At 39.7% G+C, this 72,089-nt stretch overlaps 1 protein-coding gene, 1 long non-coding RNA gene and 1 pseudogene across 2 annotated transcripts; 1 reads left to right on the top strand and 2 right to left on the bottom strand.

The window, feature by feature from the left end:
* Positions 1-5,508: 5,508 nt before the first annotated feature.
* On the top strand, positions 5,509-8,665 carry LOC120248136 (annotated as a pseudogene).
* A 19,200-nt stretch (positions 8,666-27,865) lies between these two features.
* Positions 27,866-47,127, bottom strand: LOC120248134. The gene is made up of 4 exons (XR_005532501.1): positions 47,042-47,127; positions 46,488-46,558; positions 38,815-38,959; positions 27,866-28,736 (listed from the first exon to the last, which is right to left on the bottom strand). It is a non-coding gene; the product is annotated as an uncharacterized LOC120248134 (long non-coding RNA).
* A 3,165-nt stretch (positions 47,128-50,292) lies between these two features.
* FOXG1 (forkhead box G1) lies at positions 50,293-52,749 on the bottom strand. Its single transcript, XM_039256377.1, has one exon. The coding sequence runs from the start codon at positions 52,698-52,700 to the stop codon at positions 51,228-51,230; it is 1,473 nt and encodes a 490-aa protein (XP_039112308.1). The 5' UTR covers positions 52,701-52,749; the 3' UTR covers positions 50,293-51,227.
* Between the last annotated feature and the right edge of the window lie 19,340 nt (positions 52,750-72,089).

Here is a 72,089-nt window from a genome sequence, read left to right as displayed (position 1 = left end):
TACTACCCTTGACATTCTCCTTTATTTTTGACAGCATATTCATCCTGATTATGCACTACATTACCAACATCCATCTGGGGTCTTTGATCCCATAAATGTAATCTTCTATCGCTGATCTTCCAGCATCCACAGTACATTCAAGATGTATGTTCCGTTTTGTAAATTGCAACTGCATAAAGGTGTTCAAGTATGACATTTAGAAATATTAAACAATCAACAAGTTGACTCTTACCTCTGGTATTAATATAGCCGTATGAATCAGAATTCTCCACTTCTTTCCTTTAAAATAATTGAAACTCAATTCAAAAAAAAAAATCTAAACTCTCACTTTTCCAATTTTGCCAAATTGGGAGATACTCTGAGTCTAGAGTTTCCAAATTGATGAATAGATTACCAAAGCCATGTGATTAAAAAAAAAAAGTTACAGAATCTTAGTAGGAATATAACCCTATAACATTAAATCTCAAAAAGTTCCACTAAAAAAATATAAGCCCTAAAGGAAAGAGATACTCACTGAAATGCAAAAAAACTGTAATCCTAGGGGTGCCTGGCTGGCTCAGTCATTTAAGTATCCAATTCTTGATCTCAGCTCAAGTCTTGGTCTCAGGATCATGGGTTCAGGCCCTGCACTGGGCTCCACACTGGGTATAAAGCCTACTTAAAGAAAAGAAAAAGAAAAAGAAAAAAGCTAGAATCCTATTTCTGTTAGGGGTGCATGTACTGAGGTGAGCTGGACTATCCGCAATAACATTACTGGACCCAGTCTAGTTCCAAGAACAAAGAGACATGAATATACAAAGAATAACACAAACACCACACATGCTCTGAAAATGTCTTCCTCTGGCATTTGAGTAGAAAAAAGACACTGTGTTGTGAAAACTGAGCAAACTTACAAATCTATTCTGACTGTTCTCCAGCCTAAGAATCACCTGCAAATAGTTAAGGAAATGCAAAATCAGTCAGTGATGAATAATAAAAAAATAAACAGCACAGACATTAAAAGGAGAAAAAAAGTAAAAACATAGGCAACAAACAGAGTATTCAGCAGGAAAAAAAATTACTACAGAGAAAATTGTAGTAGCAAAATATTTCGGCAAGAATTTTTAAAAAAGCAATAAACCAAACTCTTCTCTGAAGGAAGATGGAATTACAGAACTCAAAGAAGAGATGGCAAAACAATAGAAGGAAATAAATTGTAAGGTAGCAGTATTTGAGAAAGAATTAGAAGGAAAAAACCTGTCACTGTTAAAGAAAGAATTTAGATGACTCTAAAGGATTACATTTCTACCATGATGAAGGAAACAGTACAGGACGTACCAGCCACCATTATCAGCTAGAAAAATGGGAAAATACAAATAAAGTGTTTTTAGACATTGTACAACAGGCTCTAATCACCAACAGTAGAGAAAAAGTTAGGTGAGCTTTATAGTCAAACTAGATTTCTGCTTGGAAGAACTTGCTGGGCCATATTGTGAGGAAGTAGCTCCCAAATAGAGTTCAGTCATACTTTCGTAGTTTAAGAAAAGAAGAACAGGGAGCTATGTGTCAAACAATTCGCAGAAATTACAAAGGGGTGTGATAAGCTCAAGTTCCAAAAAGTCAGAGTGTAGATTCCTACTGACCACCTAGAACATTCAATAGAGACACCAAGAGAGCTAAACTAGGGCCTACTCTAAATATTGTCCCAAACGAACCCTACTAGGGCTTCAAAGAAAGCCCTAATTGGATAAAACTGAACTGTAAGTAACTTAACTGCCTGGCAGAACAAAGTTAGATAATAACAAATAACAATTTGAAGGAAAATTTAAAAACACAACATTCAGCAACATAAAACTTATAATGTACAGCATTTCAATAAGACATTGTTACACATGTGAGAGAGAAAGAAAACTAAATGCATAGTTAAAAGATAAATCAGTCAGGGGCTCCTGTGTGGCTCAGTCAGTTAAGTGTCCCACTTTGGCTCAGGTCATGATCTCACGGTTAGTGGGTTCAAGCCCCGTATAGGGCTCTGTGCTGACAACTCAGAACGTGGAGCCTGTTTCGGATTCTGTGTCTCCCTCTCTCTCTGCCACCTCCCCAGTCCTGCTCCATCCCTCTCTCTCAAAAATAAATAAACTTTTTAAAAAAAAGATAAATCAGTCAACACTAAAAATACCACAAATGATAAAGATGGAAAAATTAGCATAAACTGACTTTAAAATAAGTATCAAAAATATACTCAGGAGTTTGATGAGTAACATGAACATAGCATTAAAGATGTAACAAAACATGAAATACATAACAAAAATGTAAAACTTCTAGAGAAATATAATACCTGCAAAGACAAATTCCCTAGATGAAATTAACAATGAGTTAGGCATAAAACATTTTAACTTCTGTAAAGGAAAACAGTGTTTAAGATAAATAATAAAAGTTCATTTAAAAATTTAGGTAGAAATAAAATAAAATAAAAATTTTATGTACCATAAAAATGGTGGGAGGGAAATGGCAAAATATTATTTGAAGACACACTGCAATGAAAGTGTGTCAGTCAGAATCTAAACAGGAGAGAGAAACCACACAGTACTTTGAACAGAGTAAATATAATAGAAAGAAAACATATTAAAATCTGTTTGTTTTTTGAAAATAAAAACATGAAATATAAACCAGAGAACAATAAAATTAGTTATCTATATGCAGAGTAGAAAGAATCAGATGAAAGGGATACAGGGTAGAGTGCTGCTGTTCTGGGTATTCCTTTTTAAAATAGTTTCTATTTGGAAGTATTCTCCATAACCAAAAATTTAAACTAAATGAACACTTAACAAGAATGGGGGAAACACCTAAAACTAAATGCAACCCCCCCAAAAAAATAATAACCCAAAAGTATTTCAAATAAGAGATATAAATACACTGAAGAAGGAAAATATAATAATACAAGTAATTTTTGAAAACAGTACTTTGACTATATACTGTAAATCTAGGGTAAGTAAAGAACTAACAAGAATTTTGAATTCTTCTTAGTACATATGTTATTCTGTGTATATATAATTGAACAAATGAGTGAATGTTGTTGTGAGTCAGGGTTTTCCGTGGAGAAGAAGAGAGATACAAATATAGAAAAACCCTGTAGGTTTGGTTTGCAATTGAAGGCATCAGTATGAACTCTTAATTTCACGTATGCATGCATATCATAGCTCTGTTGAAAGGGTCTGGAGACAATAATAAACCAATAATGAACATATCTCCTACCACAAAAAATCATCAAAGTGGGCCAAGAAAAGTACAGATTAGTCTAGAACATCTTATTGTGTAAGGGAGATAATATTTTAAAAAAATAGATTGAGAACAAATGTCAAGAAGACACAGAAGCTAGGCTATAGGGTCTCCTGTTTGCCAAATATGGAACGATTTGAGAATCAAAATGAATAAATAGTAATGGAATATAATCCAATGGTTAAAATAGAATATATAGGTCCATACTGGTTAAAGATGATAGATAGATGATAGATTGATAAATAGATGATAGATAGGGAAAGAGAGATAGATGATAGATAGATAGATAGATAGATAGATAGATAGATAGATAGATAGACAGATAGACAGATAGATGATAGATTGGGAGGGAGGGAGGGAAAAAGGGAGGGAGGAAAGGAGGGAGGGAAGGAGGGAGAGAGGGAAGGAGTGAGGGAGAAAAAAAGTAGAGACAGACAGACAGGAAGAAAGTTATCTACATTACAGTAAGATGACACCACAAATACAGATAGTATAGGAGTTGGAAAATTTTTATTTTGCAGCCCTCATTGTTAAGAGTGGTTCAAATAAGAATCATCAATGGATGCTGAATCTAAAGGTAAAGTTACGACAAGGAGCAGAATATTTACATGGCTCTTAAATGCTTCCCTGCAGAATTGTTTATTGGTTGTGAGAAGAAAATAGTAATCATGCAATGGGGGAAACAGGTGATCAAAATTAATAACAAGATGGATCTGTGAATATGATACCATGAAAAGGAGATCTCTTCTGTTGTATTCTGTGTGTGCTAGGGATGCACAGCCTGAGTCTAATCATAAAGAAAAATCAGACAAATATAAATTGAGGAATATCCTATAAGATAGGCCTAACAGGTCAATGTTATGAAAGATTGAAAAAAAAAGTCTGGAGTTGCCTGGCTGGCTCAGTCAGTAGAGCATGTGACTCGACCTCAGTGTTTTGAGTTCAAGCCTCACATTGAGTGTAGACATTACTTAAAAATAAATTCTTAAAAAAAGAAATCTGAGGAAGTTGTTTCTAGCTTAAAGTAAACAAACAAACAAAAAAGACATAGAAATTAAATATAATACATGATCCTCGACTGTATATTTTATCAGTGTTAAAAAATACTATAAACTCAGTCAAAAGAGCATGGGACTCTTAATCTTAAGTCATAAATTTGAGCCCCCATGCTGGCTACAGAGATTACTAAAAAGATAAATAAACTTTAAATAAAATAGTATAAAAGGCCTTATTAGGAACATTTTTAAAACACACAAAAACATTCTATCAAAGTTAAGTTTCTTAAATTTGATAACTAGGTTTACATAAAATAAAATATTTTTCTTAAGAAATAAACACTAATTACTAAACTTTTAAAGGAGGAAGGGGCTTAATATATACAACCAACTCTCAAATGAGTTGGAAAAATAAATCATACATATATATGAGAGAGAGAGTGTGCATGAGAAAGGTGAAACAGCAAATGTAGTAAACTACTAAAAATTTTATAATGGATGGCTCCATTGGTTAAGTGTCCAATTCTTGTTTTGGCTCAGGTCTTGATCTCACAATTTGTGACATGGAGCCCTGGCATCGGGCTCTGTCCCGACAGCTTGGAGCCTGCTTGAAATTCTCTCTCTCCCTCTCGCTTTGCCCCTCCCCTGCTCACATTGTCTCTCAATCTCTGTCTCTCAAATAAATAAACTTAAAAAAATAATAATAAACATCAAAGCCATGAGAATGGCTCTAGAAACCAAATCAGCAAATATGAAAAACTATCTAGGCATGTTCTGCACTATTCTTGTAACATTTCTATAAATTTTAAGTTATTTCAAAATGAAAAAAAAACTTCAATTGTTGGTTTAAGTATGTCATTTACAAGTATATAGTGAATAATATAGCCGTTAATGTAGCAAACAATACTATGGTAACAATATAGTAAAACTAAAATATATAGCTTGAAGTGAGATAATAATTGAGATATAGGGTACTTACACAAAATTCCTTATCTTTCTTATTAATTATTTAATAAATTATTGCATTACGTTTTATATCAAGGTCTAGTGTGATAAAAGTCTGTTCAGTGAAGTTGAGATAATAAAAATCAAAACACAATATTCAAAACTGGTGGAAAGGGATGCTGTGGAGAGAGGTAGGAAAGAGACTTAACCTTAAATAAACAAAACATTAGCAACACACACACACATTATTAAATAGAAAGGTTTAATCACGTAGTGCATTCAAAGTCTGCAAGTAGTCACTATCAGAGCTATGGATGCAGACAATGGTAGTGACAAGTAAGTTACAAGCAATGAGAACTTATAAAGCAACTAAGGGAGAAGAACAGGAGACACAGGACAGATATACAGCATCAGTTTTGTTTTGCTTTGTTTTAATAAAACCTGAAATAATGGACACAGCTTAAGCTACTTTCACATTTCCTTTACTCTTGGTGAGACTGAACCAGACCAGCAGATCTAGAAGATTCACTGGAAATAAAGATTGAAGCACAGTCTGGTTTGGTGAATGAAGGAATGGGATCCAATGGAGTGTTAGTAAAGCTTGGTCTATATAACCCTTTTATTTTAGAAGAGTTTTAGATTTCCTGAAAAGTTTCAGAGGAAGTACAAAGAACTCCCATATAGTTCCTATTATTTTCCTATTATGAACATATTAGTATGGTATATATATGTTGCAATTAATGAACAGATACTGATACCTTATAATTAAGTAAAATCCATATTTTATTCAGATTTCCTTATTGTTTGCCAAAAGCTCTTTTCTATTTCACAATTCCACCAAGACATCACATTAGTTGTCAGATCTCCTTGGGCTCCTCTTGGTTGTGACAGTTGTTCAGAGTTTCCTTGTTTTTCATAATCCTGACAGACTGGAGGAATACAGGTTTGTTCAATGTCCTTCTAGTGGGATTTGTCTAACGGTTTTTTTTTCATTACACTAGGGGTATGTGTTTTAGAGAGGAAGATCACATGGGTAAAGTGCCATTCTTATCATGTATCACGAATACATATTACCGATATGACTTGTCACTGCTTATGTTAATCTTGGTCACCTGGCTCAAGTAGTGCTTGTCAGGTTTCTCCACTGTAAAGTTACTCTTTTTCCCTACCTTTTCATTCTGTACTCTCTGGAAGGAAATCACTATGTGTAGTCCACACTTAATGAAGTAAAGAGTTATACTCCATCCCCTTGAGGGTACAGGTGTAGACTCTCTATATAAATCATTTGGAATTCTTCTCCACAGGAGATTTGTCTGTTAGCTTCCAACTGTTGGTTTACTCAACCATTTATTTATGCCAGAATGGATTCATGGAAATTGACCTTGTACGTTGGATTATAATTCAATGCTACTTTATTTTGATGCTCAAATCATGTCAGCTTTCGCCATCGGGAGCTGTTTCAGTTGGTTTCTGTATACTTTTGACATACTGTCATCTGTGCATGTGTGTGTGTGTGTGTGTGTGTGTGTGTGTGTAAGGAGTACTTCCTTACTTTCTGACACTATAAGGTTCTGCAGGCACATCTTGCATATTCCCTGTCACAGCCCTAGAATCAGCTATTTCTCCAAGAAGCCCTAGTTCCCTTAATTGGAGAATGGCTCTAGAAACCAAGATCTAAGTGTTAGGTGTGCTAAGTGTCCTTGTTGCTACTAGGTGTCCTTGCTTCTAGGCTCTTTTATCGAACAGAATAAGGAAATACATGGGGGTATATTAACTTTTATGTATACATATATCTCTAAGTATTTCTATATGTATCCTTCTGAGTCTATATTAAGCTAAAATGAGTTTATGCTGATGTCTCCCACTCTATTTTGTTACTCAATGGATCGTTCTAGCCTTTTTTTTTTCTTTTGTCTGTATCCTCCACCTCCAAGAATGAGAAAGCTGGTTTCCACCATCTGCCATTCATCTACTTAACTGTTCAATTCTAATGTATATGTATAGTGGCTTCAGAATTGTTAGCTCATACCTCTATGGAAAACAAATATTAACTGAAGCTATATTTGTTTATGTGCCGTTCCTTTGCCTCTGGTCTTACAGAGGCCACTCATTTCCAAACTTACTTAGGCCAGAACCTTTTCTCCCTATCCTTGCAGTGAGGTTGTTTTATTAATGTCATATAATTAGATTGTTGTGTGACCGTATGTCTTCCATTCTGAGGTCTCTCAATCTACTAAACTGTTATTTGCACACACTAAAATTCATTCTGGTGCTATAAAAAGTCCTATGGGTTTTGACAAAGGCAAAATATTGTATATCCATCACCCTGGTGTCATATGTAAACTTATCTTCACAAACCCCTGCTTCTTGACCTAAACCAGCCTGCCTGCAAGCATCATCGATGGCCATGCCCTTAAAAAAATATTACCCTTTAAAAAATTTCTAGGGGACACAATCCCCCTGCTTTCAATTTGTCACACTCCCCAACCCAAATCTCCTTGGCTTCCTTTTTCCCCTACTCCCTCAACCCCCACTCCCAGCTACCTGAATGTCTTTAAGAAAGGTTTTTACTGGGGCGCCTGGGTGGCTTAGTCGGTTAAGCGTCCGACTTTCTCTTAGGTCATGATTTCACGGTTCGCGGGTTCGAGCCCCGCGTCGGGCTCTGTGCTGACTGCCAGCTCAGAGCCTGGAGCCTATTTCAGTATGTGACTCCCTCTCTCTCTGACGCTCCCCTGCTCACGCTATCTCTCTCTCTCTCCTAGAAGTAAATAAAAAACATTAAAAAACAAAAGGTTTTCCCCCTCTCTGCATCCACACTGTAGAACTGTATGAACAGGCCAGATGAGCAGTAGAATTTTCCAAAAAATAACTTCACCAACACGTCCAGTGATAGGTAAAGATCCAATGATGAGAGGCCCAGAACTGGCAGTGGTAGTTCAGATACACATCAGAGAGCCTGAAGGACAAGAAGAAGGAAAATCTCTGTCACCAAACAGAAAAACAAAGCAAAACAAAAAACAAAAGCGCTAAACTCTCTAGGAAAATCACTGCTAAATTATCCACCACTGTGTGAAAAGACTTCAGAAGGAACTAACCGAAGTCATCCATGTTCCTTGCCATGCTGGTCCTAAAGCAGATAACATTTATGAAAGGAGATTCATTATACTTGGCCCACCTGGCTCTGTGTGTGGAGGTGGTGAGGTTTTTCTGGATATCACATCTTTATCTGATTATTCATGTAAGCCACCACTGAAAGTTACTTTCCACACCAGAGTCTGTCACTACATCAACAGTCAAGGACTCATCTGTCTCTACATCCTTAAAGACAACTGAAGTCCCACTTTGACAATTTCAAAGATTTTGCTGCTGACTTGTTCCCTCTGACAGACTGCAACTCTGTAGATACTTCAGTTGGAAGCATAGCTTCTCTGTATTTGAGGAAGAGAACAGAACACAAAAAGCGATAGGCAACCCAATTCACATACTTTCTATTCAATGAGAACGAACAGAGACACGTTCTCACTGTGCTGCAAATCTTGCGATTTCCTTTAAAGAATTTATTTTTAGGTAATCTCTGCTCGCAAAGTAGGACTCGAACCTACAACCCTGAGACCAAGAGTCGTATGCTCTACCAATTGACCCAGCCAGGCATCCCTGTGCTGCAAATTTTTATGTCCTTTACAATATGGATTTTTGTTTTGCTGGGGAGGAAAAAATTTTCCTCTACCATTCTAGCTTTTTGGCTGGTCTAACAATCAAATTAACATAAAAGAGATTGATGGGAGAAAAACAAATTTAATACATACAAATGGAGATCACAGAAAACTATGAGATGGGGAATAAGTCAGTCAGTTGAGGCTTATATGCCATCTTGAGTAAAGGAATGAGGTAGAGGCTGGGAGCTTCAAATGGGAGGAAGATGATTCACAGAATAAGGAGAGCAAATGTGTAGTAGTTAGACGTCTGTCCTGCCATATGGACAGGTCATTCAGATATAAAAGATATCCCTTGGTAAGAGCTCTTTCTCTGGACTAGGCCCCTTATATAAAATTTTTTGGGGGTAGTTTAAGGGAGAAGTAAAAGGTTTTCTTGAGTTTCTGGGTCTTGATTGCCTTTGCCTCAAAATAGCCCAGATGCCAAAGTGGCACATTTTGGGGAGACTTGTTCTGAACCCTTTCAGTGTATATAATTCTATTCTCTGCTTTTATCCCTTGGAGATAGAAAGATTCCCCTAAAGAACAAATACTATCAAGAGTAGAATTTTGTAGGGATGCCTTGGTGGCTCAGTCAGTTAAGCATTCAATTCTTGATCTCAGTTTGATATGAAGGTCATGAATTCAAGCCCTGCACTGGGCTCCCCACTGGGCATGAAGCCTATTTAAAAAGATAGTAGAACTTTGTAGCTGTAGTTTTGCTTGAAATGTCTACTTCAAAGTCATCCTCCTTTGGGATATTAAAATGAAGGGGTGCTACTCAACCAGTTAAGTGTTCAACTCTTTATTTTTGCTCAGATCATGATCTTAAGGTTCTTGAGATTGAACCCTGTGATGAACTTTGAGCTGACAGCACAGTAATAAAAACACATACGCTAAAAAAAAAAAAAAAAACAAGGGATTTTACCCTTTATAAAGTACAGGGTCTAAAACTATATTGTAATTGCTTCTTGCATATTTCTAACCTCATGAGAGCTTACCTATATTACCACGAATACCCATGCTCAGCACATATCTAGCACATATTAGAAACCCAGAAACCATTTCTGAATAAAGATATCAATCCCAGTTGATCTTAATTGAAATAACCCATACATAGTTTTCATCCTAAAATTTTTCTGAAATTCAAGTTTTTTAATTAGAAAGCTAACTAAAGCCTTAAGATTCAATATCTGTTTTATAGGTATATTTATGGTTTAACCCATTCATTACTAACTAGCTCTATATAGTCCTACTAACTCAGAAGGGATTCTGCATACACATAATGAATTTTTCACCATGGCTTTGCCTATATATTGAAAATGTGAACAATTTTTTAATGGCCTAGAATTCCTCTTTAAAAATGTTTCAAGAAATTTTCAATAAGGAAATCATACATTTTTATATCCAAAACAGAAAATGTTCACAAATTTTATTTCCTACAATTTGGAATATGTTGTATCTATAGGCAAACAAGGTCAAGCTTATAATTTTCATAAATATAATTTTGCAAATTTCATAAAAGCTAAAACTCCTTTTACTTAATGTAATGAACAGGTGATGGTGACATGCATAATGCAATTTTCACAAATGAAGGTAAATGTAAGTTCATATTTCTGTATTCAAGAAAAATATGAACTAACTCAATAAAGATGAGCAGTATTAACCTTAAGGAGTTAATCATCAGAGTGAATGAGGGAAAATAGTATAATTAGCAATATATGAAGGTAGTCATTAAGGTGAACCAAGGCACATAATATAGTTTGCAATATAATGTAAACAAAGCCAAAGTTCCCATAGCAACACAAACTTTTCTTCAATGTACACATACTCTATTTTGGATTACCAGTTAGAGTTCTAATATATAGTTTCTTGTGCACATGTATAATAAGGGTATGTCAACATGATTGTGAGAACAATAAGTTTTATATTTTCAGATTCAAATATATTTAAATTTCCAAGCCTCACACTTAATTTTCTATATGTTTTACAACTCCTAAAATTTTTCTGGCATTTCTATTGATGCTGTGAAATTACACTTCTCTCATCCATTGCAATGTTTTTAAGTACCTTTATTGCTTAATCTTGTATGTTTTAGGACATGTATATATATATATATATATATGTATATATGTATATATACATATATATATAAAATGCATTGTGTGAAATTAAATTTTTAACATTTTGATGATTACATCTAGAGGCAATAAAAGATTATGTAAATATTAGGATATCTACTAGCCAGCCCTAAATTATTTCACTTAACAATAAAATAGTAACTACCATAAAATGATATTCTTTGCTCATCATGGACAGTGTACTGAGTTATTCTTTCTGCAGGGAAAATTTTTTCCTTCTGCAATTCTAGCTCAGATAATCCAGTCTATTATAGCTGTATCTTTACTTTCTTTTTCTTCTTTATAAAACAGAGCTGTTTAAACATTTACATCTACAAAGTGCTTTTCAATCATTTGTATACTAATTCTCATAAGATTTTTGTGAATGTGTCAGATGGGCGATAGCTACAATTATTTATATTTTATGTATGGAGAAACAGGCAAATACCTAAGGTTGTATAACAGAACACGTGGACAAAGCAGTTACTCAGCCTACCAACTTTAAGTCTTATATTATTTACGTAGGCAGAAAAGTCAAGGGGAAATCTTGTGTTTTATTTCACATTCATATATTTTTTCACCTAAAAACAAACCCTTATTCATTTTTGTTAAGAACTAATAATCAAATGTTTAACATATTCTGGAGAATCCTAGTGACTCTTTCAAAGAGAAGTTCAACTCTTTGAGGTTTAAATTATTAATAGATTTTACTCAAGGTGAAATGGAAAAGAGTTTTAAAGCAGCTTGGTTTTACTAATCTTTCTTTCCTCAGTTCCAAGGTCCTCAAGTATTTATGTGTTTTGAATTATATGATGATAGGAACTGAAGGCTCTACCTTTAACTAAAGATTAGTATGAAGTCTCAGAATTAACCGTTTGGAATTCAAACTCTCAGTGGTGCCTAATGAGCATCTGACCTACGAGAGATAATATTATTTTCTTATAATATGAATAGGCAGAATAAAAATATAAAAATATCACCAGCTTTCCAGAAAAAATATGTTTGCATCCTTCTATTAGTTAAAATGTATTTGTTTGGTCAATATATATATAAGAGGTCCAAGAAACTGAAAACCAGGGTTAAAAGTCCTCTTCAGTTAAAAATGAGGCAAATAAATAATAGTAATAAGGAGCATAGATAGCATTAAGATTTTAGCATTTTCTATCACCCAGACATGTTCTCATTGTGGTACAATATAAATGGTTTCATTCATGTGTCAGGATATAAATATTAAAACCAAGATGTCCAGTTTCAGGGAGAAAAAGTCATCCCTTTTGAAGATCATGATAAATATTCAAGTTTTCCTTCATGAAGGTAATATTTTTTATCTAAGTCAACATACTTTACCATTTTTAAACTTTTCTCATCATATTTTTGACAGCAGGTTTTCCAATTTTGACAGCTCTTTAAAAGTAATTTTAACAGCCGAGTGATTTCTCTTCTAAGCAAAGTCAGATTATGTGAAATGTCAATGTAAAAACTATACACTCTGACACATAATCATTTTTAGTTGAATTTACTTATTAATTTTGCTTGCTATTACTAATAAAACATAAGTGCTTAGCTAATTGTATTGCTTTTTGAAATGTTTTAAAGGTATTAAAACTGTATCCTTTTCGCTACAAAATGTCTCATTTTATCACAATTAGTTTCCTTTCCGAAAATGTAGAGGAGGGGGAAGTAGTAGCAGGACTAGGTAGATAAAAGACAATTGAGAGACTGAGTAAAGTGGCTACTGTAAAGTGGAAATACAAGCCTGCATTGGTTAAATCATCATGGAGGCATATCTGAACCCCCTAGGGACCTCATACAAAATATATGCATGTCCCTTCTCCCCTTACTTATGCAGCCCTATAGCTCAACTCCCATTGCTGAGATTCTGATATACTCCCAGGGCAGAAGGATAGAGAATGTCTTTTCTCTTACCCACCTGATTGAAAATCTCTGGAAACAATTTAAATAAGAACTGACAATTTTATTGACTGAATTAATCCAGTTAATTTCCTCAGTCCTTTATTTCATAATCAAAGTGTTGCAGGAGGTGAAGTAATTATCTGGCAAATATAAATAAATCGGTTGTCAGTTCAAAACTTCTCTTCTCTTCTTAGTATTTTCTCTAATCTCCTCTTCCCTGAGCATTTTACTTTGGCGGTTGAAAGCTTTTTTTCTCCATAGAATGACTTTGTCAGAACTTTAAAGAAAAAATGTTTTACAGAAAAGGATTTATTTGTTAGTTAATGATTCCCCACCATGTGTTAACTGCCATTTGACCACAATTCTAAGTGGAAGGAAGATGTCATCTAATGTGTATCAAAAGAAATTCCAATAAAGCTAGCAAAAATTAGAAAAGTCCATTTTATTGGGCAAATCCATTGAGCCATATACATTGTCTAAACAATTAAGTTGGATTCTAAACTCTCCTACATTCTCCATCATTGTAGAATTTGTTTCACTTCACTGTGAATGAGTAGACATGCCTGAGAGGAATTAGGCGAAATAATTATGTTTTGTAGTATAAACAAGTAAGCAAACAACAGTCAGAGTCATAAATAGGATTCAACAGCTCAATAGTATCACTCAATACAAAGTGGAAAACAATGGAGAAATAACAAAAATAGTGATAAAAAAATATTTCCTAACAGCCTACCAGTCAAGTGTAGAATAGAATATAGCCTTTCCAGATCATGTCTCAAATAACTGACCTTCTAGGTAGCCTTTCTCAGGAAGATGTTGAAGGACCTGCTTTATCAATTCAAAGAAAGTGAGTTAATGAATTCGCCTCTAGCAATCCACAACCAGGGACTCCAACTCAAGAAAGAGACAAAGGTAACATTCTGAGGAGTGGCCAAATTGTTTTACACAGTGACTGTACCATTATACCATTCCCCCAGCAATATATGAGAGTCCCAATTTCTCCACATGTTCATCAACACTTGTTATTGTCCACCTTTTTTATTTTAGCCATCTCCATAGGTGTGAAGTAGTATCTCATAGTGGTTTTGATTGGCATTTCCCTAGTGACTAATGTTGGGCATCTTTTCAGAGGATTATTGGCCATTAGAATATTCTTTTAGAGAAACATCTAGTCAAATCTTTTGTGTGTCTTTAAATTGATTTACTTTTTGTTGTTGAATCATAAAAGTTTTTTATATATTGCAGATACATGTCCTTTATTATATATGTGATTTATAGATATTTTCTCCAATCTGTGGGTCAGAGTATTCTTTTAATACAAACTTATTATATTTTTAAGATAGAGATAGGAGAAGTGATTGTTGGGGGTGGGGAGGAATATTGATTCACTTGGCAATTATCTTGCACTTGAGACTAGAAGAAGAGCAAATCTAGTTCTTGCAGTTGAGTAATATGCTTGTTTCATATTGTGTAAATAATATGAATTTGGTGAGATATGAAGTTTGAGTGCTCCTCAGTTTCTCCACATTCCCTACTCTGTGTCCTCTACTTTCTACCCCTTCGGCTACAAATGCAAATAGGAAGCTGACACAGAGAGCAACTGAACATTATTTAAAATGCTATTATAATGACAAAAACTGAAGAGTTAATAGAAACAAACTTGACAAATCAGGCTTCTGCAAATTGGCTTTTGGGAAAAGGATCTCCTCAAAATGTCCTAGAGGAAGACAACTTTGCCACAAAAGACATTCTCAAGTTTTTAAAAGAAAATAAGAATCTAAAAAGATAGAGATTTTTGTAAACGAAAGTACCCAAAACCTAGGTCAGTGTGATATGCTTGTTCTGTGTTAATAGAGTGCATTTATCAGGTGATGGTTCTTGAAGACCTTTTGAGTCTTACCAGCACAGGCAGTAGAAAGCAATGCTATGTTGGGGCGCCTGGGTGGCTCAGTTGCTTAAGCATCCGATTCTTGTTTCAGCTCACATCATCATTTCATGGTTCAGTTTGTGAGTTGGAGCCCTGCATCATGCTAACAATGTGGAGCCTGCCTGGGACTCTCTTTCTCTCTCTCTCTCTGCTCTTTCCCTGCTTGTACACACACTCTCTCAAAAGAAATTAATAAATAAACTTAAAATATTTTTAAAAAGAAAGCAATGATATGTACATACGTACCTATATTCATTATTAATTTTACTACATAGAATTGCTTTCAACACCATGTATTAAATATGTATTATGCACAGACACAAAGTGCAAACATGAACAAAACAGAAACAGCAGCTATTTCATACTCTCAGGAGACTCAATGTAACTAATTATGTTCTATTCTAGAGGGCAGAAGTACCTAGAATTCTAGACCATCATTAAATATTTGTTCATATTTTAGCCATTAAGTTTTGTAAGACGTATGCAACACAAAATAAGACAAGAGCCCTGCCTTCAATTCGTTTGAAGTCTATTTATTATGAGACTGAAAAATAAACATTCTCACCAGTGTATGGTGTCATGATAGAGGAAAGTATGATCCTTAACCCCATTTACAGAAATGGAAGTGATTAAGAGAAGATTTTATCAAGAAAGCAACATCTAAGCTGAGACTTCAAGGACAGAGACTGAAAAGTTGAAAAAGAAGTAAAAGCATATTGGGCCAAGGGAAAAGTAGATACTAAGAACCAGAGGGGAAAGACATAATCACACATTTCTTCTGATTGTAATTTTTAAAATTCCAGAATAGTTAATTTTAAATTATTCTCATTCATCCATAATGAGTTTTATAAATTTTATAAATAGCCACTAACTAGCATTTTCAAGTGGGAAATCTAGGAGATATATGACCAAACTATCATATGCCTGATGGCAGAGCCTCTGAAATTAACAAGTGCAATAACAGAGTCGGCAGGTCAGACCAGAAGACTCAGATAATGAATACACATTATTAATTGTTTCCTCATTTCATCAGACATAATACAATTTGTAAATAGTTACAAAAATTTAAAATTTAATAAAATGTTTTCTTTCCACAGCCTTTTCTAAATTATTCATGTATTCACTCATTCACTAACAGATACTTCTCAACCTTATCTTAGGGCATGTTTTAAGCATTAGAGATTGATCATAGACAAAATAAGATGAAAAAAGACAAAATCCCTTGACATCATGGAGCTTGCATTCTAGTGGGAAAGATAAACAATAAATAAGTTATATAAGTAAAATATATAGTATGTTAGCTAAACAGTAACGGGAAAAAAAAGCGGGGAGAAGTCATAGGAATCATGGGAGAAGGGTTGAAATTCTTGATAGTAGAGTCTGGGAGGGACACACTGAAATCTGTGTAAAGGAGGTGGGGCATAGATGTACCTTATCACACATTTGTTGAATGTGTTGGGGGGCGGGAGCGGGCAGGGGAAGCTTTCCCAGCAGAGGGAACAGGAAATGCAAAGATCCTGCGACAGGAGCTTTTTTGGTACCTTTGAGCAACAGCTGCTAGGCTACAGTGACCAGACAGAGTGCTTGAGGAAGAGAGGAAGTGATTATGAAGTCAGAAGGATAAGGAGGAGCACAGGTCATGCAAGGCCTTATAATCTCGCAAGAATTTTGGCTTTTAGCCCAACTAAAATAATAAAACGGTAGGAAGTTGAATAGAAAAACGAGATTACCTGAGTTTGAGTTTAACATTTCCTGGCTACCGACTGAGTAAAATCATTGAGAAACAAGGGCAGAAGCAGAGGCAGCTGTAGTAATACAGGTGAGATATGATGAATCGCTGGACCCAAGTTGTGCCAGTGAGGGTGGCAAGGAATAGATGACTTTGGACACATTTTGAGAATAGCACCTACATAAATTACTGACAGATTGAATGTTGTACGTGGAAGAAAAGTAACAGCCAAAGGCTAGGCTAAGGAATGTTATTTTGTGTAATTAGTAGAATGGAGTTGCCTTTTCCCTGAACAGCAAAAGAATGGTGAAGAGTAGGTTATGGGAAAAGACCATGTGTGGACACGTTAAATTTAAGATGAATATTCGCTATCCAAGTGGACCTATCTTCTGGATAGCTGTAAATAATGTAATTCACAAAAGAAATCTGAATCAGTTGTATTTATATGCCAATTTATTTTTTAATTAAAAATTATTTAATGTTTGGGGCACCTGGGTGGCTTAGTCGGTTAAGCGTCTGACTTTCGCTCAGGTTATGATCTCTCGGTTCGTGGGTTCGAGCCCTGCGTCGGGCTCTGTGCTGACAGCCAGCTCAGAGCCTGGAGCCTGTTTCGGTCTGTGACTCCCTCTCTCTCTGACCTTCCCCTGCTCACGCTGTCTCTCTCTCTCTCTCTCTCTCCTAGAAATAAATAAAAATATTTTTAAAAAATTATTTAATGTTTATTTACTATAGAAAGAGAAAGACTATGTGAGCGGGAGGGTCAGAGAGCAAGGGAGGCACAGAATCAGAAGCAGACTCCAGGCTCTGAGCTGTCAGCAAAGGGCGGGATGCAGGGATCAAACCCACCAACTGTGAGATCATGACCTGAGCCGAAGTCTGACCTTACCCGACTGGGCCACCAGTCTGATTTATATATAATGTTAATTTATATATAAAATGTTTATAGGTTTACATACAATATATTTATACATTTTACATATGAATATATTTTATATAACATTATTTGTATGTTTTTATATTATTGCTATATTAAACATAGATTTGTATATTAAATCAGCATATCAATGGCAATTAAAGCCTTAAGAGGTAAGTTCAACGAGGTAATTATTAAGGATCAAAAAAAGACTTGATGTGAGTACTGAGCCCAGAGGCACTGTGATATTTAGAAGTCAGGGAAACTGGGAGGAAATAACAAAAAATCTGAGATGGCACTGCTACCAGGCTGCTGAGGTCCTGTCCCAGATGTACTGAAGATTTGGAGCCCTGAGACCAGAACGAGGAGATAGAGGTTACTGAGAAGGTTAAGTATTAGTACAGTACACTTTCAAGACAGAAATTGTGCTGCTGCCAGAGCAACTGTGGGAATGGTGAGGAGAAGCACTAGCCGCATCTTTTTAAGCCTGCTTTCTGCATATGTAAATTTGGCTATGATTGACATTTTTGATTGACAGCTGGTGGTTATATAACATTTTGGCTTCAGTGCCATGTGCCCACCCATGATGCATTGTGTTATCATTGTATTTCTGTATGTATTGTATATTTATGAGTTTCTAATGAGCTTTGGCTGTGGCCTTAAGGGCAAGCTGCACCTTTTAGGGGTTATGCTCTGGTCTTAGAAGTCGCCTTGAGGCTTTTGAGCCAGCTCTGTGTCTTTTCTGTTGTGTTAGCTCTTAGAGGTGGCTCTGAAGGTGTGGCTGTTAACCTGGAGGGTGGTTCTGAGGGTGTGGTCAGCATCTGCTTTACCCCTCCAGGCTCATGTCTAACTAACCGCCTAACCCAACATCCAGAGGTAGGAAAACAAAACGAACATAAAACAAAACAACATGTTAAGTTTGGAAGCCAAATAAAGCCAAATGTTGTAAGAAGGAAATAGTGATCAATTTTGTCAAATGTTAATGAGAGTTCAAGCTAGATGAAGCCAGAGAATAGATCGTCTGATTTAGCAACATGGAATTCACCGATGACCTTGATAAAAGCCATTTCAGTGAAGTTCTGGCACTAACAGTATGTTTAAGTTAAAGAAAGGATAGGAGAGAGAAATTGAAAACTGCATATAGAAACTCTTTTTCAAGGAATTTTGTTTTAAAAAGAATGAGGGAAGAGGAAAGATTGTAAAGAGAATGACACAGAAAGTGAAATGGAGTCAAAAGTGAGGTTTCCTTAGAAGCACGAGAAATAACATGGATATGTGCTGGCTTGAACCATCCAGTATGGAGGGAAGTATATGTGGTACAAGGAAAAGAAGAGAGAATTGCTAGGTTCACCTTATAGAGTAGGGGACAGAAGGATAGGATCTGGTACACAAGTAGAGTAAACTAGCCTTTTTCTAGGAGTATGCTAATAAAAAGTTCAAGTAAATTTGCACAAATATAATCAAATATAGTTAGGTCAGTAGATGTAGAAGTAGGAGCTCATGGAAATGCTCTTCTGTTTGCTTTATTCTTAGTGGGGTAGAAATTATGAACAGCGGTTCAGGATGGCGATGAGGAAAGACATGCTGGAGATCTGCCGGAGGAAAGATGTAAAACAATCATCTGCATCTTATGAATGAAGTAGGCAAATGTAGTATGAGTGCTACACAGAATTAAAGAGCTGCTTGAGAAAAGTGATCCCAAAGTTAGGGCAAGACCAGTCAGCATGGTTTTGTTGGTTTTTTTTTTTTCCAGCCACATTCAATTGTTAAGTGGGTGAAGGTTAAGTGAAGGGTTTGATTTAACAAAGGTGGTGCTTTATGCAAGTGAGCTGTAAAGAAGCAAGGGTGGGGCAAAGGAGTGGATGATGTTTGCTGGTTAGTGATTATCACTGAAAGAAGTAGCATTAGTAGAAAGTTATTTCAGTTTAAAGCCAAGACATATTTTAAACATTTTCATATTTCATCAATCGCTAAGTTTTGTGGTCTTCCTGGACAGCACAGAAAAAAACACAAATTTTATGGTTCTCAAAGACGCTTCCATTCTCTGCTAGTCTTTAAACTGTATCATTTGAAAACCAGAGTGCTACATTATCCTAAAAGTATTAGGATGTGGGCTTCTCTAGAACAGCAAAAAGTTTTTAAAAAAAAACTCTTAAAATCAAACAAGTACTATTAAATTATCCCTGAGTGCACATTATTTAGTTCCTCGTTAACTTAATTGTTTTCCAGTAAAAGTGAAATGTGCAATATGCAAATTAAATAATATTACATGTCAGACTTTGAAAGAAATATTCATTTAACATTGGAAGAGGTTTTTTTTTTCCCAGGAAATCTTGTTCATTTATTTTGTGAGAATTTTTGTTTGTCGCTATTTGTTCAAAACATAATACAATTGTGAGATCCAGTGCCTGCTGGCAAAGTTGGAATAGCTGTCAGCAGGAAATGGCAAACTAATAATAAGTGCTGGTAAAATATTTATATTATAGTTTACTGGGAAGCTGAATGTAGTTTTGTATTTCATTAGTGCTTGAGGCACTACATAGTAACATAGTTGTGCTCCAAAAAAATGGATAGAATTCTAAATACTGTAGTAGCTTATCTTTCAACTATCTGCCGAGGGAAACAAAGAATTAATAATAATAAAGCCTTTTACAAGCTGAAATTTAAGAAATTTTAAACGAGGTCCATAGGGCAGTAATTAGTAGCATCTCACATTCGGTGTTATTGGACACTAGGCTGCTGGATCAACTACTTCTGTATGAGGCCTAGTAATTTAGCTCTGGCTCATAATTTTCAATAACAGAGCTATTCAAGAGGGAGGGGTGGTCCTAAACCACCAGAGGACTCAGAAGTATGGTGATGTTCAAGTACAACACTGTGTTTATGTACTCCCCAAAGTGTATCAAAGCTCAGATCCAGAGAAATAAAAGAAAAGTCAAACAAAACAAGCATTAGACTGCGTAAAATAAGGTATGGACAAGGCAAACAGGTGAGGCATTGTTTAGGTGGCTAAGGTAGATCAATATCTATTCTTGCAAGCCAGGAATCCTGCCCGCTTTCCTCTGGTGCTCTGCAGATCATCTTACGGCGCTCAGACAGACTGTCGCCTAAACCCAACTGACAGACAACCTATTTCACCCCTGTAAAAAATCATACCCATCTTCTCTCTTTGTGGTTCACCGAGGAGAGAAAAAAATATAACTGCCAAAATAAAATAGTACCAGATTGGTTTTACCACAGGTTAACATCCCTTTTTGTTAACTTAATTATAAAAGACCGGTTCCTAATTTCTCTTTCATATACAATTTTAATCTACTTAATAAAATTGAAATATATTGTGAGCATAACAATGTGTGTGTGTGTGTGTGTGTGTGTGTGTGTGTGTAGAGATAACCAAATGTATCCAAATAGTAAACATATGTAAAGTGTCTTGCACATAATAATCACTCAATAAATATTGGTTAACATCAATATTCCTATCATAATAATTCTAAAAATCTAACAGGATGTAGAGAATCAATTAGAAAATGAAGAAATGTCTGTTTATATTTGTCTTGAATTCATAAAATAAAGAGGCAATATTTCAGTAATTTTGAAAACATTTAACAAGGTCATGATAGCTGAACTCTGAAGAAAGAACAGAAAATCAGAACTATTTGCCTTGTTCCAATGATGTACATATTCATTCATAACTATTAGCAATCTTTTAGTTTTCCCATATACTATTTTCATTTTGATGTGAAAATAAAAACCGGAAATATCTTCTCAAAAACAGTCATTATACTCTACTTATACAAAAGATAATCAAAATATAAAACCTGTCCTCCAGTTCCATAAGGCTTTGGAAAATTATCCAAATTTCTTTGCAACTTAAACATTATGTGAAATTTTTACTTTGCACACATAATTTTTATTAAGGTTTCTTTTTTATTTTATAAGTTTAAACATTAGGAGTATGCCTTTTCCTGTAGTAAAACAATGGTAACTGCTACAACTACAATCTGCAAAGGAGAAATTACAGTAAAGGCTACTTAACAAAATATAAATTGTAAAAAATAAAAACAATTCTTCCATCCTGCTTTGGCAAATGGGAGACATTCTGAATGTTTTGCGCTTGAGATGGCATTGACTGAGGCTTCTCATGTGAGGCTTCATATGTGTACAATAATTCATGGATTTCATTTTATCCATATTTTCACATTAAAATCCATCTGTTATTTTTTTTGTACCTTCTGAGCTGGCCAATAAAAGGAAGGACTATTTTAATGCAATATTTAAGATACTAAACATATTTTAATAAATTTAATAATTAATATTTTAATAAGTATTTTAATAAATTTATAATATTTTAAAAGCTAAAACTCAAGATTTTGTTTGAATCTTGAAAGTGGAAAAGCTCATGTTTTATAGACTGCATATCATATCTCTGAGTAATAAGAATATGTCTTTTCATCACTGCTACGGTTTTCTGCTTACCTTTTTATGGTGGAAGAAATGTAATTTACTTGTCAGATTGAAATGTTTGATATAAGTCTTTATCCTATCTTTTGAACTAGCATTTCTGAAACACTACAGTGTAAACAAATAACATGTTTAATTAAACAACTACTTTACTACTACCTGAACAAGAGAGTATGATTATATTAATTTAATAGCAAGACATATGACTAGAATTTAAAGAAAATGTTTGCAATTCAACAGGAAAGTATGATTATACTAATTCAAAATTGATTGGAATGTAAACAGAATATTTTAATTTCCTGTCTTTGAAATATCACAATAGGTCTTTTTAAGAGTTAAAACCAATACAGTTTAGAACATATTAGCTTACATTAAAATGTCTTCTTTAATAATGTACATACAAAGCTAAATTTAAAAGTCAAGTAACAGCTTACTGTGATGCTAAAAACTTATTTTAAATGTGAACAATTTTCCAAGGGATTCATTTTGCTTTTGTGTGTGACTGATTTTTCACTGCCACAAGTGTGCGACTCTGAAACATATTAACTCTATTCTAATAAGAATGAAAGTATGATGAGGTAAATTTAGCTGAATAATTAGGCATACTATAATGTACATGATTATATATGTGCATATGCATGTGTGTTTATGTGTATAGGTATCTAAATATGTATATTTAAGTATATATGATATATATATGATGATTGAAAGCTGAGAATTAATTTTACTTTCAAATTTCAAAATATGAAATAATAGATTTGCTATAATCCTTCAGAGGCACTTGTTGTTGAAGGTCAATCCATTTTGACTCACATGTGGGAACAAAGAAAAATTTAAAAATCACTGGTTTCTGACCTAATCAAAGCCATAAGTTGTTTTTCAAAACATGCTTTGTTAGGATCTTAATTATCTTATTTGTGTTTGTTTAGATAGATAAACAGATGAGACATTTCTGATCCAGATGTGACAATCTCAGCGCTGTCACTTACCTTTCAAGGATCATAGAATTTTTGCTTTTAACACATTCCCTCGAGTACCTACATGTTTTCATTATAAACCAGTAGTTGAGAAAACATGTCAGATGCTAAATTCAAAATCCACTGTGCAGGAAACAGGGGGAACTGTAACAACTGTTCTGGAAGAAAGTGTCTTGAAGTCCATGTACATAACATCTTAAACAGTTTGCCAATAAACTGTAATTAGCACTTATGTTACAACTGCAAAGGCTGAACAATTTGTGCTTAACTACTATAGGACTGAAGTTATTTTTGTCAAATATGCATAAAACTGTAAGCTAAAATGTCTATGGTCTATAATATAAAAGTTTGGTGATAAAAATGTAGAATTTTTTAATACCAATTTAAGTTTTGAAGCAAAAGGATAGAAATAGTTTAAAGTCACAGAGCACTTAAACCTTTTTAATCCTTAATATATCATATGAAATCTCATAAAGAATATGCTGTACTCAGGGTGATAATTTCTTAAATGAATATTCAATAACTTCTATGTCCAAGTATACTGAAGCTTAGAAACTTTTCTAGAGGTTCATATTTACTAGAGTAAATGAAATGAAAGTTTTAGGATGCTTGTATAAAGGTTAAAATAACTGAAATTATTTTCTCAGTAAATGCTTTCTCATTTTCAACAATCATTATTTTAAAATATTTATATAACACAAACAATATAATTAATAAAAGGCTATACACAATGATAGATAATGCAAGACAACTGAATTCATACTGCATAACATCTAAAGTATTTAATCATAGCTCTTATAGGACTCCACACTTAATAACTTATTTCTACTTAATAAAATAGTAAAAATGCCATTTTCTACTTTTTTAAATGTATATTTGCAAACATATTCTCTCACCTAATTGTTCAATTAAATAATATGCATTTCCAATTACAGAACTAATGTAGTTATGGATATTCATTTTTCTACATTTATTTATTTAATAAAGGCTAACGTTGCTTAGGCTATCATGGAAACAAAAATTATGATGTTATTTTCAACTCTATAACCTCTTAATTTGCAAACAGGTAATTATATGAAACATTATAGAATGCACTAAAAAAGCAATTCAAAAACAATAAATATTTCATGTAAGAATTACTAATTAGTGTAATAACTATTTTTTTTTTGTAATAACTATTAAAAACAGAAGTCTGTGCAAAAATATATAATCATACAAAGAATATCAGTCTTTAACTTCCCTTAATTACTTAAATGGCCATTAAAGGGCACCTGGCTAGTTCAGTTAGTAGAGCATGCCACTCTTGATCTCAGGGTCTTGAATCTGAGCCCCACGTTGGGCATGGGGCCTACTTAAACATAAATAAAATAAAATCTTTAAGGGGTACCTGGATGGCTCAGTCAGTTTAGCATCTGACTTCAGCTCAGGTCATGAGCTCCTGGTTCTGAGTTTGAGTCCCACATCGGGCTCTCTGCTGTCAGCACAGAGCTTGCTTCAGATCACCTTTCTTCCTCTCTCCCTGCCCCTCCCCTGCTCTCTATAGCTCTTAAAAATACATAATTTTTTTTAAAAAAAAGAATACAGTTATTTTTTAAAAATCGTTAAAAAGATAAAAGTTTTTTTAATAAAATAAAATGGCCATTTAAGAATGTACCTTAATGAGTAACGCAAATAAATCTTTTCATTAAACAGGAAGAATAAGAGATAGTTTGATTTCTAATAAAATATCAAAACCAAGACCAATTTCATATATGCATATTAATTATGAAGAAATAATGAAAATATTTACACCTTCAAAATAGTATTAATACTTTTAGTGGAAATGAAATCATTTAATATATATAGCCAGTCTCTAACAGATTATTAGTATTACTAAAATGTGAGTGTTGAGTGCTAGTTGCTGTCATTTGTGACTTGCTGGGTAAAGTGTAAAATAAATAGGAAGTTTGACTCTATTTCTTTTGCCACGAAGAATAAGCACCATCAAGAAAACATTAAAAGTCTGTCTTTTGGAGAGTACCTGGGTATCTATGTGCTACACAGGCTTTAATATTAAAGGCATTCTTTCATCAATAAAGTGAAACTTGAGAAAAAGTCATATTTTGAAGTATCATAGCACAGCTTGTACTATGTGTAAAGTTTATTGTCACAGCAATTCTTCATAGAAAAAAATTCTTAAATGTAAGGTTGTCAATCTGCACTTTTTTGAGTATTGTAGTCGCTGAGAATTAGCAGTTAACAATGCGAAAGAACTCTTAAAAGCACTGACTTTTTACACTTCATTCTAACAAAACAATTTGCTATTTACTTATTTTACAGTTAATCTCCATGCTAAATCTGAAAGTATGCTCTCAATAACAACTGTAATAAAAGAATGTTGAGATAATGACACAAGATGTTAAAAGCAAGGAAAATGCTCATTTGAGGATATAATCTCTTTCACATATATGAGCTTTAAGTAGAAATGAAGTAGGAGAAATATTCCACAAAGTTACCCAGAGAATTCCTATAGAACAAAAAACTTATCAAAAGGTGTAGAAAGCCTTCCAAGATTCCAATCCTTGTTGATAAAGCCTTTCTAATATGAGATATTTTGCTCTATAAAATTATGTGCCAATAAACTTTGTAAGCAAAAGCTCCTTACCATCTTTAATTAATGAAAATTTAAAGAAGAATCATAAGACTTAGTTTTGTTGGTGGAAGTGTTTGGATTGTTGGTAAAGCTGAGATCATACTGAATGTTCAGCAAACCCGTTTATGTTCCCAAATGTCCCGTGCAATTAGGTTGGGCTATGTGACTGACTTTGGGTCAGTGGATAAGGTATTATCTTTCAAAATCCTCAACAAGCTTTCTTCCCTCCCTGTCTAGTACAGAGTGTCTGGTGGGGAACTCCAGGCCTCTAGAAGAAGATGGGAGAGCCACTACTGCGTCCCTGAGTGACTGAATGGAACAAAAACTCACCCCCATTCTTTTCCCGACCCACACTAGAATGTGACATAAAGGAGTAATGAATCTTTTGTTTTTTTTAAGCGTGAAGCCCAACATGGGGCTTGAACATACAACCCTGAGATCAAGACCTGAACAGAGATCAAGAGTCAGATGCTTACTTGACTGAGCCACCCACGCACCCCAAAGGAATAAGAAATCTTTATAGTATTAAGCCACTGAAACTTGGAAAGACTAGAAGGTTACTCATTCATTAATTTACCTGTTTCTCATATATTATAAATAATAAGAATGACAGGGATAAAAATAAAATTGGGTACTTTGGAGGAGGGAAAAGATGGCCATTGTATTGGATCTAAATATTAGATTAGGAATAGTTTTTACGAACCACAGTTCACCCTTGAACAACGCAGATTTGAACTACACGGGTCTACTTATATGTGGGGTTTTTTTGGGTTTTTTTTGATAACGACAGTACAGTGCTATAAATGTATTTTCTCTTCCTTATGATTTTAACATTTTCTTTTCTCTAGCTTACTTATTATAAGAATAGAGTACATATAATACATACAAAATGTGTTAATTGGCTTTATGATATCAGTAACGCATCCATCCTATCAACAGTAGAGTATTTAGTCAAGTTTTAGGAGAGTCGAAAGTTACACGCAGATTTGTGACTGCACTGGGGTTGGTGCTCCTGATCCCTGCCATTGTTCATGAGCTCAAGTATTTTGCAATTGGTCCCTGCCAAACTCTTATTCCCCAGTCATATGCTGAATTTATATCAGCTTATTATGATATTAATATTAGTGATAAATACTTAAAGCATTAGCTACCATTCATTTCTTACCATACTCTGAACATAGTCCTTGGCATTTTATATGAATTATCTCTTTTAATATCAAAGTAACCATATAAGGGAGTTTTGATAATATACTCATTTTGCAGAGGAAATTGATGTCCGTGAAAGTTAAGATGATCTCATGGCTAGTCATTTGTGAAGCAGCATTCAAAAGGTCTTTTTGACCCCCTGGATACCCTATTAACATACAATATTGCATTGAGGGTAATATTTGATTTCAAACAATTACTGTTTGAGCAATAATTTACTTCAACTACTTTCCTACCCACAAATAGAATCATATAGTTGCATGTTAATTTTGTACATCACAGAAAAGGTGGACAGGAAGAGTGGACCTTAGCAAATATATCATAATCCTAGATCTGCTCCTCACAGTGAAAATCTTACACCCTGATTTTACCAACATGCTAAAAAGTCAATCCATCTATTAAGAGTAGAGACACAGTAATCATTAATGTTTTGACCCATAAATCAAATTATTCATTTATGATGAATGATTTAAATGAAAAAAAAAAAACTTCACCAAAGGCTTGGGATATTGTAATTACTCACTTAAAGTTAACTGCCATTATAAATGATATATATGAAATTCATGTGGTTAACATATATCGTTGGAGCAGAGATTCATTGGAAGCACAATAATAGAATATTGATTAAAAAACATGGACTCAAGAATGAAGATATTTTTGTAGATATAATGTTTAATAGCATCAAGTATAAATAGCCTGATACTCATTCACAGTATGAATGGCCTTGTCTTTAGGAGTAAGGTTCTATGGAATTAAGTGTCAGTCCCTCATCTCTGAACCATATTTGGATAGGCTTTGCCCATATTGTTTCTGACTTTTCTATTATCTGATTTCATGGCTAAAATTCTTCCTGTGGATATGTCAATACCTTCAATTAGTTTATGTCAAACCCTGCTGCACAAGAATTTATGTGTACTTTTAAGAGAATTTTGCACATCCTTTGTACTGATCTATTTTGTGTTCATCTTGAAATTCAACCATCCAAAGGCAACCTCTTCTGGGGTCCTTTATTTCAATTTTTTTTTCCAATACCTCTCTCATAATAGTCTATAAAAATGTTTTTAAATGACAAGAATTGAAAGAATTCATTCCAGAATAAGACAATGCTCACCAAAAACTCCTACCTATTTATGAGAAATTAGTGAGGGGAAATAACAGCATCTGTTCTCTTTTGCTTTCACATAGTGTAGAAGCAGTGTAGACACAGGATTCAGTCAATCATCTTAACACACAACTTGATTGCTGCAGTAAAGCTCTCCAAACTCCTCCTACAGGAGACACCATGTGTCTCCTTATAATGGTACCAAACCCCATGCTAAACTAGAACTGTTATTCTGGAAGGAAGTATGGCCCAGAATTCATCAAAACCACCATACAATGTCAGGGAAAGGTGGTGCTATGCCAGCTGCTCCCCGTCAGTGAAAAACTAAGCTAGTTCAGGCCTTATGCTGCCACCATGCCATGCACTTCAAGAGCAAAGTCTAGTGCCACCATCCTGTTCCTTTTTCCAACTAGGCAAATGCCAAGAAGGGCACTTTCCCCCACACAAGTATGTGGGAGGTAGTAAATGCAATAAGAGTTAATTAACCCACAGGGTGCTTCAAGACTGGAATGATTCAGTCACAGAGAAACCATTTTTATTCCTTTACTGTTGTTTCTTTTTTATCTGTGAGCTGGGGGTAAGAAGAGGACCAACAATTCAGACATGGGAAAGATCTGGATGAACTTAGGAACTATTCTATTACTTTAGAGTCTGGGGACTACTGTAGAAAGAAGTATTCCAAAAACAAAAACCAAGGAAAGTGCTGAAGCAGCTTTCTCTGGAAATGCCTGGATTCAACGACTTGTCTTTGAGTTTGAGAGCACATATCTGGAAAGCTCAGATTGACAACAGCACACTGATGAGTAGATCTCCTTTGATGTGAAATGGACCGTCAACTTCAATAGTACTGACCGATGAGAAATCTCTGAAAAAAACAACATGCAAAGGACAAGAAAATCAGTGATCAATACAGAAAAGGCAAACCTTCTTAATAGTAAGAGATACATAGACAAAGGTAAAAATGAAGTTACAAAAGCAAAAACAATTTTAAATGATAGTAATACCAAGTTTGTAGTTTTTTAAAGTGTTATGGTGTTACAGTATGTTGTTACATTTACCAAATTTTATTTTTATTAGAACTAATTTAATTGATAATAAAATGAGAGAAATTCCATTAAAGTAAGCATCATCTATGGTGTCATTAAAAGTTTGGTAAGATCTGAATACTCAAAAGTATTTTAGTAAAGTAAAAAAAAACTATGAAAAATTGTTATGTATAATTGAGCATATGCAAAGTTACCCTCCCCAAAAATTATGAATAAAGAAATTTAAAGAATTTAAAAGAGGGACACCTGGGTGGCTCAGTCGGTTAAACGTCCAACTTCAGCTCAGGTCATGATCTCACAGTCTGTGGGTTCGAGCCATGCGTCAGGCTCTGTGTTGACAGCTCAGAGCCTGGAGCCTGCTTAGGATTCTGTGTCTCCTCTCTCTCTGCTCCTCCCCCACTCACTCTCTGTGTCTGTCTCTCAAAATAAAATAAAGACATAAAAAAATTTTTTTAAAAAGTATTTAAAAGTAAAAAGTCAAGAATAATTTTTCAAAAAAAATGTGACAGATCCTAAAATTCTAATTATCTTACTCTACTTTTAGCAACTGTAAAAGATAAGACACAGCATATAAAACTCACCAACTATCATGGTTTCACTTGATTCTTCTTAACAGTTTCCTATGGTCAGCAACAAGCTGAACCATATTAGTGGAGAGAAATCAGAAGAAACATAAAACTGTAAAAGAAAAAAAAAACCATACACTCCAAAGAAGAAGCTAAAAAATCTAAGAAAACACCCAAAATAAGAGCTAATTACAGTCTGTCAGAACTAATGAATGAAAAAAAATCCAAAGCTGAATGAAAGCTTTATTACATCTCTATAACTACTGAATAATAGCTTGAGGTACTTATATAAAAGCTGGGGGGTTTTTGTATGACTTTAGGTTTATGTTTCTTTTTCCCAACACTATGGCTTAACAGTATATGCATAATAAATAAACAATGGACCATTAAGCTTTTCTTAAGACTCTTAACAATTATTTCCAAGAAAGAATCTCAAACTCTAACCATGGAAAAAGGTTTCATTTTTAGAATAATGTTAGTCCTATGTAACTAGACTCCAAGAGGCAGGATCTGACTTAAAAAGTCATTATCAATAGTCTCTACTTTAATCAAGTAACTGCATATTTGATCCATGGTTTCCTTTTCTTTTTTTTAAATGGATTTACTTATTTTGAGAGAGAGAGAATGCACATGCTCAGGAGTGGGGAAGGGCAGAGAGAGAGGAAGAGAGAGGATCCCAAGCAGACTCCAAACACAAACTGTGAGATCATGGCCTGAGCCAAGAGTCAGACGCTTAACCAACTGAGCCACCCAGGTGTCTCTCAGGTTCCTTTTTCTAAAAATGGGATATCAAAAAGAATAAAGTACCAGCCATACTTACAATCTTTTCTTCAACTGTATGGAGAACATGGTGCCCATCTATAATTCACTATTTGAAAGGGGCATTTGGTTTGTCTTGCCTACAACAATTAAATGAGGCAATACCCAAAAATGGAAGCCCATTCGAACTTTCGCATTTTCAATCAGCAAAAGAAGGTGCTCAGATCTTGTGAATTACCTGTCTTGTTTCATAGGCGGCACCTGTATTGCTGCTACACATCTGTGGAAGCACAATATCAGCCAACTGTTAATCAAGGATCACTTCCCTTCAAAGTGACTGATGATCGACTGTTCAAACAGCTTATAAAAATAACTTCTCCTTCGAAAAGGTGCTTCAGGGTTTTCAGGCACATCTCACCATTCCTGCTAGCTTAATGCATGTTTGAAAGTTAATTTCTCATTAATATTTAAAGAAGAAATGGCTTCAGAACAAATTTTAAATGATCCATTACATTTAGAAATAAAATATTATTGGCATTATTTTCATCTTGATTACAACGAATAATAATGTCCAAGATTGGCTTTTAAAACTGTTAATGAGCCCTGGCAATGTGAAAAAGATATGGATTAGGTAGATGTAATGAGATATGATTAAAGGGTGCAGGCACTGAAGGGTGTTGGAGAAATTCTTTTCTGAAAGAGTATAATTAGTGTCTGATAAAAGTACTTAGTAGATAAGATTTTTGAAGAAGAAAGGTTACGATAAACACATACTTTATGACAAACCTGCTTAATTTTTCCCCTTGGTTCCCTTACATACTCAATATTATGTTGAAGTTTCATACATAAATAATGTTTGTCAAATACTTCATGCAATTCTACCAGACAATTAGAATGTTTTAATTGCCAGACACGGAGAGCAGAAAATGTGTTGAAACATCTTATTCCATTTTCAGTGTACATTTCTTTGTTGATTTATGTAATGTAGCTAATAATATGCAACCTACCCTAGTTTTAAACAAACAAATGAACTTCTAAAAAGCAGGCTTTCCATAAGTTGCTAAGCAACTCCAAAGGCACATTTTATCAATTTAATAAGTAACATTTAGATGACAAATCCTTAAGGAAGATTTCTAACTCTGTTTTATAAAAAGTAAAAAACCCAAGCAGGTACCCTTCTGATTTTCCTATTTCTAAGGGCTCAGGGCTAGACAGAGGCACTGCCATTTTCAGAGGTACATTTGACTCACTAAACAAATTATTTTGTCATTTGAAATTCTTATCTAATAGAAGTTAGCTTCTGGGACTCATTGTGCAGCTTTTTGGAGTTAGAGCTCCTGGTTCATTCCCATAACAGACTGTTTCTCAACCTCAGCCCTCTTGACATTTGCTAGGGGGGGGGGGGGGGGGGCCTCTCCCATGCTTCCTAAGAGGGTTACCAATATTTAGCCCTGGCGTCTAGTTACCCATGCCAGTAGTGGCCCCCTAATTGTTAAAACTAAAAATTTCTTCAGACATTGCCAAATGTGCCTGGGGGGTGGGGGTGTCAAAATCGCACCCAACTGAGACAGTTGAGAACCACTACAGCTGAATAATGAATAAATACGCTGTGAGAAAGATATCTTAAGCTTAACTGGTGATGAAGACACGGTGATATTAGTTTCCATCAGTCATCACCTAATATCTCCTAGAACGACCAACAATGAAGAATAAAGGGGTAAGACTGATTTCAGGGATACTGTGGCTCTTGTTCCATTCAAGGCTCATTATGGACTTTATCATTTCAATGTAATTTCCACTGTACAAAAACTGGCGAGAAGGACATAGCCATAGCTCTGTCTCTCTAGTAATATCCCATTCTAGAACTGCATTAAAATCTTTTCCCCTACTTATTCTCCCTGAATTTTCACTATACTCAGATGGCGGCTAGAATCATTCTAAATATAAATCTCAATTTTAAGAATGCCACCCTCTGCTCCTAGGGCCACAATAGGTCTCTATCACTTCTATTCCTAAACACAAACTCTTCTGCATAGCCTTTAAGGTTTCCTACAAATTACCGCCGAACTCCATCTTACCAAGTCTCTTTCTTATTCTCCATGTATACCACCTTTACCCCCTCAAATGCAAACAGCTTGCATATACTAATCTTCCTATGTAACACAAAAGGGACAAATTTATTGCCGCCATGACTGTTTTCCTAATTAATCCTTCCTTAATTTCTTATAAGTATCATATCTGTTAGAAGAATGACAAGACCGAAAGCTAATATGTGAGGCAATTGTTTACTGAACGTCTTCAATATGCCAGACACTGAATACTGCACAGTAGCTATTTCTATCAATTTATGTTCACATTATTTATGCTCAACTAGATTGTAAGTTCCCAGAGGATAAGAACAGGTCTTGTTTGTATCCCTTTGATGCCTCTTTATAATGATGCTAATAAATACACTTTAAATTTGATTAGCAATTATAACCTTTCAAATTACTTTCATGGTTATTAACGTATTGATTATATATTTTCACTACTTTATACTCAATGAAAGTGGGACATTAAATACTCGAGGGACTAGTCTATGGGATACACAACTGGTGCTCAGTAGAACATGCATTTAGTATATGCTGACTGACTGAATGCAGTCTCACAACTTCACAACCAGAACATTCCTCTCTTGTTTCTAAAGTTCTTATGGCATTTAAAAACAAATGTTACTGTAAAGAACAACTGCAGTTCGGTGATGCAGGAGACACAACATAGAAGTGAATTAAGATTTTCAAGGGTTAAACTATGACACAGCAGGAAAGCAAAAGAGAAATTACCTAGCTACTGCCTCAAATTGGGTAGGAGATTAACTTCACCGGCACCTGGGTAGCTCAGTCAGTGAAGCAACTCTTGGTTTCAGCTTAGGTTATGATCTCCCGGTTCATGAGTTGAAGCCCCTCATTGGGCTCTGTTCTGATAGCGCCGGGCCTGCTTGGGATTCTCTCTCTCCCCTCTCTTTCTCTGCCCCTCCCCTGCTCACGCTCACTTCATTGCTCGTTCGCTCTCTCTCGCAAAAATAAATAAACTTAAAAAGAATAAAGAGATTAACTTCATAAGACTTTTGACCTCTCACCACAAAAAGTAAAACTTTAAAAGAAAGCAAAATAGAAAGAGCCGCAGAAGGGTTGATAAGCCCCCAAATTCTAAAAGTCACAGCATTTTAACATCATACATATGACTAAGTCCAAGAAAAGATTTTCAACAACTCAAGAGATTTCCTTCATTCCAAAATGTCTGTAAAAAACATTTGTCTATCAAGCTCTCAACTGACTTCAACAAAACAGCACAAAGTCAGAGATCAGCTGATTTCTGAAGATAGGAGCTAAGCACCATGTGCCCAAAGAAACTGTGTATTTACTCAACAATTCTTTCAACATTTATTGCAAGCCTACTAAGTACAGACACTTAGTAGGCACTGGGGTGAAAAAAAAAATGCCTAAGTCTTAGTTGCTAATCTGAATTTGTCCAGAGAACTCAGAATGGGGTAGGTGATCTGAAAAAGATGGCTATCTTCAATGGGCCTTTTCTTTGAACCTCTGGCCCTCCTCCTCTGCACTCCCCACCTCCTGCTAGGTTTAAGGAAGCAATGCAATGAAAGGAAATTCAGAATAAAGAGAAAGGAAGCCTGCAGGTGAGGGCCCCAGCAGCTACAGAAATGTAGACAGGACGGCCCTCTACAGATGCCTCAGCCACGTGACTCGGCGGAAGTGCCCGGGAAGCGGAGGTTCAGGCCCCCCCCAAACAGGGGGACCGGAAGTGCAGGCTGTGGTGTGCGCGGGAGAAATGGCCTTAAGCAGGGTTTGACCCTAGAACCGGGGACGTTCGAGGCCGCTCAGGGGTTTCTCCGACCACAAGGCCCCATCACATCCTAGATGTCTTTCTGCAAATGGGGATTTTTGAGCTTTTCCGAAGAGGTTCCTAAAATGTGGCTGTAACCTTGACGTGAGTTGTGCAGCGAATGGGGCCGCGCGCCCCTCCCAGCGTTCTTCTGGCCGACTCTGCGCCCCGCACCTCCGTACTGGGAGGGGGATGGGCGCGAGGCCTCGAGTCACGCGAGCGGCGTGGGGGGAAGCTGACCTGCCTGGCGCTTGCCGAGCGGCGCCCCCTTCCTGAGAGCGGAAGACTGAAGTGGGAGGCGGGACGCGGTGCCGGCGGACCGGTGGTTAGAAAGCAGGCACTCTGGGGCTCTGGGGCTCCGACGGGGACCCTGAAAATGCGTGGGAGGGGCGGGGGCGGGGCTCCGTTCTCCCCGCCCTGCTTCCCCGCGGCCCGGCCGGGAGCGCGGGGGCTGGCGGTGACCCGGGCCGGAGCGCTCGGGCTCCGCGGACGTCCGGGCTCGGGCGGCGCCGTGCGGGCGGCTGAGGGAGCCTGGGGCGGGGGCCGCGGGGAGTGAGGGCCCCACGGGGCTCTTTTCAAATTAAATCGTTAAGAATGACGTTGGCTCCAGGAGTTTTATTCAGAGGGCAGAAAAGAAGGTGGAAACTCTAGCGTCTCAGTAGGTCACCCCCAGTCCTCGGATGAATTCCGAAGCTCTCGGCGTGGCCTGCCAATGCGAGAGCGGGAGGGAAGACAGCACCTGTCGTTTGCTCTGTCTCAAGCTCTCCCTGTCCAACTGCCTTTCTCTCCCCCTGGACCGAATCGCCCCCGCCCCTATCTGCACCCCACGCAGTTCGTTGAACCATCTCGGGAGTCCCTTATAGATTCTGCAAAACGACCACAGTGTCCCACTTGACTTCATCTCAGCATTAGGCGACTTACATCAGAATAGGCTGGCCAGAGAGTTTCTTGCTCGTCTTAATATAATTAAGATGCACCAGTACTGTTTGTTCCCAAAGGCTGGAGAGGGAAAATGTTTCGACTTGGCGCTGAAGGTGAACAGATCTTCACAACTTGGGTTATAAGATCACTTTTAAGCTCTCCTCAACCCAGTTTCACTTGAGAATTCAGTCGTGAGGGGAAATGGCTTTTGAGATGAACGTTTTGGTAAACGCATGACTCCTCACTGTACTCTGATTGTCCAAAGGTGGAATGGAAGCTCTAATTTCTAAAGGCCTAGGGACCCAGGGGAGCCCTATCCCCCCCCTTCCCTGCACTTCTTGCACCCTAGCATCCTGGAAATGGGCAGAAACTCTGGGATCTGTGGCCACAGAACTGAGGACCTTAACCAGTTATGGTTGTTGAAAGGGGGAGGAGGGATGGAGGAGAGAAATGGAAAGGAGAAAAAAAAATAACATTTGTGTTCATTTACACATTTCCTGTGCGGAACAAAAAAGTCCCACCATCAGCAAAAGAAGTCTCTTCCTCCAAAATAGCAGCCAAAGAGGGAAAATTAGAATATGCATAAATTCCTTCATTTTCATTCGCACAGAGCATGATTTCCGGCAGATTTGTATTTAAACTGCTCGATTAATCCCAATTTCTGAACAGCATTTTACTTAGCATCTTCCCAAAACTCACCTAAAGAGTACTGCTCTCTTCCACCACCCTGTTGTGAATCTTCCCTCTTCCCTGTTCTCCAGCTGTCAACAAGAATCTCATTGATAAGACCATACCTTTATTTTGCCTATTGTTTTCTTTTCAAAACCGGACTGATGCATTGGACCACACTTTAATACAAACTGGCTGCTGTCTGTGAGCCCTAACTGCAGATGAGAGCCTAGTGGAAAGGATATGTTTTTGAAGTGTGTACCTGAAAGAGGCTAATCATGATAGGACCAATGGACTTTTGCAGCTTCCCTCAGGGCGTGGAATCCTTTCCTGTTCTACATAGGTCATATCCTTTCACCATTAGCAATAGTTAGGATGCTTGGACATGTCCTCCCCCAAACCTCCCTCTCCTGCTTCTCTCCGTATTTAAGGAGCATGATAGACAATCACAACCCCCTTCAAAGGAATATTACTCTTCATAAATATTCAAAGTGTGTCAGTCCATTAAATCCCCCCACAGCCCATTTCTAAAATATTTGCTTTGCCACTTGTGCAACAGATCTGGCTGTATCTGCCTTGAAAAGTTCTTTGTTGGAAACAAAAAATGTTAGCATCATTTGAAACCATTCCTTTCAAAATATCATCAGCTGACTTGGGCTTATCTCTCCTGTCTTTGAAATTGTATATATTTCTTTTATTTAATAGTAGGATGTTAATGTTTAAAGAATGAAGTGACTACGTCTTGGTTTATTGAAAACCTATATAGATCGTAACTCCATCCATCCCTAAATTCCTTATTCTTGTACACTCCGAGACAGAAAGAAACCTTTATTTGCTTCTTAATACACTCTAAGCAGAATACAGTGGTTCTGGCTTTCCTTCGTTGTTTACAGATCAGAAATAAACCTCAATTATTGGTGGCTAAGAAGTTATAAATGCTAATAGTTGGTTAGTTCTTGGTTTCTATAAAAAATGAACATACATATTTGAGGTACATCCCATATGGTATATATAAAGTGTATACACTTTTATATATACATTTAAATATCTGGTTTATGTTAAAGACTTTTTAAGATATCGCAATATAGAAGCCTATTTTGTTAAATAAGTGCATAAAGTGAGTGCGTGCAAATGTCTGCATGACTTTTACTACTCTGAAATAACTGCTTTTATTGTATTTTTACTTCCAGATATTCCCATTATAAAAGTATTAACTTAGTTTCTTTTAGTTAGGCATGTCTCCAATGACTCAGAAGCTTTCAGTTATATACAATTAAAACCAAAGTGTTTCAAAATAAATTCTTAAAAGCCATACTTTGGGGGTGTATATAACAGGATTGAGGGCACGTTTACTGGAAACACTGATTTCTTTTAATTTTCTTACTGAAACAAATAAAACTTGTCTTTGAATCACAGGAAATTTTCAAATAAAAAGCCCAATACCTAAGACTATTTTCCTTAAAATATGACTTGAATTAGAATTGGATTTTCTTTGGAAAGTTCCAGTTTGATTTCAAGTTGCAGAACTGTACTTCTGGAATAGTTGGAGTGAACTTAGCAGTTACTAGTTAGGATTAGTGCACGAAGAAAGCCTGGGGTACCACTGAAGAGCAGAGCGATATACACTTGCAGCCAAAGTCGCCCTATTCCCCTTGCAGGGTGAGCACCCTCCCAGTGAATTTATTCCTCGAAATGAAAGCCCCTCATTCATTGCCGATTTTTAGTGAAATAGTATTCTCATGAACTGGAATATGTTCATACTTTTTAAAATGAAAGGACTAGACAGAAATGGAAAAGGATTGTTCAGCCTCCCTGCTGTGAAGGGTGAGGAGATAGATGCACCCAGTACTACCAGCAGGGAAGCCAGCCCTTCGTTTTCTTTACCCTCTCTTCCTTCAACTACTGTTTGGTTTAGTTATGCACTGTGCATAAATGTGAGGTTGAAGACAATATCTAAAGAAAAAAGTTTTCTAGAGGACAAAACTGGCTATTGATAGTTATGCTTTTCTTCTGTAATTTGTTTTTTTAATAAGGCATGCAGATCTTGTTCTCTCATACATTTTCAGGGCTACATTAACTTGCAGGAAAACAGAACAAAGCAAAAACATGTAACAACCACCCTTCCTTGCTCCCAAACTGTTCTTCTATAACTAAGATCCGATTCCATTTGGCCTTAGCTGCTGTGCTGTTAAGGAATTTCTCTCTCATTCTCTGCTCTTCTATCCTATAACCTACCTTTCATCTCCTAACCAGCTTTCTTTCCCCTCCACAAATGAAGGCAATTATCAAATAACCTGCTTTAACCCCCAACATCTGCCTGACAAACACGGAGTCTCACTCCCTCCCCACCTGATTTTTATTTTCTTTCATTTCTTTTTCTTTCCTTTTCTTTCTTTCTTTCTTTTTTTTTTTTTTTTTTTTTTTTTGAGGTTGGAGGAGAAACTGGGGCTTAGGAGATGGGGAGAACGTTGGGCTGAGAGGAGAGTTAGATTCCTGCAGGTAAAAAGTCACTGGCAGATTCTTTACAGCCTAGACTCAGGAACTGGTGGCTGTTCTTGCCCGTAGAACAGTGAACCTTGGCAGGTTTACAATTGGCAAAAGCACCTCTACCTCTTCCGTGGGAGAGATGGCCTTAGCTTTACTAGCTGGATCACCACTAGTTACTAACATCTTCAACCTGGTCTCCTTTCACTTCTACTCCCCTCACTTTATTGCCCCCTTTCTGTCCCTTCATCTTTAAAGGAGTCTAAAGAGTTCTTTAGGGGGACCTAATTCCTAATTTTTGTGTCTTGCCCCTTGGGCTGAGTTCCTCAGGGCAAGTATTCTCTTTAGATTCAAAGGAACCTCAGTTACTCTGTCCTTCTCAAATTCCTCAGCTCTGTAAACGTGACTCCCCAATATGACAACTTGCCCATTCATCAGCAGAGCTCTAGCCAGAAGGTACCAGGTCTTTCTACCCAAGAATCCCTTCAAATGTCTGCCTCTGTTCCCAGTCTCCATCCCAGACTGATTTACTTGGGAATGGTGTCCAAGGAAGACATGCCTGTAGTAACGAAGAGGAATGGGTACAAAAGTACTTAGGGCTATTAAAAAGACCTACCATATTAGACCAAGGGAGTCTTTATTAGAACACTGGAGTTGGGCCGGATTGGATCATCCATCTAACCAGTGAAACAAGAAATCAGAGGAATGCCCCACTGCAGCCATGAAACACAATTCAGACTGAAATGGATCCCATCTTCATCCTGTCGACCAGAGAAATTATTTTAAAATTGTTTCCGCTATTATTGTTTGCATTATTATTAACATTTTATTTCTGTCATTATTGCTGCAGTGTATGTTATTTTATTTTTGTTGTTGTTGCAGCTATTATACTATTCAACAGAAGTTTAGAAAGATTAGTCAGATTAATTAGTTTATTGGTAATTTAAAGCTGAAAACTGGTAATTAAGCCAAAAAACTAAAAATGATCAGGGATGATTCATAGCAATGTAGGATTTGGGAGGAAGAGAATCTAAATTTTGGATATAAAATTTGGCAGCTGTGAAATAAACAGGACTTGGGGATCAGAAATATGATAATTGAAATAGTCTTAGTCACTCAACCTCTCCCCCCTCCTCCAAATTCAGCTCAGATCATTCCATGATTTGCTTGATAGAGGAAAAATACTATATTTGCTTTTGTTGACAGAGAACAAAGACCCCAGGCTTATTCTTCATGTGATTTGCATTTGCACATGGATTTCCTTGCTTAGGACCATCCAAATACCTAAGCTCACTCCCCTCCAAGTTTACCTCTCTTTGCTCCTGTTATGCACCTCACTGAAGAGGGTGCATCATATAAGACAGGTATACAATTTCAGCCCTCTCCACAGACAGATTCCATGGAATATAAATTCAATAATGCAATTCTCTCCACAACAAGCTCTCTGCTCTCTTTCAAATATAATTAATGTTTTGATAGTGTAGTTCTTTAACTACATATATACACACAAAAACAGACGCACCCTCTAGCTTCGCCGTTTGTGCATTTAAAACAGAAATGGATGTGGCTCTTTCAGTGACTCCTAAAATTCCTCAACTCAGCCAGCCCACAGAGAAGAAATCTGTTTAGGTAATAACTGCACAGTCTGTTGTGTGCCTAGAAATATTTAAAACAATAAAAAATGCAAGCCCCTAGTTTTTGATAGTCATTTTTTGTCAAATTTCCTAGAAAATACAGGATATTCTGAATTGATATTCTGATACAGACATTCTCTAGATAACAGTCAAAATCAACAAAAACACTATCCTAGCTACTGGTTGTCTTTTCCAAGTTTTGATGATGAAATTACCTTCTATTTTATCAACTGGCGTGAAGTTAACACAGGTATATAAAAACTAGCAACTATAATGGGCAAAACTACAGTAACTTTCATACAAATTGCTTATTCCATGCAACACCTCAGTTACATGTTTTAGGTGGATTATTTCATTTAATTGCCATCAGTTGTATATTAACATATTCATATGTGAAATAGATGGTCAGAAAGAAAGGTATGTATGTAGATGACAACATGGCTAGTAGGAGTTAAGTGAGCAAATGCTGCTGAACTTCCATACTCAAGTGTACCGTATACCTAACATTTCACTTCTGCAAGCTGATTACAATTATAAGAGGACACATAACCTTTCAGACTGTAGGACATGACATATTTTCAGTCTTTAATAAGGAAGAATACATAATCCATAATACTTAACCCAATGAAAATACAAACCTTAATCTCCCTATATTGTTAATGAATTGAAGAAGCTAGTTATTTGGAACTAATACACTGATTTCCAAGCATCTTGTCCATTTTGTTTGACTCGTGAATGTATACCAGGTGCTGTCAGGGGAAGCATTTTACACATTTCTCTTCACAACATTTTTAAAGGGGATATGCAAAAGGGATTTCTTTTACATCTTTTGAGGTTTAACTTTCATACTTTTCATGCAGTATTTGGTGTTTGAAATTGTGAAAGAAGATAAAAGAATCAACAAGGAAGGGAGAACATGTGGCTGATTCCAAGTAGTCCTTTTAACTATATGGGAAAAACAAAAATATTTCCCCAGTGCAGTTGTGCAAAGAAAGGGAAGAGTGTGTGATCCCTCAAGAGCTCACTTGTGCTTTTTGTTATTGTTTTAGATGGTGGCCCATCAGGCTTCCTTTCCCATTACTTTCCTCCAAACTGTCTTCCTTGAGAACATAAATGTGGAAACTACTTATCCCTTCATTCTCTCATAGGGAGAGAATATATAAACAGCAAATATTTTAGTTATATATTCAATAGAAAAAAAGTTTTTACAGGTTCAGAGAGTCAGTCCTGGTACAGAACCAAATTACCAATCCCAGTTGGTTAGATAACAGTTAATTTGAAATTTCCATGTAGTGAGCAATACGGTTTTTTATATATATGTAACATTTTTTACAGTATTGATCAGCATGATACGTGAGCTATCAAAAAGAAATCCTCCCTCAGACTTTTTATATTCGTTCTGCTTTCTTCTTCATTTTCCCTTTCGGTTTATTTTTGAAGCAGTGACAGGACTGCTTCTCTGACTCTCAAATGAGGTTTCCTTTGGCTCAGGTTAATATTAAAGAAGATCACATACACGGTTGGAAAATATTGTTATTTTTCTTTAATGGGGAAAATTGGACTCCCGCGTGTCAGATCTGTGGTTTTCCGAAGGGTAATGGAAATGGTACTGACATCACTTTGCACTTTAACAATCGGATTTGGTCAGGGTACAAGTTGTTTGTTTAACCCGACAGCTCGGTGGACTCCGTCGCACGCTTTGCACACTCATTAAAACGATTATTCACGACCTGTCGAGTGTTTTCGGGTTCATTCACAGGAAAGGCTTGGAGCAAGCGAGAGCAATTCAAGTCAACACTGTCCACTACCCCGTGCACGTGAGGACGAGCCGGTGCGTGCGTAAAGAGACGGAGGGAGGGGTGGGTGAGCACGCCTTAGCTCTAAGTCCTGTTCATCCGATGCTCTGGAATCTCAATCTCGAAAGAATGCCAAGAGTGCTTGGTCTTAAAAGGCTATGTCGCCGTGTTAACTTCAAGGGCTTGGCACAGGACAGAAAAATAAAATAAACCAAATAAACAAACTCAAATCGCTCTCTCCACTCCTCCTTTCAACCTTCTGCAAAGCTTGAGGTCCCCAGGCTCGCCCACCTTCTGCCTGCAGCTGCCGGACTGCCAGGCTCCACCTCTCACATCTCCGAAGCTGAGGATATGTAGTTTCAGGAAAATTCACCAGGGTGAAGAAGAGATTAATTCCCTTTCCATCTCCCAAGGCCCTTTCGTTCTCAAGAAAGAACTCGGTTACTTTTACTCTCTATATTCCTCTCAAATACTGAAGGGGGTGGCAGGAGTGGGGGGGTGGGGGTGCAAGAGATGAAGAATATGACTGTTAACCATATTTGTTGGGTATATTCCAAATTAATAGGAAAGAAAGATTCATCGTCCAGATTGCAAGCAAAATCCTATAAAACGAGAAGTAGCCCTCGATAAATAAGGCTACTCCTCCCCCCCCCACTTTCCAAGTCATCTTTCAACATTTTGTGAAGATGAGTATAAGAACAAACAATAATGCATCTCAATCTCCTACAATTGTCTTGTACCTACAAAAGACACACCCCGTAGTCTTCAGTTGTTTATTTGCTCAAATGAGACCTGATATATAACCTTCACATGAGCTATTAGTTCAAGAATGTCTATCTTCCTAAGGTATAATCGTACCTATACCCTAAATGATAGAATACATGAGAGTATATATGCATTTAATATCTACTGAAGAACGCTATGATATCAGGAGTAACCGCCCCAATAACTTAAAGTTAACAGATATTTTTAAACAGTACCATTTCTATATTCAAATCCCGCTGCTCCTTGACTTTTCATCTACATCCATAGTAAACCCAGGATGAGAAAAACCTTATTGTTATGCGAAAACCAAGTCATGCCAACAGAAAAAAAGACAAGGCTCATTCATCGGTTTCACTCTATCATATCTGACACCATAAAATCATCTGTTTTTCTATTTTACTGAAACATACCAATACAGTATGTGAAGAGAAGAATGGAAGTTTTCTAGTAGCATGAGGTTTTAATCAGAAACATGTTTCTCATTGCTAAAAAGCTGGTACGAATAAGGAATTTTGTAAACTCTTTGTGTTGCCATAATTCACTATCAAGTTTACTTAAAATCGATCTGTCAAATGTGTTTCCTATGTAAGCTGTTTCATTAAAACCAACCTGCAAAAATAATCAAGAGGCAGATGCTGAAATATGTAAGTAAATAAGTGAAAGTCTCTGCATAAGTAAACACAAATCAATGCAGTAATAGACAACACTATCGATGTAGGAATGATCGATTTTAGTCTTCTAACCAGCAATCAGAGCCTGCAATGTATAATTAAAAATAAAAATTTCAACTCTACGACTATTACTATTACTACTACTACCACTACTACTATTACTATTACTACTCCTGGGGGAAAAAATAAATAAATAAACAAGTCCTGCTGCCAGTTCTATCCGATCCCACTTGATTCCATCTAGAGTATTTCTGAAGGTGTGGAAGAAGTACTTCACTTTCTCTAAGAAACCTTTGTCAAAACTTAAAACTACATTATTAATGATAAAAGTATCAAATAGGAAAATGATTTCCTTTTTCTTGTTCTGAATTTTTCAACCTTTATAACAGCCTCTTGCTATTCTTGCAGCATGTTTTAATAGGAAAAACGCAATAGTGCTTATTATTTTAAAAGTGCTTGTTTTCCCAACTACTGTGATACTTTTGGGTTTAAAGATTCTTTGGGCCTTTTGTTAAAACAAATAAGAAAAATGTAGTTTCCTCAATATACCCTGAGGTTCTCACACCTATGCTTACATATATAAGCAATCCGACACAAGAAAGGGGGAAAAGCATCTGCGTTATTCCAAAATTGTATCATACAATGACTGCAAAACAGTGTCTGACTCAAAGAAATAAATATGCCTTGGATTTCTAGAAATTCACATCTAGAACGGCTCACATTTTGCTTAATGCTAAATTTCCTTTTTGAGACTATCCTTGGAGGGCAGAATTCATTTAGATTAGCAAGAACCAGTGTATGATGATTTTGAGTATTTAGGTTCTATAGAGTAATGAAAATACGACGTTCATATTTTTCTCTTAATCAACAAAGATGCTTATTTACATTCATTCTTGAATTAGTGTTGTCCTTTTAGAGCACAGGCCTTTAAAAGAATTTCTTAGTTATGAAATTCAGCTCCTTTGAAAGTGATTTTTCTTACATAATAGCACCTAAATATGGGTTTTGATTATATTACTATGTGATCAAGGATTCTCTGACTCCTTTCCTTCCCATCCAGGGGCAACCAGACCCAAATGGAAAATATCATCAGTTATTGTTTAGGGCTAATTTAACAGATAATTTAACTTCAAACAACAATGATCAGGTCATTAAATTTCAGAGCATGAGAAAATGAAAGAGCTGAGAAACAACTCTCTCTAACTCCACTACAGTTTTTGGTCTTTCTGCCCAATCAATGGAGTCAACAACGTCTTGCCATACGCAGGGGCCTGACGTGGGGTAAGATATGTTTGCACCTTCAACGCACTCTGATTCAAAGAACGAGACACTAACGGGAGCAAAAAGGGGGAAATAAAACGGAAAAAGACAACCCCAATTCAGGGAGTGCTAGCTGTGTAGGAAAATTCAACCTAAGACGAAAATGAATGCCCAAACATCACTGGCCACGGAACACTTTCTTTCATTCGGACACACATCTCCAAATCTCGCAACGTGCCAAGTGCTTTCCTCCCGTGCAGCTTTTCTGCAAGGCCAAGGACCAGGCAGAGGGCTATCGGTGTTAAGCAACTGACCCCCCCCCCAAGGACATAGGGCGTTTTAGCTCCCTTCCCACCCCCACAGCCATAATTTTGAGAGTTAGTTGATATTATTTTAAATGCCTTTTGTAATCACAACAATTTCGAGATTTCTGCCTACCTCGAGTTTTGACAGAGGGCTAGGTGGGGATGGCGTTAAAGCGTCGACATTGGGTCTTAGGGGGTTGGGGGGCAGTCAGGAGTGGACGAGCTCTATTAGCCTGTCCTTTTCATCCCGCCCTCTTTCCAAGGCTGAAGATCACCGTCTGAGAATCTTCCTCACACTTGGGATGCTCTCTGCCCGCCCAAACCCCTGCCTCCCTCTCTGCATCCCAGGGCCACTCTTAGTGTTAAGGGAACTCCTATAACCAAGACCAGCTCTTTTCCTTTAAGAACCCTTCACCTTGGACCACAGGCTCGGACCGAAGGGAAAATGGGGTAGAAAGCGAAATAGAATAGAAGCAGAGAGTGGAGAAGAGAAAAGATGTCTATTACAGAGAAAACAGTTGTATCAACTAGTAGATAAGTGCTGAGATCTGAAACCGCACCAGGTAAACAAAAAGAAACAACTTTCGGGGAGGGGGAGAGGGGGTGGGGGGCGGAGGGACGAGAATAAAGAGAGAAAAGGTGGGGACGCGCGCCAGCCACGGCTGAGGAGTGCGGTCGCCGGCACCGGCCGGGGTGAGCCGCCAGCCTCGAGCTCTCCGTGTCCTGGGCAAGAGCGCCCTCACCTTGCTGCTCTCCCCGCTCAGCGCCGGGCTTCCCTCGGCCGGAGCCTCCCGCCCGCGCCCGGCCGCCGGCGCCGCGCCGACTCCGCAGCCACAGCGCTTTCTTCTCCATTCCCAGGCCCGGGACGACCGCGCCGCCGCGCCCTCGTCCAGCGCCGGCCGGGCGTCGCGGAGGCGCGGCGCAGGCGCCTAGGGCGCCGCTGCGAGGGCCCCAGACCCGCGGCGCGCGAAGCCGGCGCGCTCGCGGGCACTCTCGGGACAGCCAGGCTCTCGAGCCTACGCGGCCGTCTCCTAAGTGTGCATTAAGAATCAATTATTCGCCTGAGATTCCCAAAGCCGGGAACTGGGATATTCCCAGCAGGGACGCAGTCAAGCCCAGAACGGTGCTCTTTTCCTGAGTCCTCCGAACGCGCGGAGGGGAAGCCTCCCAACCCCGTCCCGCCGCTCGGTACCTGGAGCAGTTCCGCTAAATCCCGCGGGGACCCTCGCCTGACCCAGGCCCAGGAGCTGGGGGCGGAGGGGCAGATCTGGGAGAGCTTGGCAAAGTTAGTGTGAAATTAGCGGGAGGAGGGGCGATCTACCAAAAAAAAAAAAAAAAAAAAAAAAAGGGAGGGGGGAGAGAAGGAGAAGAAAAAAGAACTTTAGAATTAGGCAACTCCTTGGCTTTGGAGCAAAGAGCTTTGTCTCAAATAGGGAGAACAAATATCTGTGAGTTTGAACGTTAAGAAAGGTCCGTTGAGGTATTCTCGAAGCTGCGGCAAGACTCAGAAGTCCTATTTCCATGATTTGAATTATTCTGCACTTTGAGACCTATTTCACTCTCCCATACCGCTCCCTCCCTCCCTCTCTATAAATTCGTCTCGTTTTCTCTTCATCCCTCTTTGCCGCGTCTTCATCCTCTTTACTTAGGGATCCTTGGTGACTTTCTGCCGACGTGGAAAAATCATGCATTCTCTCAGCTACTTCTGTTGATAGCGCGCCCGCGAAGTAAATTTTTCAAAAAAAAAAAAAAAAAAAAGGAGGAGCATTTTAGCCCCAGACCTCAAAGTCGCGGTTTAAGCGTTTGTCAAAAGCAATCTGGCAAAGCTCTCCTCCCTCAGAAAAGCACTTGCACTTACCAGTCTTGGGGTAAGAGTGTCCCAGTCCTTACATCTTTTTCTTCAGCATCCTTCGGCCAACACCAGGCAGTCTTAGGTTAAGGGGGAAAAAAAAATAGAAATCGGAAGGGAGAAAAGAGACTCACACACAGCACAACATCATATATTCCCCGGAGCAACCTTGGCCTACATCCTCAGGACAAGCTCTGGGCGAACTGACCGCTAGAGTGGGAAAAAGGTCGGTTTGGGGGCCAAAAACTAAGAGGTGGATTATTTTAACTGCTAGTGGTTGGGGGGGGGGAGGCCCTAGAGGGAGGGTAGAGAAAGGGGGGATGATTGGAATGAGAACATGTAAAAGAAAAACACGAAAAAGTAAAAAAAATCTAGAATGAAAGAGCCTTTGAACTCTTACAGGTAGGTAGTTCTTAGGAAGAATGCAGACGTGTGTACGCGCTAAAGGAAAATCTAGATGACCCCTATTCTTTCCATATCTCCAGGATCTGGCCTCAATTGGCTTCAAGTAGGAAAAAAAAAAAAAAAAAAGAGGGGAGAATTTTAATTGAAGTTTCACCTACCCTGCTTGTTGGAATGGCTGCACAGATTTTCACGTTGGAGAGTTCCATCTGTCTGGCAGAAGCGGCAGTGGTGTCGGGGGCAGGTTATCTGGTGAAGTAGGAATGTACAGGAACCCCGCCCTCTAGGCACAGTTATACAACCCCAGCAACCCGTCTCAGCCAGCTCTAAAACCTCTAATGATCTTCACCTTCACCCTTTGTTAGCCTATTTCTCCAACAGGCACTTAGTTCCAAACGCAAGTAGCCACTTCGGCTATTTATAAAATTAATTTCTCAAAAGCAAAATTATTTCAACACAAGCAAATTCCTCAACAATGTTGCAGGAAACACACTTTTTAAAAACCACATTTATATATTTAGAGCTCTAAATATATATTCGATTTACCCACCTATTTGGGCGAAATATCCACCAACTTAAATATATACAATTATACGAATACACTGCATGGCTCATTTTCTTTTTGTGTCTCTACACTTGACTTTATGCAAGTCATATAAACCACGTAAAATCTTCCATGGCTATAAAGATACTTGTATTGAATCTTGTTAGTTCTGCACTTCATGTTCACTTGATTTCCAATTTTGTAACAAGCTGAAGAAACATATTTGGAAGAATTCTCTCCTTGCTCTAGTTTAAATCATTTTCTCAATGTTTTATATATCAATGATTTGTATTAACTTTATACCAGATGAATTCAAGCAAAATACTTAAAACTTGGAGACACACTGCAATTTGGGAATTTGAGTTTTAAGTTATGATCATTTTCAGTTCCAAAATCTCAAAAAGAGCAACCTCCATCTCATTAAGAATAATTGTAAGTATTAAAGAAAAGCTTCAAAAAGTTTTGAAGTGTTTTTTTGGCATACGCTAATCTTAACTGGTAAAGGTTGGTGACAACAAACATCAACAGTGTTACAACCAATTTGTTGCAAAAAAAATCTATTAAATGGCATGCTAGAATATTGTATGCTTTTGTAAAAGATAACTTGAGAGATGATAGGACAGACTGAGATAAATGAAATGTTCATACTGGGCTTCAGGAGGCCTTCACAAATTTCTCTCTCTGAATATCCCCCTCCCTATTTTGTATGCGTATTCAACAAGCTATTCTTACTTCTAGTCAGATCCATTATATATGTAACTTAGAGATGTATCCAAATAGAACTTCCACTCTGGTCCCTAGCTCCTATGAGTTCAAAGAAGTCAATTTTATGCTTGACCTCAAAATAAAAAGTTTGCCACTGAAATTCTATTTCTCAATCATGCAAATGAACACTTATCACAAATAAGTATACTATTTAATATGGCCAGAAAAGAAAAAAAAAAAAAAACCACCCCAAACTCGTGGAACAACTCTTTCATGTCTATGTCCCTTTGCCTCAATGGAAGAATTCAACTTTCTTTTTAACTTTTGATAGGCAAAAGACTATTTCTTCTGTGCCAGTACATTCTCATTCCACAAATAAAATCCACGGTAAAAGCAAACAATACATCATCACCTTTTTCAGTCTAAACACATGCTTTTCTTTGAGCTGTTTTGGTTCCCACAAATATGTAATGGGGATTTCCCTTGCCTAACCTCATTCATTTGGACTCTACTACTATTTTTAATATCAGTCATAAATTTGGTTTCTAAAACAATTTATTTGTGGAAATTTCTTTCATGCTTCATTCTGAAGAACGGTTACATTTCAAGAAAGTTGGACCTCTGGTGAAACTGCTCTCATATTAAGAAGATAAAATCATGTCCAGTCTGCTTTAAGGAGATAATTAAACTAGCTGTCTTGGTCTATTTTAGTCTATTTCCCATTTGTGTATATTTGGTTCCAGCTCTTTTAATTTTCCTGGACTTTATCTTTTTTTCTTAGATAGCATTTCTCTCTGTCTCTTTCTTTTTGGTAGTGGGAGATGCCTCCCCCCCAAAGATCCTCTTTCCCTTTCTTCTCTTTTTCTCTCCCTGTCTCTCCCTTCCACAACCCACCCATTCCTATGCACTAATATTAACTATTCTGCATTTCTATTTCAATCTATTTGAGGCAGCTTGCTTCTCTCTTAGGCTTTTTTTTTCTTTTTTCTTTTTTACCTGAGCAACTCTCTAAGTGTTTGCCGATAACATCTTGGGGACAGATTATTTTTCATTGGGCCCATTGTAAGAAGTAGCCAGCTTATTGCATTACTGCAGAACACATTTCAGACTATACAATTGTAACAAATGAACAACTTGTCCTCCATAGACTCTCCACAGGATCCAATTAGTTACTAAATCTTTTACTTAGGTTTTCTAATTATTTTCTGGAGTCATAGCAATTGGGATACTGAAACAATTAAAAAATGTTTTCACTTTTGTTTCAGATTGATATATATGCATATATACATGCATATGTATATTGTAAATTAAAACAGAATCATGACTGTAAGCAAAAGGAACAAATCTCTAGATTAAATTATACAGACATTGAAAAGGGAATCAAATAAATACCTCTATGTTGTAAAAATGAAAGAAAAGGAGAGAGAGGCATTTGATTTCTTCTGAACATCTAGAATTTTAAGTTGTTATAATTAAAAATATAAACATTGATTTGCAAGTCATTACAACAGGTGATCACTTCAGCAAATCTATATTGCAACTTCAGCACATCTTTATTAGAACTCTTTCATTGTGGGTAAACAGCCACAAAAATAAATGCTGACTTAGAAAGTATAAATACAAATATTTAAACAAAAATATTTGCAGCATTCATAGCGCAAATTGTACCTGAACTGAAGGGCTCTGTGTGTCTATATATATATTACATATGTGTGCATTATATTTACTTCTATCTAACCATATACATATATTTATTTATAATTTGCCAAATGCTATAAACAAGATACCTGAAACAAATATATAAAAAGCATTCTATCAACTGATTTGAAAATAAACACAAGGTAAATAGCTATGCACATAAAATTAAATTATTGGTTTTGTTTTTTGTTTTTTGCTGTATATCTACAGAAACTTAAAGATACCAGCTGACAAGCCTATGCTTTCTTTAAAGCTAGTGTTTATTAAATAGGCCTGCTCCTTGTAAAATTTGATTCCACAATGGGTAAAAAAAATACTATTTTCATTTTTAAAGTCTTAGTTCAAATGAAAGGAGCAGTCAAATTTTAGTTGGCTGAAAAAGCCTTTTGAATTCCCTAGAACTTTAATGGTCTTTTTAAAAATTAGCTCTACTTAATAAAAGAGACAAAAGTATCAAGATATATATGAATTTAGCCTATTTTTTATTTCTGTGTGTTCATAGTAAACATTTTTGTAAGTGACAAACACGGGCATATGACCACAGTATCACAATCAAGAAATTTTAAGACAACATTAACAATCACTCAAATTGATGCGGCATTTGCGCAACACAGGTTACATATTTGCAAGGTTTTACCTATAAGTACAATAGGTATTAACATTTCACTACATTTAGAAAAAATAAAAGTGACCTGTTAGTGACCACATACATCAAAATATACACAACACAAACTGAAGGCAATCATTAATTTTGTCCCCTTCCAATTCATTTGAATGGGCAGTGCTGCCAACTGAAACAACTTTCCTTTTTTTGTGTTTTTTTTTTGTTTTTTTGTTTTTTTTAATACTTAGCATACCAAGTGCATTTTAGAACCCAATCTTTGGTCTAAAAGTAAACAAAAGAAAAAAAAACAGTTTTGTAAAGAAAAGGACAAAACAATAAATGGCCAAAATAATTTCTTGGGCACCTTTACTACGAATGCTTCTTAAATACAAATTACAGTTTAACATTTTAAAACTCTCCCCATAATTTAGGTTGTTCTCAAGGTCTGCGTCCACCATAAAGATCCATGATAACTTATAATACTGCACACATGGAAATCTGGCGGCCCTTAGAGATAGACTTGTCAGGTTTGAATGAAATGGCAAAGCAGTCACTATTTAGATACACATTCTACTATAATTTTGACTTCCAAACCTTATATTCTACAATGTATTCTCCCCACATTGCACCTCGCTGACACTCCACACCTTGTTAGAATAATAAACAATCCTAAAGACTGAACAAACGTACAGAAATGGGGGGGGGCTTAATAAAAAATACCTGGACTTATTTTTTAATTATCATTTACAATGCAAATGTGTGTAAAACGTTCACTTACAGTCTGGTCCCAGGGATGTTAATGTATTAAAGGGTTGGAAGAAGACCCCTGATTTTGATGTGTGAAATAATCAGACAGTCCCCCGGACAGTCCCGTCGTGAAACTTGGCAAAGAGGGTCTTAAGGACTCACAGGGCAGGGTCGAGGGGGCCTGCGGAGATGTGGAGGATGACGCGGCCCGGGCGCTCATGGACGTGCTGCTCTGCGAAGTCATTGACGGGTGCGGGACGTGGGGGAAAAAGTAACTGGTCTGGCCCGCGAGCAGGTTGACGGAGCAAGGGTTGAGGGAGTAGGTCCCGGAGCAGGGCACCGACAGGCCGCAGGGCACCGAGGCGGCAAGCGCGGCGGCCGTGAGGTGGTGCGTGGCGTACGGGATCTCCCCGTTGACCAGCCGGTCCACGCTCAGGCCGTTGGCCGTGGAGAAGGAGTGGTTGTTGCCCAGCGAGTTCTGAGTCAACACGGAGCTGTAGGGCATGGGGTGGCTGGGGTAGGCCGACGTGGTGCCGTTGTAACTCAAAGTGCTGCTGGCGCGGGGGTGGTGCAGGGACAGGAAGGGCGACATGGGCCAGTAGAGGGAGCCGGCGCGGTCCATGAAGGTGAGGCCGGTGGAGGTGAGGCGCGCCCCGCGCTTGAAGGCCAGCTTGGCCCGCGACGTGGTGGAGCGGCGCCGCAGCTTGCCCGTGGTACCGCCGATGAACACGTCGTCGCTCGACGGGTCCAGCATCCAGTAGTTGCCCTTGCCCGGGTCGTCGTAGTGGCGGGGCACCTTCACGAAGCACTTGTTGAGGGACAGGTTGTGGCGGATGGAGTTCTGCCAGCCCTGCTTGTTCTCGCGGTAGTAGGGGAAGTTCTTCATGATGAACTCGTAGATGCCGTTGAGCGTGAGCCGCTTCTCCGGTCTCTGCCGGATGGCCATCATGATGAGCGCGTTGTAGCTGAACGGCGGCTTCTCGTACTTGCCGTTCTTCTTCTCGCCCTCCTTGCCCCCCTCCCCGTCCTTGCCGCCCTCGCCCGCCCCCTTCTTCTCCTCCCCCCCGGCGCCGGCGCCCTTCTCCTTCTCGTCCGGCCCGACGGGCGCCAGCTCCCCGGGCCCGCCGCCCGGCTCGCCCTTGCCGCCCAGCCCGTCCGCTTTGGCCCCGTCCAGGGCCGCGGCCGGCGGCGGCGGCGGCGGCGGCGGCGGGAGCAGCAGCTGCTGGGGGCCCTTGTCGTCGTCGGCGGCCGGGGCGCCCCGCGCCTGGGGGGGCTGCGGGGCCTGGGGCGGCGGCGGCGGCGGCGGCTGCTGCTGCGGCGGCGGCGGCGGTTGCGGGGCGGGCGGCGGCGGGTGGTGGTGGTGGTGGTGGTGATGGTGGTGGTGCTGGGGGTGGTGGCTGTTGTGGTGGCCGTGGCTCGCGTGGTGGTTGTCGTTCTGGACCGCCTCTGGCACCAGGCTGTTGATGCTGAACGAGGACTTGGGGATCATTTTCACCTCTTTCCTATCTCCCATGTCCAGCATCACCCAGTCGTCGGGGGGGAAACGGCGGCGGCGGCGCGGGAGCGGGACAGCGGCGCGGCGGGCGGCTGCGACCGGCGGGTGCCGAGCGGGGCGCGGGCGGCGCGGGCGGCGGCTGTGGCACTGAGCGCTCCGGCAGCAGCGCAGTTGGACCGCAGGCTCCGGCGCTGGCAAGTCATGTAGCAAAAGCAGCAACCACCCCTCAGGAATAAGAAGAAAAAAAAAAAAAAAAAAAAAAAGGAAAAGAAAAAAAGAAAGAAAGAGGGAAAAAAAAAAAAAAAAAAGAAACAACCACCGCCCCGGGGGTGAAGCTCCCTCGCTCCCAACTCTACTTCTTGGTCTCCCCCCCACCCCCCGCTCCCCCCCCCTTCTGCTGCTTCCTCCTCCTCCTCCTCTCGCAGCAGCAGTCACAGCAGCAGCAGCAGCAGCCCAAAGGGGGGGAGAGCCGGGCGGCGGGCGGGCGCGTCCCGGAGCGGCCGCGGCGAGGCTGGGGAGACAGCGATCGAGGCGGCTATAGCCACAATTAATTTTCCGAGCTACAGGCGCACACTAGGGCTGTAAAAAAATTTTTGGTTTAACCTTTCCTACCGCTGGGCCAATCAGAGCCGGCGGCGTGCGGGAGCGTCTCTCCTGCCGTCGACCAATCGGCGGGCCTGGGCCCACCCACCCCCGCCCCGCCCGCCGGCTCCCGCCCCCTCGGCGCTCGCCTCCCCCTCGCCGCGGGCCTGGGCCTCGCGGCCGCGCGGAGCCGCGCAGGGATACGCCGCCGGGAGCACGCTGCGCCGCGGCCCTTCGTGGCGCCCCCTCCACCCCCTCCACCCCGCGGGTCGGCTCAGCCGAATCCCCCCGTCTTAGGGCAAATAGCTCCCGTTTCCGGCTGCCTTCCCACTGTATTGGGTCATTTTCGTTGGAGGGTCAATATGGGTCGTTATTGATTAAAGTTTGTATTCACGGTTATTTTTAAAAGCGGGGGGCGGCGGCGGCGGCAGCGGTGGTGGAGGGGAGAGTGGGAGTGCGGGGCGAGGATGCCAGGAGAGGGCAGGAAATGGAGGAGGAAGAGGCAAGGCGCCACTTTCCCCAGCCGGCCCTGCAGGCCGGGCTCTGGCATTTCTGAGCCCGTAGGAAAACTGTGCCCCTTGTAGGTAACACTGCAGCGAGGCTTTGGGTGGCTGGGGAGGGAAGGCCCACCCTTGGCGTGGGGAGGGGGTGGGGTGCCCTACACCTTGGGGGAGGAGGGTCTGGAGGAGGTTTGGAAACGGAGGGCTGAGGAGGAGGAAGTGGGCTGGCGAGCGCGGGGCCAAACGGGGGTTACTTACTCGGTTCCTGCGGCCGGGCGGCGGCGAGCCCGGAGCTCGGGCGCCGCCGGGAAGCCCGGCCTGGGGCTCCTGGCGGCGGCGGCGGCGGCGGGCGGGGGCGGCTCAGTGGTGGGCGCCTAGGATAGCCTTCCGAAATGAGGGGTGCACAGAGAGAAAACAATACCAAACAATCTCGAAATAAACCAGGTAACACATGCTATGTCTATGTGCCTCTTCCTTCCCCTTCTCTCCTGCTCCAGATCGTCGCTCACACGCCGGGTGACTGACTCGGTGTCGTTTCCTCCTCGCCGCTGCTCCAGCGTCTCCTCAGCTTCTAATCCGAATTGGAAGCGAGTAGCCGCGAGCGATCACCCTGGAAATGTTTCATTTTGCTTGTTGACATTGGAGGGGGAAAATAAGGGTGGGCGGCTATTTCTTTCCTTTTTTTTTTTTTTTTTAAAGCCTTCTTGTTTTCACTCCCTTCTTTGCTTTTTTTCTTTCCGTTTCTCAAATGCTTTTGATTTGTGCGGGCCTTAATGCTGAATTAACCGCATGCTAAAGCCAGCCCTTTCCCACCCTGAATGCAGATGGAAGGCAACTGGAAGCCTCGGGTGCGTGGGTCCCACAATCCCAGCTTCTTGGGCTTTAGACCTGGGAAGGTTCGGTTGAGGGCTGAAGTGAGTGGGGAGATTGTGATTCGGGGGCTTTAAAAGGATCCCGTGGCCAGGGGCAGGGCTAAGGCCCAGCATTTCCCAGGGATTGGAATTTGGTGCGGAGCACACTGATCAAAGGCTGTTTCATCCCACATGGGTACGAAACATACCACATTTTACGGAGGATGTAGCCCTAGAGAAGAGGGAGGTGGAGGAGAAGCATAAATGAGAGGCACTCTCCCCCTCCTCTGTAAAATAAATAATCATAAAACATAAACATTTACTCACTTTGATAAACTCTCAAACTGTCTGGCAGATGGAGGATTTAAGAAAAGGAAGAAAAAGCGATGCCTATGTGTGATGTTAAAGTTCAGTTCTAATACGAAGAATGCGATTGATGGAAACAAGAATACTCAGGTTAAAAGGGGGTTATCCCACCCTCCCTACCCCACTCGCCACCTTGAAATCCCGAGAAAGAAAGAATAAACTCAAGAGAAGAACAGACCATTAGAAATAGCCAGTGATTTTAAAATACCGATTATGAACACCAAAAAGAAACCTTGAACATGGGACTAACCTCATCTACCCATCCTAGTGTATGGATCCCACCTCCATTTTTACATATCTCCTTACTGAAGCTATATTTACATGTGGGGAAGTTCAAGGGTCCCAGCTATCAATGTTGGTAGAGGCATGGCCCCAAACACTGACTTCTAAGCTCCAGTTTCTTACAGAGCCGGGTGAGCTAATGGGCTTTGTGGACCGGCTGGAGAGCTGTGAGCCTTCCTCTTTCTGCCTGCTTTCCCCCTTTCTCTTCCCTCCTCAGGCCTGTTTTTCCTACTTTTCCTCAACTCACTTTCCTCCCTCCTCCCCCCTTCCTCCCTCCTCCAGCTCGCACCCCCCCATCTCCTCCATCTAGTCCTCTCCCTCACTCCATTCCTCCACCTACTCCTCCCCGTTTCTCCCCTCACAACCCCCCTTCTCATCCCCACTTATAATGGCACACAAGGGCTCCCTCTGAGGTGGACGGCCCGGTACGTTTTCGTAGTCGGTCTAGCGTGAAATGATTCGGTGTAACCGGATTCTTGGGAAAGGACAGGTTACGTAAACATTTACTGATGTGGAGTAACTATACTATTTGTACTCTGATATGCAGGAAGGAAAGTGTTGATTAACACAGAAGAAAAAAAAGCGAAATTAGCTGATTGCATGCTCATAAGTGCAAGCTGTCATTGAACTGCTTTTAAAATAGACACAGCTGGGTGTTTGTGTTGAAAAATTTCTTGTGTTTTTGCTAATACTGAAATAAGCATGATTTTGTATACCAAACATTTTCAGATCATTAAAATTTGTAATCTGTGCTGGTTTTAAACACAAAGAAAAGAAACAGAATCATTTCGATGTAAAATTTGCTGATATTATATTAACTCAATCAGGTCTGTACAAATTGTGCATTGTGCCTCCTAAAATCTGTTTGATCAATTTAATACACAAAGTGCCAAACGTGGGTATTGTTTGTTAACATTGGACATTTTATTCAAATCTGAGCTCAGCAGCAAACTGGAGGAGCATTCCTTGAATACAACACCAGCACTGACTGATGAATTTTTAATGTTTTAAGGTGTTTCTTAGGTCAAAGCTGAGTGTGCATTGTTTTGTAATCTTGCATAAAAATTTAGCAGGTGAAAATAAGTTTTTCTTTTGTTTACTTTCAAAAAGCAAAAACTGGGGTCTGCTAATGAGAGCTGTAATAATCTGGTTTTATGTGCCAGGAGCTGATATTGACTGGGAAAATATTTTGCATGCAAATTAAGAATGTGTTATATTATTTTAAGGATTGCACCGATGCAAGTTTCAAAATAGGGTATTTGTATAGGAATAGATTACAGTTTAATATAATCACTCTAGAGATCTATTCTCCCTAATGACAGAGGTCATTTCCAATTTGGGGAGAGCTGATTTTATTATCATTTTAATAATTTTAATTGGACTTTATGGTGAGATAGAGTACTGTATGTGTGTGTATACATATATATAGGTGTGGGGGTAGGCTTGCTCAACAAAATATGCACTATTTACTCAGCAGCCCACATTTATCTCAGCAATGGCTTCTTTTTAGAACTGCTACTAGATGAAATGGAGGGGGAGGGGGTTCTTGGGCAGAGCATTGTGCAAGTTGAAAGTCCCTGGATGGAGCTTTGTAAAGCCTACTGGTCAATCTGGGTGCAAATTGGATTTGAAGGACTGCCCATGTCCATCTCAGGACCTTAGTCCTAAACACGTGAAGCCCCAATTCTGTATTTCCACCTCAGTCTCTATGATCACTTTCAGAAGACAGAGGGCATCCAGTGGTCTGAGATCTAAAACAAATTGTGTAACATTCTACTAGTTTCTCATATTAGCTTAATCTTGATCTCTTACACACAAACATCTAGAAATGTACTCTGTTGATGAATCAAAGCAGAAGTTAGAGCAAATGCAATTTTCTGGTATATATAGAGTAAATATCTCACTTTCTCTGTCTGCAGTCCCTACCTCACCACGTTCCCCGAAAAGAGGACAGGCCTCATAAAGAGTGAGCAGTCCCAACAGGAGAATTGCTTGGGAAATGAATTCGATGATTTCATCTCTAGTTTTAATTAATAACCAAGGCGCCACAGCCTATCGCATCTGAGTAGGGAGCAGCACATTTAGTTTTTCCATTTGGCGGTGTTACATTAAGTCTTCTTTAAGGCCTTTCCCCCCTGCTTTCTGTCGGCTTTTTCACTTCTCTTTTTTTCCCCCCTTGGTATCTGCTGGTAAAGGAGGATGGGTCCTTTTTACCTAAAATCCACTTTGCTTTTGGCTCCCTGGACAGAGTGTCCTTGGAGTGGCACCAGGCTCTGGCCAAAGCTCTCTTCCTGCAGATGCACTGGGAGTCCCTGACCCCGTGACGTTTGGGAACAAGTGGAACTCATACAGAGGCATCCAGGTATTTCCAGAGACTGACGAGCGAGGTCTGCAATCGCTTCCTAACAGCAGGTAATGGTGCTAACATTTAGTGATTATAAGTTACTCTTTAGCGTGTTGTATCTTTGTTCTGTGGGTTTTGGTTACAGGTTACACGATTAGGTTTGCGAGAACAGTAGTGAACTAAACTTCTCAGTAAGAGGTCTTCACACCAGGGAAGTGTTACTTTTCTGCAGCAGCCCTGCCTCGTCACTCATTAGGGAGCTGCAGGTTGTCAAGCCGCTGCTGTCAGCACGCACGCGCGCACCCCCAATATCCCCGGGGGCGCGCATATGTACGCGAGCCTGTTGTGTGCGCGCGCACGCGCACGCGCGCACACACAGACCCCGCACTAAAACTAAATTAAGAAGCCGATGATTAAGACAAGCGTCTACTAGGCCTGTCATTTCAGCATCCTTCCATCATAACATTGTGGCACAGGCAATTTTGCTTGAGAACCTCGAGAAAAAAAAAAAAAAGACTATGGGAGAGCCTCATATTTGAGAGTCGAAATGTTAAACTGGTAGAAGTTATCAAAGCTTTAGAAGAGAGAACATCCAAGGTAAAGGAAGAAGAAGGAGAAGAAGGCCTGAATAGAGACCCCGGAGACTCCCCAGGCAGGTTTTTGTGATGCTGTCAGAGGTCCCAAACTCTCTGAAGGCAAGTACATACTCATCCAAAGAAACTGTGGGACATCTGCGGCAAAATACAGTCGGGAGGAGCTCCTTCCTAATATTACCCTGTGGAGAGCGAGACACAGAGCTCGACAATGAAAAATTCTCACCCTAGTGTCGAAGGACTTTTAGAAAGTCTTTCTGAACCTTTCAAGTATTCTACACATTTTTCGTAAATATAAAATGCCCACTACCCTTTCCTTGTTTCCCGTTATTTGCCAGCCTGCTCAAGTCGAGGGTAGACACTTTTTAGGAGTTGAGTCTCTGATAGTGTGAGGGCAGCAGGCATGTTCCATTTCTTGACCTGATCCAGTTGGGAAAAATGATCTCACACCTTTTGGGCAGACCCTCTGAGAGGTCCTTTTTCTCCCCTAGTTGTCCAAGGAAATGGCACAGCTCATCCTTTAAAGGAGTCAGGAAATGCTAAAGAGAAAGACAAAGAGGTGGAGAGGCGATGGTAAACAAGAATGATGGAGGTCTTTACTTTCACTCTGGAGTCTATCTGGAAAGGGAGGAATTGAGATTTGGCAAAAGACACACAGGATAATGGATTTTCTATCAGTGGGACACCGACAGAGGGAGAAAAGGAAAGACTTCATAAATATATATCAGGCTGAAAGAAGAACTTACAGGCCTCAAAATGCTGAGCTCCTAACTATCCTGTCACTGTTCTCCTTAATTAGTTGGAGCTTCAGTTTGATTTCCCGTGGGAGCCTGAATAATCTACTTTGGGAAGTATTTAGGAGTCTTCAGAGAATGTGGTGCGTCCACTCCCCTCTATTTTGAAGCACCTTTCTAAACGGCCCCCCATACTCTGGTTGTGAGGAAAGATGGATCGGTGTCACTTAGTCGCGGTTTTTAGGTGGTCAACTCTCAAAGGTACACGAAGAGCACTGAACAGCCCCAAGTCCGTATTGGAGAGTGATGAGTTGTGTTTGAGAAGACACACTCGTACCTACTAACAGCCTGTGAAGGAATGAGGGAAGAGAACAAACTGCAAGCGCTGGGGTGGGCAGGCCAGGAGGCACGCAGAGAATCTTCCCATCACAAAGTCCCTCTTCTCCTGGGGAATGTCGAACGGGAGAAAGTAAACTCTGCTAGTCCAATACATCACCTCCCTTTCTAAAACCCCAAATGGACAAACCAATGCGCCCGTTTTGACTTCCTGCCTACCTCATACCCACCTTCCTTCTCACTCTCAAACTGCGGTTCCCGAAGATCTTCCTCCTCCCCCTCCTCACAGCCGTGGAGAATCTATTGGTGCCGCTGTTTCCCAAAAGGTCCGGATCTTCCTCCTCCCCCGCTCACCCCCCTGAGGCCGTATTACCCCGGGCAGTTGCCGGAGTAGACCGTCGCCGTCCCGGCTCCCGGGCCCGCGCGCCGCTCCTGCCCGCGCACACCCGCGCGCGCCTGCCCCGCGCTCCTTTGTCGCTGCAGCCTGCCGAGCGCACTCAGGCTCAGAGGACCTGCTTTTAGGTTTCATTTCCGGATTTTCCCCCCTTACAGTTAGTTACCTTTGCAGACGAGATGTCTCGTGTTTGCACATCACACCGGAAGCACACACACAGATCAATATTTTTGGGCTAAGAGGTCATCTGCTACGGGGAACGCGGAAAAAAGAGAGACCAGTTATTGGTTTTAGGCTTCTTAATTGTATAAAGCGCAGCTCCGAGTTAAAAGACTAGGGTTCGTGTAGGCGAAGTTCATTCGAATATGCAGTTCCGTGTACGGGATGTTGAACCCAGTCGGGGAGGGCAGTTATATCCCCATTTCTGCCCTGCCCTTCGGAAGAAGCCGCGTGTAGGGAGGAGACGAGCGGCCAAGGGCGAGCTAGACGCAGAATGGCGTCAGGAACAAGTTTCCGTTAGCACCGGGAAAACAAAACCATCAGACTCCCTCGTTTCTGAATCTACAACAAAGGTAGTGAGGGTGGGGTGGGGGGGTCACTTTTATTTTACAAACAATCCTAGATTCTTGTTTACCAGTTTGAGTATCTCCCTCCTTCCCGGGTTTGTCCTAAGGCACGAAGGAGACCAAGTGTAATAATGTTCATGAAAAAAGCCCGGTAGGCAAGTTTGGCTCCTGAGTGTGTGGACTGTGGATCACCACGGCGAAGAGGTTTTCTTTCTTTTTCTTTTTCTCCCCCCCCCCCCTCTTTTCTTTTTCTCTTTGGAGCATGAACTTGTTAGGTAAGATAGATGAGGCCGCGAAGACGTGGAAACGCAGTAAAAGCCCCTTTGGAGAGCAGCCTGCGAAGCTGCAGGCGGCGGCCGCGCGCTGCCTACGAGCCGAGCGGCGCAGGACTCGCTCCGAAGCTGCCCCAACTCCCGCCACGGCGGCCCCGGCGACACCCCTCGCAGCGCTGGGATCGCCGCCCGAGCGGCCTACCCTTTGGCCTTGGAGTAAACAGCCCAGAGGAGGAGAGAAACGGCCCCTAATTGGGCTGAGTGTCTGCCCTCCAGCTCGGAACACTGAACTGGGCCCGCAGGTTTTCTCGGAGGAGGTTGGAAGCCTGACCACCAAACAGTCAAAGGCTGGGAGACGCTAGATTTTAAAGGAGTCACACATGAAACGTTATTTTTCTCATTAATTAGAAGTAATTCCCTTTGCCTATTTATATGCATGTTCACGCAATCGATCACACACCGCGATTTACTTGAAAAAATGGTTAGGGTATCTTTAGCACACGCTCCTCGTTCTTTGTCTCCTTGAACATTTTCAGCTGATAGTGTGGCTGGTTGGGATCAATTAGCACTGGATTTTGCCCCAAGATTGCTCCCCAGGGCAGACAAATAGAGCCAACTCATCTCCAGCGATGTTTTTCGCCCACGTGCGTATCCACGCCAGGGCTTTAGAAGCAGTTCAAAATCCCCAGCCTTGGTTTCACTTGATTTTGTTGTTGTTGTTATTGATAAATATTGGGTCATACACAAGGCACTTGTCAGAGCCTTTGGCTCAATCTCGCAGCTGCAGCTCCTAGCGGGGCGTTTGAGTCGTGTCCTAGGAACTGGAGGGATTTACTGGCAGGAGAATTGCACATTCTCTGCTCCTTCAGTTGCAGAGATGGTCTTTTAAAATCCCATGTCCTGTCTGCCTGCGCTCACGTTTATTTCTTGATTTGTTCAGATACGTGAACACTGGGGTGGATGTTTGTGTCTTTTAAATGTATTTTGTTTTTATTTGAAATGGTCTTTTTAAAAAGGAGGGAGAAACTATTGATCCCAGTCGGCTAGGTGTATCTGAGACCAAGAAGAACAGAGGCCAGTAGACAGATAATCGTAATTACGGCTGGGTCGGGGTTGCCGGGTGGTGGCGGTTGGGTAGAGGGGACATTTGGGGGTTGTGTAATTGGAGTAATATATACAGTTTATCTTTCGGCTGTGCTGTGCATACTCTTTCCCTTGATACATATTCCACATAAACTGAACCCATGGTCGGCTTGTCTCGGCATGTTTAAAGCTCCAGACACCCAACAGTATCATTACAGGAAAGAGACAAAACCCCCAAAGACTCCAGGCAGGGAGACGGCTGCCTTTGGGGCGAATGGGGAATTTGTCTTGGCGTTGGACGGTTCGGGTTAGCGCACCCACTGGCTCAGACTGCCAGGCAGCGGGGTCCAGGTCTTCCCCGCGCTGAAGTGCAGGGAGGGGGTGGGGATAGGGGTGGGGAAAGAAACAGCTGATTTTTGACATTTCAAAGGGACTCTTTCTATTTATCAGTGTTACCGAAGTGTACGTTACTGGAGAAACAACAAAACAAGCATAGAGCTGCAATTTTCCAGAAAATAGGATCCCCAAATATAAAAATAAAAAAGTAGCAGATAAGATGTATAATTCAATCAAATTACACAAAATTGCTTGAAAATCCAGAACAGTAGCGATCCATTATGCCTCTGTTTTATTAGTGACAAGTACAATTACTCTAAAATAAAGAACACTGGTGAATATATAATTGGCTGTAATCATGTTAGTGTTTGAATAAAAATGACGGGAACATTTAACACTTTGACAACAAAATGTTCAGAAATAACTTATTTATTCAAACAGTTTTTATTTTCCACCAAGTGAAGGAGAAACACAGTTTGCTTAGGAAAATCAATGACTTTTCCCTACAATAAATAAATATCCAAACGGGGGAAAAACAGCCCCACACCTCTATATTATTACTATTATTATTATTTTTTTTAACCAGCAAGAAGCTTAATCCTGTGTTTGGAGTCAGCACCCGCCTCGCTGTTGTTGCGAATCAACACCCGCCACCTAGAGGAAGAGGCCTGCAGCTCACCCACCGCCAGCCCGTTTTCCCGCGGTGACCTCGGGAACCAAACTTAATATTCCTTTGCAAATCGCTCTCCAAACCGACTCCCCCCTCCCGCACCCCCTCACATCCCCTTCCGCCCTGCAACATCGTCACAATATTTTCTTAGTAATTGCTCCGTGCAATTGACGGAAGCGCCAAGTCTCCGGCAGCGCGGGGCTCTCCCAGCAAAGCGCCAGAGCGCGTTGGGAAGCAGGTCAGGGAATATTTGGGTCTGGAGCGATAATCCATTTTTATCCCAAATTCGTCTAGAGCAGCCTGAATTCGGGTCTCCTAGAGCAACATCTGATGCCGACGCCACCACATTCCAGGGCTTTTTTAGGGCTTTCTCAGAGAAAACAGCCCGGATCCCTCTGTCGGCCAGTTGCTTACCGCGGGGGTTCTTCCCCCCGACTTCTCCTCAGTGCACGCTCACCTCCACCCCCAAACACGAAGATCTGGGATCCCGGTCCTCTCTAATCAGGTCTTCGAGCCCAACGGGTCCTTTGATTTTCCATACGGGTTGCTTGATGTACTGAGGTAAAGGCATTAGAGGGGAGGCTAGGTTTGGAGGGGTGACCCCTGTGGCCTGGGAGAGCAGCCGAGGAGAAACCCCAGGTCTTTACACTGAGTCCCGGAGTTTCAAGAAACTTCCACAGTGTGCGGGGGAAATTTGAGGCTGGGCCCACAGGGACTAGGGGCCTTTCCGTGGTTTAGTCTTGGTGGATCCTATCGGCTTCTTGCGCAGAAAAAGCCAATCTCGCTACGGGTCCTTGCCTGGCCGCTCTCTGGCTCCGTTCTTGGAGAAGGGAGATGCTTGGTGGGGGGTGCTCTGGGAAGAAAGGTAACGAGGGTGATCCGTGCGCTCCGCGACTGGTTGATCCCCGAGCAAGCTGTTGACATTGGCGTGCCGGCTTTCAGGCGTTTCCACCCCCCAACCCGTCCAAAGTTTTGTTTTGTTTGGCTTTAATGTATCTAGAACACCGTTCAAGCTGAAAGTTTGCTAGAAAGGCAGGGAAGGAACAAGCAAGGTTAATTCGTTTTGGGGGAGAAAGAAAACCCATAATTAATTGGAATTCAATTGGGTTTAATTTCATCAGTTTCCCCTTCCCTCTTTTTCTCCCTTTCTTTTCTCAATTTCTCTCACCTTTTCCTTCCGGCTTCTTTCTCGCCACCCCCCATCCCTTATCCCTATCCGTATTCCTGTCCGTATCCCTATCCCTGTCTCCCTGGGTGTAAGAGAAAAGAGGCGGCTTGAAACGGGTGTAGGTATCCATTTTTATGCAGAGTTTCAGAACCGCCTCGTCTGTTCTCAGTCCCAACGCTGGAGTTTAAAGGAGACATCCCGGGGCTGACTCTTCCTTTCCCCTCTCCCAGAGGTGACCTCAGAACCTTGGACTAAGAAGCCTTTTTCATAGTGTCGGAATTATTCTTTTTTTAAAAAAGATAGTTGAAACAAGTGTGTGCGCGCGTGTGTGTCATGTATAAATAACCAGCCTCCAAAACTGATGACCAGTAGACGCCTCCCCCCAGGGAATGAGACTCTCCCCGAAACTCACTCCAGCCAAGCCCTAATAACTGAACCCCTCAGAAATGTTTCATTTTGTTTTTGGTAAAAACTGGTGCTTCCCCTCTCAAATGCCAGGTCTATCATTGCTCTCCCGCATCATATTAACAGGCGATGTTAGCCTTCCCCTACGTGTTTAGGCTGCTAATGCGGGCCACTTAACGCACAAAAATGCTCATCTGTGGAGATTTTCCCAAGGCTGGTGGCGGTGCTGGCTCCTTTTTCTTTTCTTTTCAGGGCATGTCCATTCCTCCCTCCCCCTCTGGGGGCTCCAAAAAGGGGTCCAGCAAGTTTGAGCGAGTGTGTGAGAGCCCTCTCCTCTATCTCCCGCCTGTCAACCCACCCAGGGGGTTGTGAATTTTTCGTTTTCCCTTAGGAGCAGGAATAAATGGAAGCTGCAGGCATGGCACTTGGCTGCCTCTGTCCGTTCACTTGCCTTCATCCTTTCCTTTCTCCCTCCTCACGTCAGTCTGTGAAAGCAGTCCTGAGCCGCTTTCACAGCTGCCTCTGTATCCTTCTTAGCTCTAGCCTTCTGAAGAAAACTCTACTGGTTTTCTTGTCTGATGGCTGGAAAGCCGGGTTGGAGATGCTCTCCGCAGAGGATTGTTTGTGTGTCGTGGATGTTTGTCTAGTTTTAATAACTTTATGGAGGAGACTCTCTGAAGGAAAGAATCACCTGAGCCTAGATGATGGCTTTTGTCATGTTCTCCTACTCTTTTAAAGTCTGGCCTGGGAAAATCATGTGTTCTCACGATTCATATGTATCCCGTTTCCAAGGAGAAGGCCATCGGGGAGAAAATAAAACAAAACTAACTTTGTATGTAGTAAGTATTATTCAGTGGGTTTTGGTTTAAAAAGATAATTGTTTTTATGGCTCCCATTGGGAACATTTTTGCTTTTTAAAAGCCTATGAAGTATAGACATGAGAGCAGAGTTTTACAACTCTGGCTCTACTAGTCTCTTCCTGTAGATCCTTTGGCAAGTTACTTCAGCTTTCTAGTTCTTTCCCCCTTCATCTGAGAAATAAGTGATCTGCATTCGTTAATATATAAAATAGCATCCGCTTACCAAAATATCAACAATAAAAACAATTCCCAAAATCGCAAGATTTTTTTTTTTTGGAAAGCTGGAAGAAAATCTGATTCAAACGACAGCAGCGACATCTAGTGACCGTAATACTCAATAGTAGTGATGAAGGTGTGACATCGTTTACTTAGCTATGGGATTTCACAGGAAAGAGACGCTGTGGTTTTTCTAATTAATCTTGATTGTCTGGAAAACACTACTCTCTTGATATCAAAGGATGTTTTACTGAGTTTATATAGATAAAGGAAAAGATGTTTACCTCAAGTGTCTGCACACAGGACAATTGCAATTTGCAAGAATATTCTTCTGATGTTTTAAATTCCATGTCAGGAGACTAGTTCTAAAAATAATTTTGTAGATTGTACTTTATTTAACCAACTTTCCAAATTATATTCAAATGTATTAATGTATACTTAGTAAAATTGGAAAAGGAAGAAATTCCTGGGATTTCTTTTGGTCTAGACCCATTACTTAGTTGATTTGAGATTGCTGTCTTGTCAATATCAGGAAACAAATTAAAAATAACCTCTCCTTTAAGTTATCACATACATGCTCTGCCTATATCGTCTTTGCTCAAGATATTTTGAAGTTCAGGGAAATCCGAGTCCCATTTCCAGATGGAAACCATCTCTTCTTTTTATAGCAAAGATTAAATGGAATATCTGGGCACTGGTGAGGTCTTAACAAGGGTAGAGACTTAGTAATGGCCCAAGACTCTTCAGAAAAACAATTTTAGCATTTGCTTGGCATTTAGCAATTTAGACAGAGGTAACAGAAGAATTCATCTCATTCCCGATCACTTTATAAATTGGCCATGTGTGTGGGCGTAGTTTGTGCATGTACTCACTGAAGCATAAGTGTGTTTAATTTCCTATTAGCAAAGCAGCTGATGACTACTGGAATATAGGGATCCATGTTTTGTAACTTTAAAGGAAGCCAGTTTTTTAATTCCAATTTATTATTGAACAACACTTTCTGTGCCTTTACTATGGAGTTTGGTCATTGAGTGCCATTTTAGCTGTTTTAGCCACGTAGTATTTTAAACTAACAAGATAAGTCGACTTGTTGTTAACACCTTGGAGAATCTGAGCTGGTCACACAGCTTCTCTTGACCTTAGTTTCCTCCCATACAATATGAGAAAGTTGAACTCTCCATTGTCCCTTATAGCTCAAAAGAGCTATAAGTAAATAGATCATGAATCCTCATTCAGGAAGACTCTGTTGGTGGCTCTGTTGTCATTGGTGACACTTCAATGTCAATTCTGATTTTTCCAGTTAGGTATCTTATCAGAAATAAGAAATAAAAGAAAAGATGAACCTTCTTCATCATGTCCCTCCCATCTTCCCCTTTGTTTGATTTAAAAAATAACACAAATTGGGGCACTTGCGTGGCTCAGTCGGTTAAATGTCCGATTCTTGGTTTCAGCTCAGGTCGTGATCTCATGGTTCACGAGTTCGAACCCCTCATCAGGCTGACAGCACGGAGCCTGTTTGGGATTCTCTCTCCTTCTCTCTCTGCCCCTCCCCTGCTCTCTTTCTCTCTCTCTCTCTCTCCAAATAAATAAACTTTAAGAAATTAAAACAAAATTGCAAAACTCTTAGATTTTCCAGTTAACATTCACTCAGGCATTGGCATGCACTCAGCTCTCTCTGGCTGTCCATCCAGAAAAATCACAGCATAGGAATGGGACTAAACTGAACACAAAGCTGAGGCAGCTGTATTTGAGTTTGCCTAACATGTTCCCATATCCTTAGATTAATGATTATTATTACTATTAATTTTTGGGGGGAAGGAGGACCAGAGCCAAAGTATTCTGGCTGCAAACAGCCCACATTTCCTCCCTGCTTCTGTGGCCCTATGAATAAATTCCTTCAGGAGGTGGCAGTAAAATATCTCTCACTTTTATCTGGCTTAGAACATCATTATACACATTTAGCAAGAAGAAGACTGTTAACAGGAGGCAAATATTACTCCATAATGCAAATACACTCATCATTTAACGTGAGTCCCAATGAGGAGGAATGCATATACAAGAAGAATTAGGACTCTCCTGACGTGGATTGATAGAAAGAACAAGGTTCATTACAACTAAAATTCTGAGTCTCCCAAAGGTTTACTTTTTAGATGCTTTTCTGTTGTTCTTTAGGTATCTTCCTGTTCTTCCTATTACTCAGACTGGTGATAAAATATTGCGTATTTGTATAAAATTAACAAGGCATGCTTTCTTCTGTGAATTCCTTTTAGACTCAGTAGAGACATATTATTTTGTTTTAGAAGTGAGGAAACTGGAGAGCCTGGGTGGCTTAATTGGTTAAGCGGCCAACTCTTGGTTTCAGCTCAGGTCATGATTCTAGGGTCGAGGGATCGAGCCCCGCGTCAGGCTCCCACTAAGCATGGAAACTATTTTATATTCTCTCTGTCTCTCTCTCTCCCTCCCTCCCTCCATCCATTCCCCCCCTTTGTCCCTCCCTCCCCCCTTGCACACACTCTCTCTCAAATTAAGAAACAAATAAATAAAATAAAAGTGAGGAAACTGACCTAGAGAGGCCCCTAGGTGACCTAAGCTCACACCACTAGGAAGACACAGAAAAGGAACATGAATCCTGGCCTCGGATAGGGTGCATGTCACTCCTGGTTGTCCTTAGCGTGGGGGCCTTCACAGTGAGACTGGGGTAACTGACTGAACCTGCTGCTGTTTGTAGGGCCTTGTGAAGTTTCCACCCCACATATTTGAGAAGTTTCAGCTTTTGGAGGATCCTAGGGACTGCTTGTAACAAGAGAGTCTGTGCTTGCTACTCTTCCTTCATTCATGTACGATTTTATCCTCTTAATGCTAACAATGTTATATTCTTAATATAGTATTTATATTTTCTACAGGAGAGGTCGTCTTTCCAAAAATATGATACTTAAAACATTCTTGTTAATGATCTGGGGGATCCAAGATTTTGGAGTTAGAATGAATGCAAGACATCATCTGTTTCAGCAGCTCTGGAGAGAGATCACTCTCTGAATCAATGGCTCCTGGGACTTGTGCTTAATTGGAGTCCAGATTATCCTGAGTATGCTGGCATTGTTTCCTGCCCATCTCCCTTGCTTCTTGGCTTCATGTGTTAACGTATTTGGGAACTTTACTTTGCTGGCTACCCTGTGGTCGGATTTTCCAAGTGGGTTGCCTCTTCAGTCGCGCCCTGTCCATATGGCTAAGGACCTTACTCTCAGCTGGGAGCTGTTAAATCTTCCTCTTGAATGTATTTTCTCTCAAGTAGCTCTCTGCTGCCCTCTACTGGCACTCAGCCACAAGACCTAGCTAGCCTTCTGTGTCGGTGCTAACTCTGCATCCTTGGCTGCAAAGGAGGTATGGGAGCTTTATTAACTACATTATATATGACTTTTGTAGCACTGAAAAATAGAACCCAGGACCCTCTGTGTCCACTTATATCCCATGCTCTCACGTCCTATGAGCTTGCTCATGGGCTGTGAAGGAGTATATCTAACTTTAAGCATTTGTGCTGGAGTATTTGGTAGGACTTGTTGAAAGTATAAACCTTCTGTTTAATTATCAAGCTGAAATACCCTTCAGCTGACATAAGACTAGGCCATAAATTTCTGAACTTGCTGTATTTACTTTCAGTCTTAAGGAAAATTAAACATTTTATTTTGAATGTTATAAGGATACAATGAATTTTATGAGGCTCCTAAATAACAGGTACACTTTCTCATTTATTCAACAAACATCTATCATCCACTATGTATATCATGATATATGCCAGGCAATATTCTTGGCGCTGAGAATACAGCATTGGAAAAGGAGGGGGAAAAAGCACCTCCGAAAAACCAAACCAAGCCAAACCAAACAATGCTCTGTGTTTATTGAGCTTGCTTCTTAGCTGGGAAAAAGAAACATTGAACAAATTAATAAGCAAAACGCTCTTTAAGGAAATATAGTATCACCATATCTCTTTCCTATCATAAATGTACCGTCATGACTCCATGTATTTAAGGATGCTGGTATTAAGATTAAGAGAGGCATAATCAGAGGTTAGATAGGGTCTGTGTATGCTACAAATATTCAGTATTTTTTATTCACTCATTCATAAATTTACTGTGAGTATAGTATACAGATGAGTGTATGAATCTCAGCCACAAAGATGTTTCTTCATTTGATTCCATTACGGTCTTCTCTCCTGTTAACATGTCTGGTGATTGCCACCTTGTCACCCCCTGTAATAGCTGTCACAGAAGCCTCTGCTATTGCTGCCCTTTATGATGGGCTCTGTTACAGTCTTTCTTTTCCCTTTGTTTTTATTACATTTTCTTTCTATGTCTTTTATTTTTTCCCACAAATTAGCTCTAATAGATACCAATGGCCAAATGGAATACGTTTTCCCTTTCCTATACAGCAGAACTATCAATCACCAGGAAGCAAGTATAATCCCCTGGTCTTCTCTTCTCCACCAGGTCTGTTTGAAATAAGTGTTTGTCCCAGTTGAAACATAATTTGTTTGGAAACAAAACGAAACAAAAACAAAATAGCAAGGTACTATTGGCATTAATTATACATACAACTTAAATATTTATTTTTGAGAGAAAGAATGCGTGTGCACAAGTGGGGAAGAGTCAGAGAGAGAGGGGAGGAAGGATCTGAAGTGGGCTCCATGCTGATAGCAGAGAGCCCACACAGTCCTTGAACTTTGTGGATCGCGAGGTCATTACCTGAGCCAAAGTCAGACGCTGAACCAACTGAGCCACCCAGGTGCCCCTAATTACAAATATAATTTTTAAGAAATGGTGTGTTGGTTGCTGTGTCCCGAGGGTGTTATCAGGAACCCAGGGTTGCAACAAGTTGCCCATCCTTCCTCAGGAATAACGCCATAGCCTTCACCCAGGTTCTGAGCCATCTGCCAGAGATGTATAAACTCATTGCCAGAAAAGCAGCTTGTAACTCTCTTAGTTGAATATTAATTTTAGATGATTTCAAACTCTTCTTTCTTATGGAACTTAGCTGTCGAGTTTCAGAGTCTCAGCCAGAGCTGGTCCTGACAAATACAAAATATTTTTGTCACAGATGTCAATAGCCTTTCTATATCATTCATGGCTAACTTGTAAAGGACACGTAACATGTTTATATAGCTGCATGGGTACTTTCCTTGCACAGATTCGATGAAACAACCCATTGGTATATGTCCTCCTTGTTCTTTGCACTAGAAACCAATTCCTTTTGGTCAAGTTAGGTAGTTTATTATTTTTGCAAGAAGTGCTCTGAACTTAGAAGGTGTTCTTAAATCTTAGAGGGTTTCACAGTTTGGTGTTTAGGTAATCAGGGCTTTACATTATTAATTCAGAGTGATCCAATGGAAGAGGTGAGGGGTTAGTTTGTTTAATTGGATTGAATATATTGTCCATTGTAATTGCACCATTGTTTCATAGATCATAAAGATAGATAAACAAGTGCAAATTATCTGTGACATACCATAAATTGTGATGTGTGGGGCGCCTGGGTGGCTCAGTCGGTTAAGCATCCGACTTCAGCTCAGGTCATGATCTCACAGTTCGTAGGTTTGAACCTTGCGTTGGGCTCTGTGCTGACAGCTACCTCAGAGCCTGGAGCCTGTTTCAGATTCTGTGTCTCCCTCTCTCTCTGACCCTCCCCCGCTCATGCTATCGCTCTCTCAGAAATAAATAAAAACATTTTAAAAAATTTTAAAAATTGTGATGTGCATCCACACTTCATAGATGTTGAAATATATACATTTCATAATCGTGTGCCATGTGGTATTTCTTTATCTGCTTTGAGATGGACTCAGGTATAATGATGATATAGCTTCTTGGGAAGACACATCTAGTAAAAATGCACATGCACTACAGCATTATGAACAACCAAAAACTATGATATCAAAAAATCTTTATAATATGACAATTATACATTTTAGTATGTTCTCAGACATCTAAAAATTAATTGCTGGAAAATCTTGAATTCTTCTTTTTTAAAATCTTATTTGTTTTGAGACAGAAAAAGAGTGAGCATGAACTGGGTGAGGGGTAGAGGGAGAGGGAGAGGGAGAGAGAATCCCAAGCTGTGAGCATGGAGCCCGACTGAGGCCAATCCCATGAACTGTGAGATCATGACCTGAGTCAAAATCAAGAGCTGGGTGCATAACCCACTGAGCCACCCAGGTGTCCCCAAATCTTTAATTCTTGATAGGAATTCTGAGAAATCTCTGGGCTTCTAAGTAATATGTTTGTATTAAAAGAAAAAAAATAGTCCATGTTTTGGAAAAAAGCTTCATAATATAAAACTGATTCTGGGTTGTTGGGTGGGAAGATTCATCCTTCCATTGGAGGATTTTTCTGAGTTGAACTTCCTAGTCTTTTTATTATGGGTTTATGGTATGGTCTACTAGACAGACATGCCATTATCTGCAACTTGTGGACTGGAGCAGCTGTAAGAATCTAAAGTCACTTCCGTCCTTGCATGTGAGTTAGAATTGTATGTTTTTAAATACGTTATCCTATAAAATTTAAAAGTTTTGCTTCCTTCTGATTTTAGCTTAACACAGACTCACTGTACAGTTTCCCAGTATATTATAAAGAAGAATATAAATGTAAATTACGTACTGAAACAAACCCAGAGTTGACTTCAGTTACCATTTTACATAATTTTTAGAAATCAGGACTTTTCCTGTATAATAGGAAAAGATACAATAGGTACAATGCTATATGGCACAATTTAAATAATTGGGATCATCCTGTGAATATGTTTTGTGTTCTCACTTTTTCATTCAGTGTTATACCATGAGCGTTTACTCATCACTATTTTGATTTTTGAAAACCA

Source organism: Hyaena hyaena, unplaced genomic scaffold (genome assembly GCF_003009895.1).
Source record: "Hyaena hyaena isolate Hyena2069 unplaced genomic scaffold, ASM300989v1 scaffold_567, whole genome shotgun sequence".
Lineage (NCBI taxonomy): Eukaryota > Metazoa > Chordata > Mammalia > Carnivora > Hyaenidae > Hyaena > Hyaena hyaena.
This window is presented reverse-complemented; position numbering and strand designations above follow the sequence as displayed.

Coding starts and splice junctions, on each gene's coding strand:
- FOXG1 (XM_039256377.1), bottom strand. CDS start 52,700: ATGCTGGACATGGGAGATAGGAAAGAGGTGAAAATGATCCCCAAGTCC.